Below are 50914 nucleotides of genomic sequence, written 5' to 3' on the forward strand. Positions count from 1 at the left end.
TTATGAGAACAGAAACATATTTCTTTTCCTTATTTTATTTGAACTGGGTGAGTTTTCGTATGATTTACAGCGTCTGTATTGCCCACGAACATTAGACTGGGAAATGTATTTCATCACACGTGGGCAGAACATTCTAGTAAGTTTTATCTGTCTGTTCAAGAAAGCATGAGGTGAAATTTTGTAACGACCGCAAGTATTTTAACAATCTGATAATATTTCGAGACCTATAGTGATAGAATAGTTATGTTTTATGTAGGAGCTACCTTTCATATACATATGGTAATATATTGTGAGAATATTGAATAATTAAGTACACGTGTCACAATGTATGTTAATGTAAGTGATATTTCATGAATCACTATTAAAGGAATTATTAGTTATCAATATTATTAATGAGGAATTATTACTTAAAACACATTAAAGGAATTACTGTTTTGTAAATAGTACATATTTAACAGTGATACATTGTAACAATAAATATGTTTTTTCCCCATCGATTATCTGCATTCAGTTAAATAGCCAAACAAAATGTTATATGTTTATTATCAGAGGAGGATATATATTGATTCGTGAAATCGAATAAAAGTCATTGGTTGTCACGAATTATATTAGGTTAATGAGTTATATATTATGTTAAACGATGACGGTCGAATAAACTGTCTAGTACATTTGGGAGAATTGGAAAATCAAGCAAGAACTTCAAAAACTTCTAAACATAAGAAAATAAAGGGGAAAATGGGAGGGGCTGCTCTCTTGATAACTGTGGTGTAGACTTTAACCATGGTAGATACTAAATACCGTACTGGTAGTTTGAAATCACGTCAGTATGACGCGGTGACATTTTGTCAGGGAGTAAATATGAAAGCTCAAGACAAACGTGAAAAGGTAGTATATTGTTAACAAAAATTTAACTCAGAGAGTCCAATCGTACTGTTTATAACAGTACTGAGCATTAAGAAAAACCAAGAATGCAGGTATAAACAAAACTGATGTTTCTAAACAACAAACAAAAGATGATCTACCCATCAAAGTCCTTGTTTACCTACATTGATATCGAGAAATTGAAGAAATTAAGGCAGAGTATACCCAGGTGTTGCAGAAGGGTACGCATGTCGTCTTCATCTACGGCACCAGCAATGTAAATCTGGCCGTATCCATGTAAGGTCTTGTTCTTTAAATGAGAAATGACTGACAGCTGTTAAGCAATGTAAATCTGGCCGTATCCAAGTAATACCTTGTTCTTTAAATGAAAATTGACTGACAGCGGTTAGGCAATGCAAATCTAGCCGTATCCAAGTAATGCCTTGTTCTTTAAATGGAAACTGACAGACAGCTTTTAAGCAATGTAAATTTGGCAGTATCCAGGTAATGTCTTGTTCTTTAAATGAGAACCGGCTGACAGCGGTTAAGCAATGTAAATCTGGACGTATCCAGGTCATGCCTTGTTCTTTAAATAAGAAATGACTGACAGCTAAACCAGCAGATGTATCAAAATATTTCCCAATGAGATTAGAATATTGACTATAAAAATTACCCGTTATTTTGGAAGTTATTTATAATAGGTACTTTTTACAAGGAAAAGAAGTTTGAAAGAATTAAGCCCGAATCGAAATCTGAATATGTCCCTTGACACTGCAGCAATAGGTATGTTGCTACATATCTATCGGGAAATGGGAAAATCTACGATAGGAAAATTAAAGATAATCATATTCATAATACAACTTAGAATATATATATATATATATATATTATATATATATATTTCTTATTGGTTACGCTGTATATAGAGGTGTAAATGCCAGCGGCGTATGGTGAGAGTCTGTAGTGTGTCTGACTTCAAGTTCTCTTTATTTGAGTTATTTTGCTCGACATGGACACTGAATCTGTCTTTGTTTTTGTCATCACCAAATATTATTAAGTAAAACTGAACCGACCTTGCCTGCTCTTCGTCAAAATCAGACACGTGTGAAAACAACATGTTCCCATGAGTAAACCAATAGTCTGTTTGCTGAACTTGCCACGAAACTTTACAAATATAATATCAACCAAGAACTTAAGGTCTTAGTCGTGTATTTTATGAAATGCATGCCTGACCAGTGTAATTTAAAAAGTATTAAGTTAACACCGCCATGCCGTTCTCCTTTCTGTGTATACAAATATAAATCGAGAACATTGAGCAGTTAAAATCTAAAAAAAAAAAAAAACACTTTTTTCTGGACATGAGCGGATGCTCAAGATTGAGCAAATTGTTTTCAAAATCCTAATAATTTCAGTTCCGGAGCATACAGTATCAAATGAAAACAATAAAAAATACTTTCCAAAATTCGATGACAAATGTCAATTGATCATAATGTCCAATCCATTAAGGGACATGCTCAGTTGTTGTTTTTTTTTCATTACTATTATTTTTTTATCTCTTCTCTCTGTGATCAGTAACTAAGAAGCCAATTGAAGCTACCCACAAGCCAGACTAATATAAGATGTTTTAAATACACTTACCTGATCAACTGACACTGACTTTGTTCTCGGACATAAAATACATCATACGCACATATTTTTTCCATGTGGGATATTTCCTAATTCGGATTCGTGTTTATTTTCTACACCATCAGACTGATACATGGACATAATTTTGATTCACATTGTACAAATATGAAATATGTATGCATCTTATTTTATGGTCAATAGACAAAGTACAAATGAACTCTGATATAATTGCGTTCTATAGATATTGTAAATGACTTTACGAAGAAGAGTCTTTATATCTCTACAAAGATATATGGTGTCATAATAACGGACGTAATTACACATAAATCCCGTTCACTATCCAAAGCTAAACGTGTGCGATTTTACGAACAGCGCTAAATTGATTTAGATTTATATTGCTCTTGGGAAACTGACGATTACCCGGATGTGGTTGGTTCTCACAACACAAATATTTATGATGTTTACATCCGTATGTGACGTCATACCGCTTCTAGCATCTTCGAAAAATATACACCAGGTAACCCTAACACTAGAAGATCGCGCTATAAACAGATCGACAATATCACAGCACTGATATAAACAGATGAACAGACCCTTAAAATAGAGTAACGAAAATAAACAGTACTAGTATTGAGAATTTTCCGTCTGGACGGACACCATCTGCAATGTTAATAGTATGTATATCAAGGCTGATGGCAATATATCATATTGTAATGAAAACGCCCTTAGGTAATTAAATTTCCAGCTTACACATAGTCAAGAGATATATAACGTCGTAATTGTGTTCCGCGATAACTGATTGTTCTGTTTTGTAAGTTTACGAACCTCAAGACGAGGTTATTGATTTTCAATTAATTTAAGATAAGATGGTTTCTAGAGTCGCAGTCCGTTCGGCTTTGCACTCTGTATCATTCATGTATCCGGCAGATAAGTAAATAAAGTTTAATGATTTCGCCCATGTGACGAAACACTCGCACAATCCCACAGCCAATGGGCAATGTTTCTCAGAATCGTTTTCTGCATGTCACATCCGCCACATGAGGTCAAGGGTCATCAACATGTATAAAAGAACCAACGCTATCACCGTTGATATCATTGTCCGTTTCAACGTTTCGAGATCTCACCAGCATCAAAATGCCGACCTACAAACTTCATTATTTTCCCATCCGAGCCAGAGGCGAGCTCATCCGGCTGCTGTTCGCGGCTGCAGGGAAGACCTTCACTGACCAAATCATCACGTTCGCTGACTGGCCATCAAAAAAATCAGGTACGAACTCGACCGATTTTTAACACTTGTTTTTGTATAAATTATACCTTCATTAGAAAAATGTCATAATGATATCGTCAGTTTCAAATGGATGTTTTCAGTGAAAATGATAATTTACTGGTTAATTGTTTGCTTGACTGTGTTTTAAAAAAGAAAGGTCATTCTAAAATGCATAAGTCACGTCTCGTAACAATCGCGTTCAAACCACTTAATCTTAAGTGTAACACTCGTGTATTTAAATTGTAATTTCCTCTTTCCGTTCGGTCTAAGCCAAGATGGCGGTCAGAGGGTGTTATAAAGATACTTTACATAGGATTTTCTATGTGAATTTATGCGGTATGTCCGTAGTGCAGTGATTGACGTGGTTGCCATTTAAGGGATTTACACACATTGATATGTTTAGTGCTACATTTAATTAAATAAGTCCCTTTACACTTCGAAAAAAAATATACATATCATGAAATATCTTACGTTCGTAGTTATCTCTATACAATCATTTATCTAAACTAACTTGATTGATTATATACGTATCAGGGCAACACATAAGTTAAATCCGTATGTGACTTGGAGGAGGCATTAGTCACTGCCTCGTGCAGTTGCTACCAGTCTATGTGGTTTCAGCGTTATGTAACAGATACAACTCAAACTAACCCGTATGTAGGTTATCTATCTATGTAAATACAACCAATGATTGTGTAATAATAAATCAATGATTTTGCTATAATCATCCATTTTGTCGACAGAAATGCCAACTGGGCAACTCCCGGTCCTGGAAATCGATGGAGAAAAACTATCCCAGAGTCTCACCATTGCGAGGTTCCTCTCACGGGAGTTCGGTAAGGACACCTTTCATAGATAAATTGTATCTATTATCAACGCCTAGTAACAAATGTCACAAAAAAGCCATTGCAACCAAAGAGTGTCGATAATCCACAATTGTATTTTTAACAAATTACTCGCCTTCGGTATGTACGTTTCTGTATATACTATAAAACTAATGCTTTACATTTTACATGGAACGTAGTAATGTATTATGGCAGAGCATTATTTTCATTGATTCCATGTTACAGGATTGGCTGGAGATAGTAACCTGGACCAGGCGAGAGCGGACCAGGTAGTCGACACAATAGGGGATCTGTTCACGGAGTTCTTCAAGTACGCATTTGAGAAGGACGCCGAAAAGAAGGTTAGTATAGTAGTTGCATAGTGTTAATGTGGATTTCCTACATGATAAGCACTGTTTCTGAATCATTAAATGGGAATGTCAAAAATCTAGTATAATTCGTTTAATGAAAGTAATGCAACATTCGACACAATACAATGTATATATATATATATATATATAATTATATATGTATTTATAACTGTAATGGTCAAGTATGTTATCGCTTTATAATTACACAATGTATGATTTGATCAAACACGTACAAACTAACAGGTTTGTCAAAATGTAAGATATTTCAAAACAGCTGTGCTATGACACTGTTCCAACACACACATACTTATATTTATTGTATACATTTTAGAGTTAAGATGATTTTCATTATATCGTCTTTTTCGTCTTGCAGGAAGAACTTAAGAAGAAAACCTTCGATAGTGTTCTATCAACATTCGCAACAAACGTGACCAAATTTCTTGATATGAATAAAACCAAGAGCGGCTATTTTGTTGGTAAAAAGGTAAACTGTTGCATATTATTTTTTCTTCAAAATACCTTCGATTGTAGCAATAAACACTTTAAAATAACGTTGATAGAGAGCGATTAAAGCATATTATCATATATATGCATATTTTTTTTTTTTTTCAAACTTCAATGAAAATTTTACATCATGTAACACTTAACAAATAATGTATCTTTCTATTCCTGACGTCCATATACTATTTTCATGTAAAAGTCCATGTATTTTATGTTATCTCACTTTGCCGAGGCCTGAATAATTTGTGTAGTACCCTTGGTAGTAATCGATATCAACTTATGGTGTCCTGTTGTCTTTACAGTTGACAGTTGCTGACCTGGCAGTGTATGAGGGTTTCGAAGACTTCCTACTTGTGGATCCCAAGTCACTTGACAAGTACCCCAAACTTGTTGCCCATAGAAAGTTGGTGTTGAGCAATTCCAAGGTGAAGGCTTACCTAGACAAGCGTCCGAAGACAGACGTTTAGAAATAGAAATGTCCAGCTGATGTAACCGGTTGACGTTATAATTTCATTAGCCAGATCGTTGTCACGTGTAATCCTTTGAACCGTGTGGTAGTGATTGATTTGAAGTGGCATAGCTTTGGGAATGGAAATGCAATACCAATAACATTGTCCAGTTCAATAAAGCGGACATGATGATGGTGTTGCCAGGTGCTTAACTGCAGTGTTGTGTAAGCTTGATGTTTGATCAGAATTAACGTCAGACAATGATACAGGAGATCCAAAAACAATACTTCTTCATTTATTTAATTCAGTATTTTGGCATTTACACATTTATTTTTCTATTTAGTACGTTTACCTATTTACTTGTTTTAATAAATGGTTTACTCATAAATGTACCACACCTGTCGTACTTATCTGTGAAGCACCAACAGCTACAAAACGTCACACGATATCCAGCATGGGTTATTCAAACAATGATTCATCGAAGAATGGTACTTATATAACTGGAGGGGCCGCGGTGGCCGAGTGGTTAAGGTGTCCCGATACGTTAACACTAGCCCTCCACCCCTGGGTTGCGAGTTCGAAACCTACGTGGGGTAGTTGCCAGGTACTGACCGTAGGCCGGTGGTTTTTCTCCAGGTACTCCGGCTTTCCTCCACCTCCAAACCTGGCACGTCCCTAAATGACCCTGGCTGTTAATAGGACGTTATATATATATATATATATATATATATATATATATACTGGTATTCGATCTTACGACGAATCGAACAGCATGACACTGACATGACTGTAATCCACAATTAATATGTATAGTAAATATGGTCCCAGGTCACATTTTTATGTTTCAAGCGGGTCCTTCATATACCACATTGTCATTCTCTTAACGGGAAATGTATACATTTCATATTACAAAAATCCTTCAGCACATGACTGGAAAGGTTCTATACTATTCTACAAAGTATGGTCATACTGCACATTCCTACTAACATATATTCTGAAACGTGTCACGTGACGCATAATAGAAAAATCCAGAGTGGTTATTTTCCTATTGACAACTTTTTTATGAAGAATAATGACGATGGGTAACTTTTGTCATGTAGAGTATTATCCCTGGTAGTTTCATCTACCTCGTGTCACTTTTAATTAGGAAACACTGGTTAAACTTTTTTTTTCTTTACAAATAAGAGACTTGAATATTCCTGAATCTATCCCGTGTAGCGAGCATACATATGTTGCATTAGGGACCAAATTTGCTTTGTCAGCAATATGGCATAACCTAGCACACTTCTCAATATGTCACAAGTCTTTAGTTTTGTGTGTTAAATATTGAAGTGCAAACTCCCTATACATTGTGATTTTAGACTCGAAAAGTTATATATGATCACATTGCCGGATCCAGGTTCATCAACATTCAGTATTGTCACCAAAAGGTTCTAATTGTGTTAAGATATTGCCACTTAAATAAGTTAATGATCGAGCTGTCGTTTGTTGACAACTAGCTTAACAAGTATGTTTAAAAAAAAAGAATATAGATTCCAGTCGGGAGTACTTTTTCACAGCGGTAACGAAGGAGTCTGATAATATATACACTACCTAACTGTAACGGTAAACAATGTTACGTAATTCTCTCAAGGTTAACTGATAGGAGCTAGGCATACACATCCATTCGGTGAATATCTAGGATAGACTTCAAACAGGATAATAAATAACATGTACACAAGGAACTAATTTCTATTCCTATAGAAATGAATTACAAAGTATGTAAAATGATTACAAAAAATACATTGACGATAATAAGAGAGTACAGCGTTAATAATAAGAGAGTACAGCGTTAGGAATAAGAGAGTACAGCGTTAATAATAAGAGAGTACAGCGTTAAGAATAAGAGAGTACAGCGTTAATAATAAGAGAGTACAACGTTAAGAATAAGAGAGTACAGCGTTAATAATAAGAGAGTACAGCGTTAAGAATAAGAGAGTACAGCGTTAATAATAAGAGAGTACAGCGTTAATAATAAGAGAGTACAACGTTAAGAATAAGAGAGTACGGCGTTAATAATAAGAGAGTACAACGTTAAGAATAAGAGAGTACAGCGTTAATAATAAGAGAGTACAGCGTTAATAATAAGAGAGTACAACGTTAAGAATAAGAGAGTACAGCGTTAATAATAAAAGGGTACAACGTTAAGAATAAGAGAGTACGGCGTTAGTAATAAGAGGGTACAGCGTTAAGAATAAGAGGGTACAGCGTTAATAATAAGAGAGTACAACGTTAATAATAAGAGAGTACAGCGTTAAGAATAAGACAGTACAGCGTTAAGAATAAGACAGTACAGCGTTAATAATAAGAGAGTACAACGTTAAGAATAAGAGAGTACGGCGTTAATAATAAGAGAGTACAGGGTTAATAATAAGAGAGTACAGCGTTAATAATAAGAGAGTACAGCGTTAATAATAAGAGAGTACAATGTTAAGAATAAGAGAGTACGGCGTTAATAATAAGAGAGTACAGAGATGGCAAGAAATGAGAACAGCATCGATAACAAGAGGATACAGAGTTGATAACAAGAAGGAACAGCAATGAGAGAAAGAGGGTACACAATTGGCAACAAGAGGGTACAGAGTTGACAACAAGAGAGTGCAACGTTAAGAACAAGAGGGAACAGGAATGAGAGAAAGAGGGTATACAATTGGCAACAAGAGGGTACAGAGTTGATAACAAAAGGGTACAGCATAAATACACTTTTATAACGAAACGATATAACATTGAGAACACAATGGCACGGGAGTAAACAATGTTAATGATAAAGGATTAATTGCTCGTGAGGTTATCCTTAGCGTATTTTACTTTTTCAAATACAACGTTAGTTTTTTTATGTTCTTTATTAACATGCAACGATGCAACGGATATCCAATCTGCAGTATACAAAAAGAGAATAGTATTTCATTCTTATCAGCATTTCAGCACTATCATAACATGATTTCACAAAGGGAAAAATATGTTGAAAAATATGTTTCAATGAAACAGTAACACCTCAAACCATTTATTCGACAAAAATAAGATAGGCTGTAGATGAAAGGACACGAGAAACCCTACATTAGTCATGAAGACCTCATGACGTTAAGACTGGAGTTAAATGATACTATGTCCTTCAAATTGCATGTATCATACCACGTAGCATTTTGTACTTTGTCCCAGTGGCTGCTCATTTTGTAAGACTGGTGACGTTAATGCAAAGAATAATCTCTTATCCATCGATTATCCTGATAACATATTTTCTTTACAGTGTTGTTTTCTTTCCGTTATATAAAAATATTCCCTTATCCAACCTTGTCACTCAATTCAGGGGTTCTTTCCCTTGTTTGTCACCACACCGGAGGTCGCCTATAACTGAGTTAAACACGCGCTCCGATGTCGTGATAGACAATACTAATACTTCAGTGACTGGTGACATGGCATGATGAATATCACATTAAATATCCTGTGTGTCTATTGATCAAGTCTTCAGCATGTTTACTAGTATTACATCATTGAAAACTACCAAGGTAGAAGGGTCCCAAGTTCACTACCTAAAACCATGTACTGTCTGCATGCATAGCATTGCCTGTGTTGACCTGTATGAATTGTCTTAGCTTAAGAAGTCTTTTTCACCCAAAAACGCCAGAATTGTTTTTTTTATCGATGACAAATGTGATTTTATGTAATTAATTTAAATTATTGGAAATTGAAGCCTGTATAGGAGATTGCACTGTAGCTTTTAAACATTGTAATATCGTTTGCACCGTTTACGTTTTGAAACATGGTAAAGTAATGGACAGGACAAGGAAATGTACCGAAAATTGTATTTGAATTGGTTACTTACAAAATCGTTGGTGTACGAAATAAATAGCTTTTCTGACATGAATGAAATTGCGCTTGCATTTATTCGTACTAAGACCGATCAGTTATCTACATTCATCATTTTTATGGAGTGCTCAATATACATGTAATATATATGTGTGTTGCCAACTATTATCATGTCACCGTGTACATCATAATGACGATAAACAGGATGTTGACAAAAAGTAGTATTGTTTTTATGTACGAACAACTGATAAAAAATGATAACCCATTGACAATATTATCAGCGCAGGGTCATGAGAAAATATATATCGACATTTTTATACAATGGCAATTTCAAGGACATACTGCTTGACGAGTCGCTACTATCGGGAAATGTGCTGTCTTCCCGAAAGAGTGCCTGAACGCTACAAAAAATCCTCGCTACAATATTGCTTGGAGATAAAACGAAGGTGATAAGGATATAAAGACTGATATTTACTGGTGTTATGATGACAATATAAAGACTGATATTTACTGCGGTTATGATGACGATATAAAGACTGATATTTACACGGTTTATGATGATGATATAATGACTGATATTTACAGGGTTTATGATGACGATATAAAGTCTGATATTTACTGGGGTTATGGTGACGATATAAAGGCTGATATTTACATGGGTTATGATGACGATATAAAGACTGATATTTACAGGGGTTATGATGACGATATAAAGACTGATATTTACTGGGGTTATGATGACGATATAAAGACTGATATTTACTGGGGTTATGATGACGATATAAAGACTGATATTTACTGGGGTTATGATGACGATATAAAGACTGATATTTACAGGATTTATGATAACGATATAATGACTGATATTACAGGGGTTATGATGACGATATAAAGTCTGATATTTACTGGGGTTATGATGACGATATAAAGGCTGATATTTACACGGTTTATGATGACGATATCAAGACTGATATTTACACGGATTATGATGACGATATAATGACTGATATTTACACGGTTTATGATGACGATATAATGACTGATATTACAGGGGTTATGATGACGATATAAAGGCTGATATTTACAGGGGTTATGATGACGATATAAAGACTGATATTTACTGGGGTTATGATGACGATATAAAGACTGATATTTACTGGGGTTATGATGACGATATAAAGGCTGATATTTACACGGTTTATGATGACGATATAAAGACTGATATTTACACGGATTATGATGACGATATAATGACTGATATTTACACGGTTTATGATGACGATATAATGACTGATATTACAGGGGTTATGGTGACGATATAAAGGCTGATATTTACAGGGGTTATGATGACGATATAAAGACTGATATTTACTGGGGTTATGATGACGATATAAAGACTGATATTTACTGGGGTTATGATGACGATATAAAGGCTGATATTTACACGGTTTATGATGACGATATAAAGATTGATATTTACACGGATTATGATGACGATATAATGACTGATACTTACACGGTTTAGATGACGATATAATGACTGATATTACAGGGGTTATGGTGACGATATAAAGGCTGATATTTACAGGGGTTATGATGACGATATAAAGACTGATATTTACTGGGGTTATGATGACGATATAAAGACTGATATTTACTGGGGTTATGATGACGATATAAAGACTGATATTTACTGGGGTTATGATGACGATATAAAGACTGATATTTACTGGGGTTATGATGACGATATAAAGACTGATATTTACAGGGTTTATGATGACGATATAAAGACTGATATTTACTGGGGTTATGATGACGATATAAAGACTGATATTTACTGGGGTTATGATGACAATACAAAGACTGATATTTACTGGGGTTATGATGACGATATAAAGACTGATATTTACTGGGGTTATGATGATATAAAGACTGATATTCACTGGGGTTATGATGACGATATAAAGGCTGATATTTACAGGGTTTATGATGACGATATAAAGACTGATATTTACTGGGGTTATGATGACGAATTAAAGACTGATATTTACTGGGGTTATGATGACAATACAAAGACTGATATTTACTGGGGTTATGATGACGATATAAAGACTGATATTTACTGGGGTTATGATGACGATATACAGACTGATATTTACTAGGGTTATGATGACGATATAAAGACTGATATTTACTGGGGTTATGATGACGATATAAAGACTGATATTTACTGGGGTTATGATGACGATATAAAGACTGATATTTACTGGGGTTATGATGACGATATAAAGGCTGATATTTACAGGGTTTATGATGACGATATAAAGACTGATATTTACTGGGGTTATGATGACGATATAAAGACTGATATTTACTGGGGTTATGATGACGATATCAAAACTGATATTTACATGGGGTTATGATGACGATATAAAGACTGATATTAACAGGGTTTATGATGACGATATAAAGACTGATATTTACTGGGTTATGATGACGATATAAAGACTGATATTTACTGGGGTTATGATGACGATATAAAGACTGATATTCACTGGGGTTATAATGACGATATAAAGGCTGATATTTACAGCGTTTATTAAGACGATATAAAGACTGATATTTACAGGGGTTATGATGACGATATAAAGACTGATAGTTACAGGGGTTATGATGACGATATAAAGACTAATATTTACAGGGTTTATTAAGACGATATAAAGACTGATATTTACAGGGGTTATGATGACGATATAAAGAATGATATTTACTGGGGTTATGATGACGATATAAAGAGTGATATTTACTGGGGTTATGATAACGATATAAAGACTGATATTTACAGGGGTTATGATGACGATATAAAGACTGATATTTACTGGGGTTATGATGATATAAAGACTGATATTTACTGGGGTTATGATGACGATATAAAGACTGATATTTACTGGGGTTATGATGACGATATAAAGGCTGATAGTTACAGGGGTTATGATGACGACATAAAGACTGATATTTACTGGGGTTATGATGACGATAGAAAGAGTGATATTTACTCGGGTTATGATGACGATATAAAGACTGATATTTACAGGGGTTATGATGACGATATAAAGACTGATATTTACTGGGGTTATGATGACGATATAAAGACTGATATTTACTGGGGTTATGATGACGATATAAAGTCTGAAATTAACTGGGGTTATGATGACGATATAAAGATTGATATTTACTGGGGTCATGATGACGATATAAAGTCTGATATTTACTGGGGTTATGATGACGACATCAAGACTGATATTTACTGGGTTATGATGACGATAGAAAGACTGATATTTACTGGGGTTATGATGACGATATAAAGACTGATATTTACTGGGGTTATGATGACGATATAAAGACTGATATTTACTGGGGTTATGATGACGATATAAAGACTGATATTTACTGGGTTATGATGACGATATAAAGACTGATATTTACTGGGTTATGATGACGATATAAAGACTGATATTTACTGGGGTTATGCTGACGATATAAAGACTGATATTTACAGGGGTTATGATGACGATATAAAGACTGATATTTACTGGGGTTATGATGACGATAGAAAGAGTGATATTTACTCGGGTTATGATGACGATATAAAGACTGATATTTACAGGGTTTATGATGACGATATAAAGACTGATATTTACGGGGGTTATGATGACGATATAAAGACTGATATTTACTGGGGTTATGATGACGATATAAAGGCTGATATTTACTGGGGTTATTATGACGATAGAAAGAGTGATATTTACTGGGGTTATGCTGACGATATAAAGACTGATATTTACAGGGGTTATGATGACGATATAAAGACTGATATTTACTGGGGTTATGATGACGATAGAAAGAGTGATATTTACTCGGGTTATGATGACGATATAAAGACTGATATTTACAGGGTTTATAATGACGATAAAAAGACTGATATTTACGGGGGTTATGATGACGATATAAAGACTGATATTTACTGGGGTTATGATGACGATATAAAGGCTGATATTTACTGGGGTTATGATGACGATAGAAAGAGTGATATTTACTCGGGTTATGATGACGATATAAAGACTGATATTTACAGGGTTTATGATGACGATATAAAGACTGATATTTACTGGGGTTATGATAACGATATAAAGACTGATATTTACTGGGGTAATGATGACGATATAAAGACTGATATTTACTGGGGTTATGATGACGATATAAAGACTGATATTTACTGGGGTTATGATGACGATATAAAGAATGATATTTACAGGGGTCATGGTGACGATATAAAGACTGATATTTACTGGGGTTATGATGACGATATAAAGACTGATATTTACAGGGGTCATGATGACGATATAAAGACTGATATTTACTGGGGTTATGATGACGATATAAAGACTGATATTTACAGGGGTTATGATGACGATATAAAGACTGATATTTACTGGGGTTATGATGACGATATAAAGACTGATATTTACGGGGGTTATGATGACGATAGAAAGAGTGATATTTACTCGGGTTATGATGACGATATAAAGACTGATATTAACAGGGTTATGATGACGATATAAAGACTGATATTTACTGGGGTTATGATGACGATATAAAGACAGATATTTACTGGGGTTATGATGACGATATCAAGACTGATATTTACTGGGGTTATGATGACGATATAAAGACTGATATTTACTGGGGTTATGATGACGATATAAAGGCTGATATTTACAGAGTTTATGATGACGATATAAAGACTGATATTTACTGGGGTTATGATGACGATATAAAGACTGATATTTACTGGGGTTATGATGACGATATAAAGTCTGATATTTACTGGGGTTATAATGACGATATAAAGACTGATATTTACTGGGGTTATAATGACGATATAAAGACTGATATTGACTGGGGTTATGATGACGATATAAAGACTGATATTTACAGGGGTTATGATGACGATATAAAGAATGATATTTACTGGGGTTATGATGACGATATAAAGACTGATATTTACTGGGGTTATGATGACGATATTAAGACTGATATTTACGGGGGTTATGATGACGATATAAAGACTGATATTTACAGGGTTATGATGACGATATAAAGACTGATAGTTACAGGGGTTATGATGACGATATAAAGACTGATATTTACTGGGGTTATGATGACGATATAAAGACTGATAGTTACAGGGGTTATGATGACGATATAAAGACTGATATTTACTGGGGTTATGATGACGATAGAAAGAGTGATATTTACTCGGGTTATGATGACGATATAAAGACTGATATTTACAGGGTTTATGATGACGATATAAAGACTGATATTTACGGGGGTTATGATGACGATATAAAGACTGATATTTACTGGGGTTATGATGACGATATAAAGGCTGATATTTACTGGGGTTATGATGACGATAGAAAGAGTGATATTTACTCGGGTTATGATGACGATATAAAGACTGATATTTACAGGGTTTATGATGACGATATAAAGACTGATATTTACTGGGGTTATGATAACGATATAAAGACTGATATTTACTGGGGTAATGATGACGATATAAAGACTGATATTTACTGGGGTTATGATGACGATATAAAGACTGATATTTACTGGGGTTATGATGACGATATAAAGAATGATATTTACAGGGGTCATGGTGACGATATAAAGACTGATATTTACTGGGGTTATGATGACGATATAAAGACTGATATTTACAGGGGTCATGATGACGATATAAAGACTGATATTTACTGGGGTTATGATGACGATATAAAGACTGATATTTACAGGGGTTATGATGACGATATAAAGACTGATATTTACTGGGGTTATGATGACGATATAAAGACTGATATTTACGGGGGTTATGATGACGATAGAAAGAGTGATATTTACAGGGGTCATGGTGACGATATAAAGACTGATATTTACTGGGGTTATGATGACGATATAAAGTCTGATATTTACTGGGGTTATAATGACGATATAAAGACTGATATTTACTGGGGTTATAATGACGATATAAAGACTGATATTGACTGGGGTTATGATGACGATATAAAGACTGATATTTACAGGGGTTATGATGACGATATAAAGAATGATATTTACTGGGGTTATGATGACGATATAAAGACTGATATTTACTGGGGTTATGATGACGATATTAAGACTGATATTTACGGGGGTTATGATGACGATATAAAGACTGATATTTACAGGGTTATGATGACGATATAAAGACTGATAGTTACAGGGGTTATGATGACGATATAAAGACTGATATTTACTGGGGTTATGATGACGATATAAAGACTGATAGTTACAGGGGTTATGATGACGATATAAAGACTGATATTTACTGGGGTTATGATGACGATATAAAGACTGATATTTACTGGGGTTATGATGACGATATAAAGGCTGATATTTACAGGGTTTATGATGACGATATAAAGACTGATAGTTACAGGGGTTATGATGACGATATAAAGACTGATATTTACTCGGGTTATGATGACGATATAAAGACTGATATTTACAGGGGTTATGATTACTTGTAGACTTCAATATTTAAGTTTGGTCTTCTTTTCTGAAACCATTGTTTACTTTATATAACTTGTCGCTAATTGTTAAATCCATACTAGTATTACATACAATCTCGTAAGTGATACCACTTTTGCTTTCTCATGTGAGGAATAGTCCATGAGAATTTACAACTGATGATCGCATCGTTTTATTTATGACAGACATACTTTGAAAATACTCGCATATCGCGAACTCGGATCAACATTTTAGTAATACTACCATTCCCGAAACAAGTCGACACGTATCGTTACAAGCAAACAATAAACAGGCTGTCCTATAGTAGTACATTATGTCCAAAGTTTATCTAGTAATCCAGTAATAATAAGCCCTTGGACAAGTAGCTGTTGGATTAACTAACACACGGCCCAGGTACAACTTACAGACAAAATCATCTGGAACAAATACACAAGATATACTCAAATGTCAACAAACAAAATTAGTCAATTAGAAAACAACTATTTCTTTTCTTTCTTGTTTTAATGAACAACGAATTGTCCGTGGTCAATAATAAACATGGCATTTTGTGCATCTAACATTGCCCAACACATCAGTGTATCGCTAATGTCAATAACTATATCATTACTTTTGCCCAACAAATCGACGTGTCACTAGTGTCCTTTAGATGATTCTCCCCATCACGTGTCAGGGTGCTTGAACGCGCATGTCTGTACATACTTATTTGAACAGCTATCTATATCACGAGACCATTTATATACGTGTACCACAAGATCAAAATCACCAGTTGACCGTCATCCAGCTCAGGACACCAGTCTACGGCCATCCACCACACAACATGCCTGCATACAAACTAACCTACTTCACCGTCCGTGGGAGGGGTGAATTGATACGCCTTGCTTTAGAAACTGCAGGAAAATCATACGAAGAAGTTAAGGTCACATTTGCAGACTGGCCTGCCTTGAAACCAAGTAAGCTATGCACATGTTTCTTACAAGTGTCTTATACACCGCTAATCTTTAACAGAAGTCGACGTTATTATAATAAAGTAGCCACATTGTTTAAAAAGCATATCCTCAAACCTAGAAAATATATTGAAAGTCAAATAGCACTTACCTTGTATGATGTTATGCTTTCCACGACATTAGTATAGTTAGGGAATTGTAAGATGTTATAAAGTCAATACACTTCAATAGCATTATATGCGTAAAAGACTATACTACTAATTGAAATTATTTTTTGTCAAGGTCAAATTCTATTATCTGTAAAACACACTGGACAAACTAGTGTCGCCTTTAACAGTCATTGATCAAACAGGGCAGCTCTTTTACATTGTGAATGTGTGAAAGCTGTGTGTAGCATTAAAGTAATTGATCATACATTGGGCTAGGTAAGTCGGAATGTCTTAGTTAGTAATGCAGACCTACTCGTATCTCCGCTGATTAGGAATAGATAAGGGGATTATAGATTATGCTGTTGAAACTCAATAAGTGGCCTTGCATAACCTACTTATGTTTAATGGTTTAAAACTAAGGATTTATCTGTCTGTTCTTTTATCAGTGCGATACAGAGCTTGTAAGGATTTTATCATCCGAGCGTTATAGTTAAATACATATCGTAAACAACATGTGATATAACATCTAGTGCCGACAGCGGTGAAGAAAACGCCTCTTACTCTCCATCCCGTGTGGTTGTCCTTTCAGTTGTTGCCTCCTTTGCTATTCTGGATTTTTTATATAATAGATTTGCCCTGTCAACACCATAAACTCGCCGTATACAAAGTAAAGATAATTTGGCGTGGGGGTTAACCTCGGTATTTGTCGGGTAATATCTTTATCTATCAGGTTAAATATTGACCATGGAGTGTAAGTGGTGTGCTCTCATCTGACGCCGACACTCGTCTCTATTCAACTCTGACTTTGTCAACTAAGGTATTCCGCATAGAATATATTATATGCTGGACTATATTGTATCAACTGATGTATGGCATTAGTAAAACAGCTTGCATCTAATATGCGTAGCGCCATGTACAAATTGCAAAGCCAATCGTTATCTAAACGAAGACATTGCTAGTTGCATACACGCGTTTTCAATAGTAATAGATCCCTTGGTATAATCATAGCAGGACGCCATTGAATTCAAACTAAATAATGTTATTATATATATATATGATTGACATAATGTATACTGTTGTGTTCAATACATATTCCTGGTGCTATCGATAAAAATCTTGCCAGATTCCTATGTCATAAACGATGAATGGAGTCAGGAAGATCGATAACGTAAAAGGACAAATATACATATTCTGAAATTGATATATCAGTCTGCAGATGTTCTCAATGACAGAGTCCACCAGAACATTAGATATTTTATTCTGTAAATGAATGTCAGGTGCAACTTTTCCGTTGAATAACAACAGCTGCCCGATATTTCATCTGAAACTGTTACAATCATATTGAATCAATCATGACAAGAAGACTTTTTCCAAATAATGAAGCGGTGCACCCACCAAACAAAGGAAGTGTAATGAATATGATATATGTGCATAATTTATTCCAACGAAACTGCCAACCCAATGGCTGAATATCCATTTTGCGGGAATAAGGTCGTGTTTTGCAGTTCGGTCAAACGACAATCTTTAAACGAAAACAAAACGGCACAATTTTGTGAATTTGACGCCACGATCTATCAACGGTCCTATTACATATCTTTACTAGAAACATGTCATTATACATAGTTAGCTTTATTCATTTGTAAATCTCGATTTATCTAAAAGCTGTGTGCAACCAGTAATCTCTCCATGAAGTTCTAAATTGTTGGTATTACAATTTACTTTCAGCGACCATTCCAGTGTCACTAGGTAACAGAACCAGCGAACATTCTAGAGCCACTCACAATTTAACGAAGCATGACATTCCTATATCACGTAGTAACTTTAGCCAGGATAACCTGTACTGAAACTTGTTTGTCAAGGTATTATCACTTAAAGGCAGTTATGACGACATGGTTGTTGTCACCTTTCATAGGTACAGTGTAGTTATGACGACATGGTTGTTGTCACCGCTTATAGGGAGTTATGCCAACATGGTTGTCACCTTTTATAGATAGTTATGGCGACATGGTCGAATTGTCACAATTTATAGATAGTTATTCCAACATGGTTGTCATCTTTTATAGATAGTTATGCCAACAGGGTCGTTACCTTTTATAGTGAGTTATGTCGACATGGTGGAATTGTCACCTTTTATAGATAGTTATGCCGACATGGTCGAATTGTCACCTTTTATAGTGAGTTATGTCGACATGGTCGTTGTCACCTTTTATAGTGAGTTATGTCGACATGGTCGTTGTCACCTTTTATAGTGAGTTATGTCGACATGGTCGTTGTCACCTTTTATAGTGAGTTATGTCGACATGGTCGAATTGTCACCTTTTATAGATAGTTATGCCGACATGGTCGTTGTCACCTTTTATAGATAGTTATGCCGACATGGTCGTTGTCACCTTTTATAGATAGTTATGCCGACATGGTCGTTGTCACCTTTTATAGATAGTTATGCCGACATGGTCGAATTGTCACCTTTTATAGATAGTTATGCCGACATGGTCGTTGTCACCTTTTATAGTGAGTTATGTCGACATGGTCGTTGTCACCTTTTATAGTGAGTTATGTCGACATGGTCGAATTGTCACCTTTTATAGATAGTTATGCCGACATGGTCGTTGTCACCTTTTATAGATAGTTATGCCGACATGGTCGTTGTCACCTTTTATAGATAGTTATGCCGACATGGTCGTTGTCACCTTTTATAGATAGTTATGCCGACATGGTCGAATTGTCACCTTTTATAGATAGTTATGCCGACATGGTGGAATTGTCACCTTTTATAGATAGTTATGCCGACATGGTCGTTGTCACCTTTTATAGATAGTTATGCCGACATGGTCGTTGTCACCTTTTATAGATAGTTATGTCGACATGGTCGAATTGTCACCTTTTATAGATAGTTATGCCGACATGGTCGTTGTCACCTTTTATAGATAGTTATGTCGACATGGTCGTTACTTTTTATAGATAGTTATGGCGACATGGTCGTTGTCACCTTTTATAGTGAGTTATGTCGACATGGTCGAATTGTCACCTTTTATAGATAGTTATGCCGACATGGTCGTTGTCACCTTTTATAGATAGTTATGTCGACATGGTCGTTGTCACCTTTTATAGTGAGTTATGCCGACATGGTCGAATTGTCACCTTTTATAGATAGTTATGTCGACATGGTCGATTTGTCACCTTTTATAGTGAGTTATGCCGACATGGTCGAATTGTCACCTTTTATAGATAGTTATGCCGACATGGTCGAATTGTCACCTTTTATAGATAGTTATGCCGACATGGTCGAATTGTCACCTTTTATAGATAGTTATGTCGACATGGTCGAATTGTCACCTTTTATAGTGAGTTATGCCGACATGGTCGAATTGTCACCTTTTATAGATAGTTATGTCGACATGGTCGAATTGTCACCTTTTATAGATAGTTATGCCGACATGGTCGAATTGTCACCTTTTATAGATAGTTATGCCGACATGGTCGAATTGTCACCTTTTATAGATAGTTATGTCGACATGGTCGAATTGTCACCTTTTATAGATAGTTATGTCGACATGGTCGAATTGTCACCTTTTATAGATAGTTATGTCGACATGGTCGTTACCTTTTATAGTGAGTTATGTCGACATGGTCGAATTGTCACCTTTTATAGATAGTTATGGCGACATGGTCGAATTGTCACCTTTTATAGATAGTATGCCGACGTGGTCGTTGTCACCTTTTATAGTGAGTTATGGCGACATGGTCGAATTGTCACCTTTTATAGATAGTTATGCCGACATGGTCGAATATTCACCTTTTATAGATAGTTTCGTCGACATGCTGTTGTCACCTGTTATTTAAAGTTATATCGACATACTATTGAAGGCAGTGATGTCGACATGGATATTGTCACTTCCTGTGTGGAGTTGTATCGGCCGAGAAATAAAAGTTTTCTGAATTGATTAAAAGCCCTTGTCTTGAAATACATTTCTGACTATGTTCAGCTCATAACTTCTCGTTTCATATCAGTTTATATTCATAAACAATTCAATGCCTTCCTTGGGAGCGGTGTTAAGCTATCTTTTCTTCACTGAGTAGAAAGGGTAACGAAGCTACAACCGTCTGTCAGTGGTTTGTTGGAAATTTTGTCATGCTTGTAATTAGTAAAACTATCCTAAATAATAACACAGTCTGTTCCTGTTACAGATATGCCCACCGGACAGCTGCCCGTGCTAGAGGTGGACGGGAAGCAGTTGGTACAGAGTCTTGCCATAGCTCGCTATCTAGGCAAGGAATTCGGTAAGAGTCACTCATTTGGTTACGTCATAGATTTGAATAAGCATAATATTTACAGGAATGACAGAAGCATGATCAGTTATTTAGATAATTTGAAATACTGTTAAAATATCTACGTACATGATTTCCAACATATCAACATATATATTGCAGTTGTACAGACATTGATAATTTATTAAAGTATTTCATTTCAAGAAACTCGAAAGCAAGCACTAAATTTTGTGTATAAACTCAAAGGTAGAAGCAGAATGCTATAACCCTCTGGAACACACGATTTTATTCCCTTGTACTTTTCTGTGATCCACGTGTATAGTGTGTTAATGTTCCCATATTTCATCGAGTTGTTTGAATGTTCTAATATTTAACTTCGTTATCTCTCGATTACAGGTATGGCTGGTGAGTGTTCCATGGAGCAGTGTCTGGTCGACCAGGTGATAGATACCGGTGCGGACGGCCTAACAGCCTATGTCAAATGGTACTTCGAGAAGGACGAGGAGAAGAAGGTACAATACGACAATTGGTGTAGTCCAATATCTACAATATCTTTATACATACTCATCAGACACTTCGTATTTCCAATGTAGGATAAATCATTTTATGTTACTTTTGGTTATTGAAATCATTATCTTTTCTACACACGGTATGCATAGAGTGCTAATGCGTGTTTGTCTATAGTATTGTCTTATTTATGAATGACATGAACATGACACAAAACAAGTGAACGAAAAGTTGATAAAACTCATATTAGTAATCAGTTACATTCCCGATCCAATAAAACAACCAAAATATGTTAGTCATCATTAATGTCCCCGATCTTCTTTTACGGATACTAGTAAGCATTAATATTCTCGACCCCATTTTCCTGATATTTGTAATCAGCAATATCCCCACTCTTATTATACTGATAGTTGTAATAAGTTATATTCTCGATCCTATTATACTCACACATTATATCATGTTTACAAGGCGGAACTGAAGAAGGAATTGGTTGAGACTACAATCCCGAAGTTTGCCCAAATGTTCACAACTTTCCTGGAAAACAGTGGAGGCAAAAACGGATTCTTCGTTGGATCAAAAGTGAGTATATATACAAAGATTATTTCTACAAATACATAAATCACATATTAAATCGAGAATATTCAAGTCCTTCCTGTACGTAAACAGAACTTAGCTCTACTGCATAGCTTATGGAGTTATCTCCCTTCGAATGATTTCCAATGAACCTATATCAAGTATGGCGCTCTATATACTGACTTAGTAAGGTGATGACGGAAAAACATTTGTTATTTGGAAACCATTTCGATTTGTAGTTTTATCATGTCTACTTTTTTTTTTTTTTAATCAACAGAACCGTTTGTTATCTTTCTCCAATCTTAATTTCCTGAATAATACAGGTATTCACTTCATCTTGGTTTCTTTTTTAGTTGACGCTAGCTGACCTTGCCTGTCACGAGGCATTCACGGACTTTCTCCAGTTGAATGCTGATGCCCTGAATGATTTCCCGAAATTAGCAGCAAATCGCCAAAAGGTTGAGGAAAACGAAACCTTAAAGCAGTACCTGGCCAAGCGTCCCGAAAGCGTCATCTAGTGTCCATATCAGTGAAATGTTTGTTGGCAGCATTGTTTATGTTATTTAAAACCTAATAAAATCATAACTAACTGTTAATTGGTTCATATTATGTACAGAAAACTACTGTTCACGCGGACGAGCATATTGCATTTATCATTAAAAAGACAGATGGCCTATATGTATCGTAAACAAATGTCCGGTCTTCTTTTTATGTTCAGATATTATGGAAATTTCCCACGGATAAATAATACATAAATATGCATATTAATATGGTAATTACGAAAAAGAAAAAAAAAATCTTTATGATGATTATTGTTCAATAATATATCAATATTTTATAATCTACATGTATTCGGAGTAAAATTAGGTCATACTGCTAATTCCTATAGAGCATAGGAACAAAACAATACAGACAATAATTTGTGCACCTGAATCATGTTATTTCAAAATGTTTTTGTATAGATCTTACCTGCAATAATAATCAGTTAACTGTAAAAAGCATGTTAAAATATATCCATAATTTACCTGGGTAGAGACATAAATAAAGGACACCTGTCTATTAAGGACACTTGATCTGTCCCGTTGTTGTATTTTATAGATAGGTTTGACTGTAGCTTCAAAATGATACTTTTATGATATCTTAAACTGGTCATTCTGGTCATTCTAACTAAACATAAAAGCTATCATACTAAAACTCACGACATATATGGAAGGGATGTTCGATTGGGATGTCATTATTCATCAGGAATGAACTTTTCTCTTCAAATCTGTAATTCAGAACACGAATAGAATTCGGGTACATAGTGCCTCACCTGTACGACAGATGTCGCTAACACGAAAAAGTACTTCCTGGACTATTTAGCACTCCTCACAAACATTCACTGAGAAAAGTGTGTTATCTAAAATCAATACTCATTCTTATGTTGTAAAATATGACCCATGCATCATAAATGCAGGTGATCACCTTCCATATGAACAGTCTCTTATTCACCCTTTCACCAACTCACACGTAATGTCTAAATACAAGTTAATCTTCTTCCCATACCGAGGGAGAGGCGAATTGGTACGCCTTACATTCATGGCTGCTGGGGTAGAATACGACGAGGAGATAATTGAGAAGAAGGAATGGCCTAAATTCAAAAGTAGTAAGTTTACTTATCAATCATACTTTATATCTACCATCTTCTAAGTTAGGTAAATGAAACATATGAAATTTTACGTAGAAATATAAAATGCAAAACAAATTATGATCTTAAAAGTAGGTGTATGTACGTGTACAACGTGCTGTTTATAAGTATGCTGTAGTATGTCACAGACTACTGTTGTACATTGTAACACGGAAGCGACATGAACCAGCTGTATACTGCATTGCTATGTTTCTGTTACTAATCCATGTTAACAGTAGCAATCCACTTGTTCTCCAAAATAACCTGAGCACTCTTCTAACAAATTAAATGAATCATCAATAATATGGATCATATATCAAGCTCGAACAGCTTAAATTGTATGTATGTATCCTGTCAACAGATTAACGACGTAAATGTTTTTATAATCTTATGAGGTTCGTTCACACTTCTGATGTTCTCAGAACAAGGAAGCTGCTACCAGGAAGTACACTAACTTCGGAGAAAAAGTGTACTGATTTCACTTTGTTATCCGGCCAAATTTGTTTGATTTAGTGACAAAAGTCGATGTATCGGTAGGTCAAGGACGGGCTAAGATATACGACGCAGGTTCAACCACTGCGGAGTTCTATCATAAATCCAAAAATCAGCAAAGAAATGGGCTCTAGAGCAGTATGGTGTCCAACTAATATTAACTATCTTCAAACACGCGTGTATGAGATGAAGGTTACGCCGACTTAGCCTATCCTACATCTTGCCTTCATCGACTTCCTCGACCACTCAGTCTGTCATATACCATGTATCCATCTTCTTCTCACTCACTACATCTTGGTGTCTGGCGATAAGTGCACAATGACATTATGTATGACGTCATCAAATACATGTATACACGCTAATTGTTTCTGACCCGATTGGTCGTACAAACAAATGTAAGAATAGATAGCTTCCTCGTTTTGTCACACTTGTTTGATTGAAATTAAACTGAAGGTAAATAAAATGTATTAAAGCCGGATACCAGTATGTGTATTAAACTAACAATATTCCAGTTTTATAATGAGCTTGATATTCTGTAATACGAAGTCGAACAATAGATCTTAAATCTAATTATAATATAGTGTTCATTCTCACTACGTTACATCAATATCTACCGACATCGCATAAGGGATCACGTTCTGGTGACCTTTGTTATCTCAATATTTCACTTTCAGAGCGAATTGTCAATTTTGTTTGTGTGTCATCGATCTCACCCATTCGTCACATCATGCATCTGAAGCTAACCATTTCGGTATAGCATGTATATAGCTATATGCTTAGTTGAATGAAATGACATGAAACATATTACCACCAATCCATGTACACATATGTATGACGTATGCATTACAATTGCATCTGTGTTTAAAGAGATGCCCACAGAACAGCTACCCGTACTGGAGGTGGACGGGAGGCGGTTAGCACAGAGTCTGGCTATAACCCGATACCTAGCCAGGGAGTTCGGTAAGCTGATTCCTTTGGATTGCACAAAAGTCTTCTTTGATGAAGAATTAATATGCGTTTTGTAGTAACAATCTATATTATGAAAAGGTAGCACTATTTAAACTCTTCTGAGTGATATTCTAAAACTTCTTAATCATAAATTTAACGACAATTAAACGACATTACAAATGTTAAGTTTCCTATTCTCCAAATCTGATGATTCATAACTGAAGTGTTCGCTTCATATTTAGTATTTAAGTGTAAAATCTTAATATTGTGATGTTTAATTAAAGCGATTGTGTTTTAATTCTATCTGTTAATATAAAAGTAGTGATATGTAGGGACGTATTATCTCACAGGTTTGGCTGGTCAGGGTAACCTTGGGCAGTGTCTGGTCGATATGGTGGTGGATACGGCCGCTGACGCATTCAAAGAGTATCTCAAATATCACAACGAGACTGACGAGGACAAAAAAGTAGGTTTTTTTCATCTACTACTGCTCAAAAAATGATTTTGTTTATCTCAAACCTATAAATTAAAGCTTTCTTGACTCTGATTTCAGATACGCTTATAAGTATTTTGAATGTATGTTGTGGACTGCTGGCTAGCAGCTTTATCTAGAAACATCGATTTTGCAATAAACTCTTATCGTTTGTTTCACCTTTCAGGCGGAGCTGCAGAAGAAGGTGGTGGCAGAAATCACACCACAGTTCGCGAGAATTTTTCAAAATCTCTTGGAAAATAACGACGGAACAAATGATTGTTTTGTAGGCTCCAGTGTAAGTCAAACAAAACGTGTAGGCGTAACAAAGCGACTTATAGATATAATACATATATTCTAAGGTAGAATTAACACGATAACATAATATGTCTAGTTTTATGTATATAATAATGACAATAGTAATTCTGTCATTATCATGTTAATCGTTAACCTGTTTTTGATGCTAGATAAAGTTCAAATGCGGCCTCGGGAAACAGTTCATCAGGTTGGTCCTAACACCGAGAGGGAGAGTTTTGACTGTTGACTGATAAGGCATGAAATAACTGTTTTGTAACCTGAATAATCCACAAGATTTCATATATAGGCTATTTTATTAGGCTGGGGAACGCGTAAAAAGTCTTCAGTAAACTGTTAATTCAGGCTCTGGTGGTGCATTTTCGAACTCCAAAGATTTCTTTCCTTTGCTATCGCAGTACGCTGTAAGAATGTGTTGTGTAATCGTATTTTGGCTAAATAATGCAGTTTCCTGAGGCCGCATCATAAATGTCATAATATATATTGTAGATTTATAAAAAAAATATTAGATTATAATGAATGTTTTAATAAATTTTAAATGTATAATGATTGTTATATTAAAGTTTAGATGTATAATGGTTGGTACAATAATAGTTAAATATACAATGAATGTTAGCTGTAAAATGAATGCTACAATGTAGATGTACAATAAACGTCAGATAATAATGAATTTTAGATGTAAATTTATAATTAATGCTAGATGTACAATTAAGCATTGATGCCATTTTTTTTAGCTTCATCGGGGTATGAAAAAAAATGTGTTTGCAAACTGTAGATTCTTACAGAAGTTTGCAAACAAAATTTTGTTCATACCCCTATGAAACTAAAAAACAATTGTATTAACGGTTAAAATTAATTTTTGAAAATAGTGTTCTAATTTAAAACATGTTTTATGTACAATTTTACTGGTTTTATGTGGGATTCCTTTTCTCAAATCAATACGCAACGTCAATTGTCGTATTGTGACGTCACATTTTTCGCGCCATTCTCGGAATTTCTTTCATAGAAGAATATTTCAATTTCTACTCAAGTTGGACTCGAGAAAAGAATTTTTCCGATACGCGGATTCATACAGTGTGCAAACAATCTTTGTTATATCCCGATGAAGCTAAAAAAAATTGACATCAATGCTTAAATAAAAAAAAAGTAGATTTATAATGAATGTTATAGGTATAATAAATGTTAGACATACAATGAATGTTAGATGTATAATAGATATAAAATGTATAATGAATGTTATAGGTTTATTATATGTTAGATGTACATTAAGTGTTAGATGTATAATAAATTTAGATGTATGATGAATGTTAAGATATTGATACCTTTCAATTTTCCAGTTGACCTTAGCCGACCTGGCTTTCTACGAAGTATTCACGCACTTTCTTGGGCATAACTCCGAGGCTTTGAAAGACTTTCCAAAGTTGGCAGCAAACCGTAAAATGGTTGAAGAGAACAAAAACCTAAAGCAGTACCTGACAAACCGCTATGATAGTATTATCTAAAGATAATAGAGGAACGTCGATGTTGTCAAGATATGTTGACATATTGCAGGGAATAAATATTGGTCGAAATGGATTAACTGGACAATTTGTAATATCTGGGCGGGATGTATGTCGTAATAATGTCAGAAGGTAATCATATGACTGAAATCACGGCGATGCCGTGCTAGTCAATCTTCAAAGCTACAAATCAGTGTGGAATGCAATGGACAGCACGGGCAAATGAAATACGACGTTTTCGATGTTTTATTAGGACTACCAAAAGTTTAAATGTATTAACAGTCAATCAATTTATATTAAGAGTCACAATGGCAGGTTCTGAAGAACATGGTCGGGTTATTTCTGAAATGATCGAGGTACTGACATTGATAACATTTGTATTGGCAAACAGGCCTAGCGCGTGTGATAAAACACCGTTTCGGTTTCCTCTATTTTGCATTGAAGAGAGGAAACGTTAGAATTGTTATCTTGTCTTTTTTTTATTCTTGCTTATGTCCATTATACTTTGTGTGCCCTGTCTCCTATACTACATCAATACGGTGTTTATTGTTTTCGGAAGACGCCCCAAGGCGATCCATGGACGCGATATATATAGTCCTCTGTTCGTCGTGTTCGTTCTGTCTCAAAATAGATTCTTATGAAATAACATTGTGTATTTCATAATAATCAAAATGAAATGCATACAACAAATATATTACATTTATTTTAAAATTTGAGGGGTAAGGAACGGTCCAAGGGAGGCAACTCTCATTATCAAGCGATATTATGTTTATCAAATATCTTGCTTACAATTAGCATCAAATTGGTGATATAATCACCTCATTTACTACCCGACCAGTGTTTTATGTTTGTTTATGCTAACTTGTCGCTGACTTTTCCTTATCCTCATACTTAAGTTGATGGTGTGTATCTGCAGGCACGTCAAACGTCCCTACCAGACTGTCACGTTTACTCTTCTGTCATAATTTCGCTATTACTTTTTAACGCTAGTCTTCCCGGATGTATACTTCACACAAAACGAACGCCAATAAATAAACTAATATACAGTAGATACAGTAAAACTTGTTTATAACGAATCCCACAGGGCCAGAGGAAATATATTTCGTTTGATCAAAAATTCGGTTTAGATTTTTATTCATTCTGTTACATGCAGAAATGTTGTTCGCAGTTGCTGGACAGACACACAGATAGACAGAGTTTTAAGAAAAGTAAATTTACCAAATGATAATGGGAAAGAAGTATTTAGTATGTGAAGATAGTTAGCTTCAGCCGATCTAGTGCTGCCTGTTCTCCTGTCATTCGCTGTGTATGCCTGGTATCTTCTGCTCCTCGGTTTTCTTTCGTCTTCGTGTGGTTAACAACTATCTTTGGATATTTCAACCCTTAACCCCAGTCGGTGGGTCAGTAGTGATGCCAGACCAAAACTCAGTAGAACCTGACTTCCAGCATTTGTCATTCTGACGGTGCCATATCCAGCATGGTGTTCATTCTTTTGCTCCGCCTAGTTTTAGCAAGGCCGATTTAACCTTTCCCCTACATTCATATATGCTGTAAGCTTTTCATTGAATGAACTTGGAATAAACCTCGGAAAGGTAGTTTGTTGACAAATCTTGGAAAGATAGGTAGTGCAGACAAATCTAGGGAAGACACGGGACGGGAGGGGATGGGACGCGTCGTACCGCGGCGGGCCGGGACGGACATTGGTAACATTATACACTCCGCTGCCCCTCCCCCATTTTCTGGCGAGGGCAACACAAATAAAATAATCAAGTAAATTTATATTTTTAGGTTTTTATGTCTCATATGGGACTTTTGGTGATCTTTACCAGGAAATGATACATTGCATCAAAGGGTTATCAAAATCATTTTGATCAATCATGAACGTAGATGTTTGTATATGTCATATGATGACTCCATTTAAGAAAAGAAATACGCACACGCCAATTTCCGGTACTGGGTGTTGTTCCCGCTTCCTGATTAGGCAATCGGGTAAGTCCATTGTGTGTCCTATAACATGCATTTTCTTACTAGTGTCGGTGTAGATAAAATATTATGTGTCTTTTCATTCGTTTAAGACGAATTTTACAATTTATTCATGACATGACATTCTGAATAGGTTAAAGGCCCATTGCCAATAAGATAACAACTCACTGTCGATAAGATAGCCAAAACTAACAAATATCTTTAAAAGGACCTGTATTTTTATTATCTAAAAGTTTGAACATCTGGACCCACAGCTAAATGTATAACGATAGCATAAAATCGGCACCTCGCTGCTAAAATACTGGAGTTATTTACTTTTATCCTGGATACATATAATTGGCCAAAATTTGTCAAATTTGTCTACCAAAGAGCGTTCGGGCGAAGCCGAGAGAGATGCTGTCACGTGCTAGAAAAAAATAGATCTCCTTTAGGTTTATAAAATAAATATTCTTTTCTTTTACGTCATATTGTCAAAATCTAACTTAATTTTCATCTTTCCCGAATTCCTAAATTCGATTTAAATTCATTGTGCGTTTACGTCAGAGCAATGGACGTCGTAGTGCTGATCAGGTAACACAGTTTAATTGCGTCTTATGGCCAAGAGGATGAGACAGAAATTATATCACTGGGCACACGCGAGATTGCCCTGTCTGACGTACGACAGTCGTTATTAGTAAATTATCAATTACATAATGTAGTCAGAATTCTTGCACATTATCATTCTTCAACAACAGTTATAGGATTTGAGCGTGACGCTTTCTGGTGACTTCACACGGCCAAACCGAGAATGATCCGAATGAGGTATTATGTGTAAGAGATTGCTAACTGATCGACATTTTGGTTCGTCTACTGGAATCTATGTCCACTGAGGTGAGATACAGTATACAAGAAACTCGTATGTCTATGGCCAGGTTTTAACTTTTAAGCAAAAGTCTCCAAATCGATTTCTAAATAAAGTAGCCGAATCGACTTATCCAAATAGTAGCTGAATCGACTTGTATACTGTTAGCCACCGAAGTTATTACACACTTTAGCCAAGTACTGTATTTATATATATCTATATATCCCTTTTGTATTAATTTATTCGAGATAAAAACAAACACATGTATGCGGTTACATTTTTCCTAAAAAAAAATATTAAATAACGAAAACTATATTGCCTCAATAACTACCTTTACAGTATCTCGTCAAATCCAGGGAGGTATGTTACGTCACAAGTGACCTATGACAAATTGACAATAGATGAGGGTAAGTGTGGGGATGCGGTTAGGTACAATAGTATTTCATATTTTGATGTAACTCCTGTCGCCGTCTAAATTGATTATTCAAGGCTGGTTGAAGCATCTGTGTTTGTAAGATGACCTACATTATTATGTTGTGTGATCGTGTTTACTTAAATGATAACATATCGCTGACCATTTGTCACCATTTTAGTGCATGTCTTTGCATACATGTCTAGTCACATTATCGGCGAGTCACACGTATGTGTATATCGGTGAAGCCCGAGTCCTGAAATCCCAGGCGGCTGCAGCAACCACAGAGACACGCTCACATTTCCCTGAGCAGCATGTCGACATACAAACTGATTTATTTTGACGCCCGTGCGAGGGCTGAGCTGATTCGTCTGGTATTCGCAGCAGCTGGACAGACATACACAGATGAAATTGTCAATGATACAGAATGGCCAGCCCTCAAACCAAGTAAGTCAATTCATTATACAACATGTATGTAACATTGTAAAATAACGTATAAAACAGAAATGGATACATTCTAGTCTAAAGTAGCGTTTTGAAGGATGCTGTATCTGTTATACAGCTAGGGTACAGATACAGCTAAGGGATGCAGAATTGTTTTTCTCACTGCGATAATCCCAAGCCAAATCATTCTAATCTTTACTGCACTCTTCTCTAACAATAGTCGCCGTAACCGGCAGGATACAACGAGACTCTCAAGTCAAGATATCGATCATATTCTTGTTTTATCTCATCGGTTGAAAAACCCGAGATAATACCGACACAATAAAGAAACCCTGATTCCAAATCAAAATCGACGTAACGAGTGCAAAATACGAACAACAAATATATATTTGCGTGGATAACCATAGAAATCTAGGTCAAATATCCTGTCTCATTCTCAAAAACCAGGGTGGTGAGAAACGGAACCACCAGTTATGGAACACGTCCGACATCGCATTACACAAGAAAACAACACATCCCAAAATACATCTATCGATCGAAACTTTGAGTTGCTAATGTTTCTGTCAGAAGTCTGTTACGGGAATCTTGATAACTGTAGGCCTTGGATATCGAGCCAACTTAGTCCTGCAAATACCACGGGCAGAGCTAAGAGAAAGCTAAGATATCAGCGTATCAAAATGGCTATCATGAGACTCTTCTCATTACTTTACAGAAATGCCTACAGGCCAGCTACCCGTACTGGAGGTGGACGGGAAGCAGTTGTCACAGAGTCTGGCCATAGCACGATACCTAGCCAGGGAGTTCGGTAAGACTTCTGTGCATCTTATGGGTTCCTCCAGAATGACTTTACGGTGAGGAGAACGTCAAGAAGGTCTCACTCGTGTGGCGTTGAAAAGTCACAGAACGAAATAACTGTTGTATGCGTTGATGAATTGAACCTGGTGATCACATTATAGATAAAATTAGATATGGGCGGCTGACGTGAAATAGTATCTAGTATTCCTTTTAACAGCTTAACTTCAGCTGAAATTCAGTCTTTGCAAACTTTTGATAAATCAAGTCTGGAATGAATATATATAAACAAATTGGTCAATACAAGAACACATCAAAGAAGTTCTCCATACATTCTCAAGATTATGTCCCTTTTGTATGTCCTCGTGCGTTAACTCGGAAACATATTCAGATATATTTTTCTGTTAAAATGTTCAAATTTGAAGGAAATAGAAAGGCTAATATCATTATTTGTCAGCTTAGAAATTCAAGTAGCAATTTAAATTTTGATTTATTTAATGATCATTTATTAAACTCTCCCACCTGTGCCTGTGATATTGAAAATGAAACTGCTTCACATTATTTCTTTGATTGTCCTAGGTATAATGCTATTAGACATTCTCTGTTTACCTCAGTAGATAGTTATGCAAATCATAACCATTCTAACATTAGCACTTTCTTACAAGGTTGCCCTGACTGTGATAAGTTTGTAAATATACAAATATTAAATGATGTTCAATTGTTCATTGGGAAATCGAGACGCTTTAATCTCTATATGCTTTAAATATATAAGTCATGATATTATATATTATATATTATATTGTATTGTACTATGTTATATTATTTATACCTTAAATTTTAATGAATATGGAGTATGTATGATTATACATGTCCTGAAATATCCCTTCGTCTTCATTGGTCACATGTGTCAGCAGTTGAGTTAGCTAAGTCTTGCATATATGTGAAGTATAGCGTCTGCTAAACATTATGAGTGATAGTAATTTTTTCTGACAATTTTTTATATAATATTTTACATTTATATATATTATTTTCGCTTAATTATTGACAGGCACTACCTGTGCATACATGCACATGGACTTTTGGTCAATGCCTGTCAATGAATAATTCTTATAGATAAAGTTCATATTAAATATTATCAAATATTATGTATACATGTATATATAAGCAAAATGTATGAATGATGTGTGAATGTTTATGTTTGAGTTATCTCCCTTAAATGTTGGTTATACATGTAATTTTTTCATTTCATAGTAAATTTATATATTAATTTTATATTTATACATTCCAATTGCCACCATAGGAGAAAATTTATATAGGCTTGTCCTGTTATTTAATCCTTTTGACAAATTACATCAAATGTCAATAAAATTTGTTGAAATGTTAAAATGTGTGTTAGTATTGCCACATCTTTGGGATTTCAATTGACTGTATATAGCATAAACATATTTCAATAATACTTCACGTCACGTTACAGATATGGCTGGACAAGGAAACCTGGAGCAGTGTTTGGTTGATCAAGTAGTTGAAACAGCGGCAGACGGATTTAACGAGTTCTACGAATATTACAAGCTAAATGAGCAAGAAAAAGACACAGACAAAAAGGTAGTACCAGTGTAGATAAAGTTATATATATGCTTAGACCATTAAAGTTTTGTTTTGTTATCTAGTTCATGATAAAAACATACTGTGATGCATTATGAGGTTGGTCCTTATGTTGTGATGACCCTGGCATTACGTTAATAGTTAACGTTGATATAAGATGTTTATTGATGATATTTCTCTTTAGAGTTGATGGATATGACAAATGAATATATTGAATCCATATATCTTCCCGTTCCTTGTTTGTATACTGTTATGTTGTAATTGCTAGGAGGAACTCAAAAAGGCATTTGTAAGTGACGCCGTTCCAAAGTTTGCAAGAATCTTCACCACCTTTATTGAAAACAGTGGAGGCAAAAACGGATACTTTGTTGGAGCAAAAGTAGGTTAATCATTATAATCATATCTTGTTATGTTGATATTCCTTGTCTAACATTACATATCTATCTATCATTTTCTGCCTGCGGAATAAAATCACAGGGCTGTAATTGATGAGGTTTTATTTATTAAGACTTCATAATTGTACTCGAAAACTGTCTCTGTATTAATACTTATTTCTCTGGAAATGGGAAAAGAGCTTTACCAAACCATGCAATTATATAAATGAATTTACTAGTAAAACACAATTGTAAGTATCGTTGTGTTGTCCAGAAACATGAGTTATTTCAGGATGACATAATTCGCAATTTTGATACAAAATAATGACTGCATACGTTGTTTCAAATAAGTAAAATGACTGACTTTTTGCTACGTATCTTGACTACGGTTTGTTTGCAAGTAAACCTACTTGTAATGTTCTATACAGCTTTGATGTGTAAAATCCACGTACCTTCCTCTTTTAAAAAAATGTGTACACCCATCTCTAGGCAACTCGTTATTACAAGACGATTTATTTTCAGATTAAATCATGTTTCCCTTTCTTCAATTAGATATATACCATAAACATGCCTGGTTCATGTATTGTGCCTGTCGACTCCTATGAAATAAAAAGTAGTTAATTTTTTTTTTTAATTTCAGTTGACTATTGCCGATATGGCATGCCACGATATATTTACAACATTTCTCCTACTTAACCCAGACGCTTTGAACGACTTTCCCAAATTGGCAGCAAACCGACAGAAAGTGGAAGAAAACGAGAAAATAAAGGAATACATAGCAAAGCGTCCAGAAAACTCGATATAGAACCCACACATCAAGAGGCTTCGCAGTATATGATGAGATATCGATATTTACAAAGAAATTTTCCACATCTCACGGAATGTGACATATCTACTGGAATCAATTAACTAATGAACCAGTTGTTTCCATGTGGTTATATGTAAGGTGTAATTAAACCCAGCAAGTACGTTCTGAATAAAAATATTAAAAGTCACCCAATTGTACTAGTCTGTGTTGAATATATCTAAACGATAAAATGTTATAATATATAGATCACCATTGATGTTAACTGTGCTATGTGTAAACGTACAATATGGAGACACAGCATACACTATATGTAGGTATACATTACAGGTAAGTAACCCTAACTTGTTTAAAAGTTGTCCATTATATATACATGTTTTGTACCAAATAAAAACAATTACCAATTACAAATTAATGTTCAGGCTAGAATTTGATAACGTTGACAACATGTGTTATATATATGACAACGTTTCATTCCCCCTTTTTAAAAAAAATCATTAAATCAATTATTCTATTCGGAAATGTATCAACAAACTATTATACAAGTCCTCTCGATTTTATTATATCGTGTTTTGTGTGATAAAACGCAAGTGTCAATTAAGAGAGATAGCAAGATAGATACAGGATGTCGTGATTATGTATCAATATATCATGCCACTCTATGTCAAACTCAAGCTAGATAAGGAAATCGTGATTATGTATCAGTATATTATGCCATTCCATGTCAAACTTTAGGTTGCTACATGATGTCGTGATTATGTATCCGTATATAATGCCACTCTATGTCAAACTTCGGGTAGATACGGGATATCGTGATTATGTATCAGAATATCATACCACTCCATGTCAAACTACAGATAGATACGGGATATCGTAATTATGTAGCCGTATAGCATGCCACTCCATGTCAAACTACAGATAGATATAGGATGTCGTAATTATGTAGCCGTATAGCATGCCACTCCATGTCAAACTACAGATAGATATAGGATGTCGTAATTATGTAGCCGTATAGCATGCCACTCCATGTTAAACTACAGATAGATACAAGATGTCGTGATTATGTATCAGTATAGTATGCCATTCCATGTCAAACTACAGATAGATACAGGATATCGTGATTTCAGTATATTATGCCACTCAATGTCAAACTCCAAAAAAGATTTTTTTTTTTTTTTAAATTTATATTTATTGTATTTTTGTAATGTAACGTCTTGTCTTTACAAATATTTTACTCCCCATGCAGGAATGAAACTGAAGATAACATAAACATTTAATTTCATTTTTTGGCCTATCAATGATTTGACATGTTTTAATTGAGTATTTTAGTATCCATATCAATTTAACAAATTACTCCCCTTTGATTGTTCAATTAATTCCCCAAATATTGCTACCCGTTAACCTTTATGAAAAGATATCTCCAAAAATGACTATACCGCTATGGATATTATAAACATATACATGTAAGTTATATTTGTAAGTACAGTATGAGAGCCCTCCTGCATGAGGACAACACTATTGTTCGGGGAGATGAACCCAGGGCTCCTCAACCCTTGCAACTCCTATCAAATACAGAAGTGTGTATACAATTACTGCTTAGCCATAAGTGTATACACACATCTAGGACATTTCCAGCTGGGGGAATAAATATTTTGTACCGTAAAAAAAACACTCCAAAAAAGATAATCGATCTTACACAGGGAGGTAAAGACAGCTGGCACGCGCTATATGACGCTCACAATAACGTAACGTCATCATTTTACGTTGAGTAACCAAGTCGTAAATGATGACGTCATAAATGTTGACGCACATTCCAAGGAGCATTGAAGATGACGCGATAAAAAACTCATAAAATCTTATATTTGGTTGCAAGTATGTGAGAAAAATAGTCACTCATGGGTCTGTTCCGCGAACAAGGATATATCAACCCTGGTGTAAGAGTTTGGCTGGCCAGCATTCGGCAAGCCTCGTGCTGACTGGCTAAACTCTCACACTCGGGTTGAGACATCCCTGTCGAAGGAACATACCCATGTTAGTCCATATCCAGATAGATGTAGCAAGACATCCAAGGCAGTTTAACAAAGGAGATTAAGTTACAGAGTAATGTGGTGAATTATCTTAAGCCTATACTTATATGATGTACGTTATTATCAAACTGTCACCATCTTAAATTAAAACGTCAAATTTTCAATCTTGAACAAGCTTTATTTCTACAAGCATCAGAAATGTTTTGAAGACACATCAAACTATATCATACGATGTGAAATACTTAACGTAAAAACCAATGCCATTTACATCAGTTATTCTGATGTATATCAAAACAGATGAAGCAAAACTAATCAGAAAAAGTAACATTCTGAAAGATTGCTACGAATTACTGCGAATGCGAACATTGTAGTAACAATAAAGCAATAAGCTGGTTGGTTGTATATCAACTGTCCGAAAGTAATCTTTACTCTCAATCGTCATAAGTGTAGGGTTTTGAAGTGAACAGCAACTGGTAAAATATATCTTAATGTTTCGGATGCAGACAGGTAAACAGGCATGTGAATACTTGATATAATTAAGGTGCACATATATGTAATTCACTTCTATTCTATTCTGATAACTTACAGACTAACAACTTATGTTATTTCTGTTTGAGAGGTTAGAGTTGCTACACCTCCAACAAATAGTATGTTTTATCAATTAAAAACACAAAAAGACGCATATGTAATTTTCTAAAGCAATACAAGTCACACACTTTACACTATTACCACCCTTGGAAATTGTCATTTTCTTATCTATCTTTAAATAAAAAAATAAAAAATGTGTCCCGAAGAAATTCCATCGCTCCGCCACCATATTGAATGAAATTATGATTGCGCATGCGCCGAAAACACAAAAACGTGTAATAGCGATCGCACTAAAAAGCGAGGAAGGCCATAAGTGTTAACATCTAGACAAAAGAAGGAATTAAGCGTAAAATATATTATGAAACGAATAAAGGGAAGGACTTCAATCGGAGACTGCTTAGACAAAAAAAATGACATAGAATCGGAGCACATGCGGAAATGGCACAGTTTTTGTTGGAAAGGCAAGTGTGTAACGTACACACGAACGTAGTGTAACATTCGGTCTGTTGTCATCTTTACTGAATGATGTAAGCATATGATGCGGTTGAATCAATGGCTAAGATTTCTTTCGTGATATGTATTAATTGCAGATTGACTTTTTATCGTTCGCAGCTTAAACTTACTGATAAATCACACTTGTATCAATCCAGCGAAATGGGGCCGAAAGTGGTAACGCTTAGAAAGTTTTTTTTTATAGTTCGTGGGTGGCAGCATGGAAAGGGTCGTGATTTTTTGCGACAGATAATATTGAAATGTTTCTGATTTATTTATTTATTTATTTATTTATTTTGCATTAAAACCACGGCAATATAAATTTGCAGTTTATGATAGGCAATGGGCAGTATTTGCCACAGCTAAAGTCCACAATAGTTGTTTTCTTCTGAATGCAAATCTCTCCCAGAATGCACTGCGATCAAGGTCATGTGTATGCAAAGGAGATTATTATTTTTGTCTTTTTAATTGGCAGGGATATTCAAAAGTTCGTTACTTCTTGGCTTCATTGCGACAATTTTTGACGTTAGAAATTTTTGGTAGGTCTTAAATAGGCATACCTATTTGGACTAAACATTGTCAAAATAATAACAATGTATTACATTCTGTTGGAGGTATAGCATCTTTAATAGACAAGGAAACTGTTATATTATTATCTACTGGATATATTAAGAGACTACGGAAGGTAAACAGACTAATAAACTGTTATGTTATTTCTGTTGGATATACGTACAGACTAACGAAGGTTAACAGACTAAAAAAGGTTAACTGACTAACAGAGGTAAACATACTAAAAAATGTTAACAGACTAACAAACTGTTAACAGACTAAAAAAGGTTAACAGACCAAAAAAGGCTAACAGACTAAAAAAAGGTTAACAGACTAAGAAACTGTTAACAGACTAACAAAGGTTAACAGACCAAAAAAGGTTAACATACTAAAAAAGATTAACAGACTAAAAAAGGCTAACAAACTGTTAACAGACTAAAAAAAAGGTTAATAAACTAACACAAACTGATATGGTATTTCTGTTGGAGAGGTTAACAGACTAAGAAACTATTAACAGACTAACAGAGGTTAACAAACAAAATGTTATAGCATTGTCTGTTGGATATATTAACATATACTAACAAAGGTTTATAGACTAACAAACGGATATGCCATCGTCTGTTGGCGTTTATTTTGTGTGAGACTTAAACATTAAAGTCCAGTGTTATAAAAATGTACCTTAGCCAATATGAGATCTAGTTCACTGTCATGACATTTAAAGTGTTCCAACCATATGTAATCGCGGTGACGAGCATTTTGGATAAAAGTGATTACTCTATTTCAACTTATCTTTCCATAATGGTTTCCCGTGACATACGATACAAAAAGATTTACGCTTAACTCCCCATACAGGCCCAGTGATTGATTTGATGCAATTGCACATTGCCGTGGTAAACCAGACGTGCAATGTAGATGTCCATTTCTTTTTACAACCATCCATGCAAAAAGTATTATTACCTATTTCTTTGGTATTTTGTAGTACTATCATTTGAACACCACTCTTAACAAAACACATCAGAAATCAGAACATTACTATTGATTGATGCACATTTATATCATTTTAGAAGTGTACTTTAATAGGTATCAAAATTACCTTAAATTACCACCTTCACGACGTACACCCAAAAATATTGGCGTGTTGATAATGGAGTGCCTTATATAAAGGGAATCACGTATCTTTAATCAATGTAAACTTTACTTGGACGATCTAATGTCTGGAATAGAAAAGTATGCTACAGTGGATTTTTTTTCACCTGCAGCCTTTACAAAGCAAATGTTTTATCGCACGAGTGATTAATTAGTACATATAAAAAAGGGTCTTTTACTGCCCATGTTGTTGATCACATTGCATTAGCCTGTACCATTCACCACTTCAAACATTCGTCATTTTTTGTCTTTAATAATTTAATCGCAACACTTAGATGCCTTTAGTATATAAGTAGGTAATGTTTTACAAAGCCAAGCATGAACTACGTGGTTATACAATCTATTGTGTGCCATATCGATCGGATACAAGCTAGTTAATAGGAAATACAAGAGAATTGTTATGCTGGTATTTCAGAGAGATAGCCTAAGTAGCATAGAGTACAGAGTTTAAGGAATTTGCTTTTATTTGTTGTATTTTTGCCATGGCCACTCCTCCTTCCGGTTACAGTAGAACACTAAGTGCACGTTGTCATCGTTAACATCTGGTATTTCATCGTCATCGTAGTTCCAGGTGTTAAGGAAGGCATCACCATATGTGTCACCGTATTCCCCTGTGGAATAGTTTCCTATTCGAAGCGTGGCAGAACATCGTGTGTACGTCCCATTAGTCGTCCTACAGTAAGGCTTGCAGAGCCTCCCACAGGAGTCGTATGCAGCAAAGAACGCTTCTGATGGTTTTTCAGTTGGCTTCCTAACAGGTACATATGTATACCCTTTAAACAAAGGCATTCGTTCATCCACGATTGTATATTCAGTGGAGAAACCGTAGTAATTCAGTCCATAAGCACTGACGAATATCTTGGTTGCACCAGAGCCGGGTAGATTGCATCTCTGATATGTACCCATCTTACCAGTATCTTCCCTTCTTTTCAGTTTGCCATACATTTCCGAATCGTATATGTCTAAAGTTTCATTGGCAATACCGTCTACAACTTCGAATGATCTAAACAGTTCATTTTGCTTCCTTTCATTGACAATTTTGATCGGGAGGTAAATCCATTTACTGGAATCCGCATGGCCGTCCACGGAATACGTATTTTGAATAGTTGAATCAAGCTTAGAACACGTATCTGAAGTAAACTCTTCTATCTGACTCATTTCTGTTGTGATGGAGTCCACGGAATCAGCAGTCCTCTGTGATTTTGATCGATTGTTTCTTCTGCGTGCTTTTGAAACACATCTTCCTTTATCAAGTTGACATGTCAACCATTTGGAATTGCAGGAAGGTTGCTCTTTCGAGCATGTTGGAGTCATCTCATACGTGTAAATATCACGTGTCCAATTTTGTGAATATCCATCGATATTCTTATACATATTAAACCCATCCATGGTTAGATTTGGCTGCTGTTGTTTTATAGAAGTTTCGGGATAGTCATTTGCGGGATCGATTCCATTTGATTCCTGTTTATTTCTAAACATCCACCAGACATAGTCAATAAAAGCATGGAGCATGTAGAATAAAGGGTCATGTGCTGCGGAAACCAAGTCACCCAGATGACCATTAACAAACATGTGGATTTTCCCATGAAGGTACTCAAGGTTATATCCGCTTTGTGCCGTGGGGACGGTTATCTCAGAAGTAAATTTTTTAGAGAGGATGTTTTCGACATCCTCGTAACTCATGAGTTCTGCGCCTTTACTTACAACTCGTGTTAATTTCCCAAATGCACTATGTGTCCAGTCTTTAAAAGGACCATTATCAACCTCTCCATTACCATTTCCTGCAAAACGACCAGAAAAAAGCATAGACAGGGATGGATCCTCCATATCTTCATCCAACCTACAGTCCCAGAACGGCAGAGATACATCAGGATCAATTTTTCGTAATGCTTCTTCGTATCTAAAACAAATGTTTTTATCATTTCAGTCAGGCTAGATATTTTTGTGATTAGAACAATTGCAACTTTTACTATCAAAACCAAAACAAATATATACAGGCAGCGAGGTATTACTATGGTATACGTATGCATACATTAGTCTATAGAAGGCAAAAATGATATTTACCAGGAATATGACATTGAGCAGAAGTCGAACTGCAATCCCCGGGACTATTTTGATATACAGTAGATGCAATAAGCTACAACTATATTATATGTATCATGCCGGCAGAGAAAGTTTCAAATGAACATTCCATACACTGAGATGTAAATCGATTTTATGTATATTTCGAAAACAAAGAATTTAAGTAAAATAGTTATTAGCTCAACTTTTCAAAAACTTACGTCGCCAGATATACCCTATGCCATCCTAGGAAATTGGGTCCTCCATGAGCTGTTGATTGTATTTTCGCATTGTGGTAATTAGCGATAGCATCATATGTGTTCGGTTTCAACCTCTGAAACAAACAAATGTATTTACTTGATAATTATTCTTATAGCTTTAGGTATTTTGTTCGAAAACTTGCTTAACTGTATTTAATTGAAACAATGTGAGAAATGGATTTCAGCAGTGACGTTCTAGACGTATTCTGAATCAACATATATAATTGGACTATTCTTTTTGACGATAAATAGTACCTTATCCTGTTTTAGAGCTTTCACTGCCCTGTGGTATTTCCGTCGTTCCTTGTTGGTTAGCATGCGGTACTCTTTGCGGACACGGATATCTTTATATGGAGAAGGAGTGGTTGTTTTCGAGTTGGTTTTCTCAGTTATTTGTTTCTCCCTTTCCTTCACATCGGCCGATATGAATTTTAAAATGTCAGGATCTACATCTGGTGCCCACCTCTCTTTTCCGGTTTTCCACAGATAATCTGATATACATGTGTGTAACACGTTCCGTCCTGCTATGGTAGTTATATTTTCCTTTCTGTCCCAGTCTGAGAAGCAATCAACCAGTTTTGGTGGTATGTCGATGTTATCGATAGTTGCTTCTACATTCCATATCATAGAGATAACAGTCAAATATCTCAGAAGATGTTGGACGTTACCCATCTGCAAGAAAAGATTATACAGTATTCATTTTTGTTTAGGAATCTTTGAAAGTAGTCATACAAAAGAAAAGGCCGATCAATTATTTGTATCTTACTACGTATGTTAATGATAAACTTACACTAAATCATATAACAATGAATGTATTACTTATGCTGATATGCCATAGGAGGTGAACTGCTTTCATGCTTGTCAAACTATTTAATGCGAGTGTTATGAATACAGGGATTATTTCTCAGCCTTGGAGATGAATATTGATTTTGAACCTGTTTAAACCATATTATCAAGGACCTGTTGCAGGATGGCCCACGAAGGAATTCTTTGTGAAACATTTTATTTTGATAAAAGATGTCAAAATACACATGGAATGGCCTATTATTTTTAATTTTTATTTTTGGTGCGATTACAGTGCCACCTTTTATTGATTTCGATTGAAAAGTTTACCAAGAGATTTCAAATGCCGCTAGTATCTTAATGAAAACATATTTTCTGCCTTACCATAAACACACTCGACCAAAATGAACTATTTTTTAATATTGTATGCCCGACTTGTGAATTTATTTTGCAGAATTCACAATATACATGAAAAAGGTGGCAGACAGGGATACTTTTTTCGTCATTTTGATTTCAGTAATTCAGAAAAATATCAACAGATGTATCTAAAACCCCGAGTGCAGACAGTGAAAGTGTTTTAAAAACATCTTTGATATCCTTGTGAAACATTTCAAAAATATCAAGATAGTAGGTCCCTGGCAAGTAAGAGAAATATCATGTTTATCTCCCCTACCCCCAAAAATCACAAAAACCGGGGAAAATATTCAATGGCCGCTAACACCTAAGTGAGAACATATTTTTTTTAACAAAGATGGACTATAATAAACCTGAATGAACTAGCTTTGAGTATCATACGCCCGACTTGTGAATTTATTTTGCAGAATTCACAATATACATGAAAAAGGTGGCAGATAGGGATACTTTTTTCGTCATTTTGATTTCAGTAATTCAGAAAAATATCAACAGATGTATCTAAAACCCCGAGTGCAGACAGTGAAAGTGTTTTAAAAACATCTTTGATATCCTTGTGAAACATTACAAAAATATCAAGATAGTAGGTCCCTGGCAAGTAAGAGAAATATCATGTTTATCTCCCCTACCCCCAAAAATCAACAAAACCCGGACAAAAAATTCAAAAGCTACTAGTGCCTTAATGAGAGATTATTTGTTCCCAAAGCATGACTTTCTTCAGCCAAAATTAATTTCTTTTGCATAACTTATGTTTTATTTGAAACTTTTCTTCGTTAAATCTGTGGAATGACTAAAAACGATTCAAGTACATGTATTAAACCCCGAGTACAATTTTTCTACGTGTTTCAAACTTTTCTGTCGTGTCATTATGACAAAATATGATAGCATGAACAAAGTAAATGACTTTCCAGTGAGAATTTTCACTAGTAATTTATTTATATGTTTACTTTATATAGTAAAAGAGTTCTTAGTGTTGTATACAATATGTAGGTATTCCATATGCATATTTGTCTTTTATTCTGATACATACTGGTGAAAATTTCAATAATTAGTTGCAATCATCATAAAAAGAAAAACAATTTCACTGCCTTTCATAACACATATGTTTCAACACCTCTATTGTCGGGATACTCAAAGTGTATTTAAATTCTAATTTTGTTCTTTGCGTTTTGACAAGCAAGCTCTGTGTTTCTACTGTACGAATGAAACAGAAGATCGGTTATTGGATCTTGATTAATGTTCCTTAAAACATTGAGACGAAAATATATTTTATATAATATATTTGTGTGGCTAATTTTCGTTCAATCCTTTAACAGAATGTGTAGAGGGAATTATACATTTTACAAAAAAAAAAAAGAACTTTAAATGTAATTTCATGTATCAGTAAACAATAACAAACACTTACACGGTGAAAAACTGATAGGGTGATGTCAAACGACGGATACCGAATTGGTTGTAATACTATAAAGGGTAATGGATTGTACTTTATGTAGTAGAACAGTATCACTACTGCCTTATCACAATACCTTATTCGCAATGAAAGCTATATGCATTGGTTTAAACTGCAAAACCTCATTGAAATACAAATATGCAGTTGGCGATAAAAGATATTCTCGATATGTACAAGAATGGATGAAACCCCTGTTGGAAGCTGATGGTATTGCAACAACTGATGTTGGGGAGGCAAAGATGTGCCCAAAGTGTTATACTAGATATTTAAGGAAGCGTCCAAGGTCAGAGCCCATGGTAGATGACTCAAATACATGAGTCTAAGAAGAGCAACTGCAATCCTGTTGAGGAAGAAAGTGTCTCAATCTGTCCTACGGTTGATGACCTCTTTTTCACTCTATCCTCTCACAGGAAATGTTGCCTTTGCCTTTCATATACTGAACAAACTGCCACAATTCCTGAAAAGGCTAGGTTCCAATTGATCTTGTTTCACAGGATATGGGTCTCTAAGTCTGCGAGATCATGCGCTGACCACTTTATTGGGAAATACTTGGATCCTAATTTTCCAATTACTGCTGCTGGAAGGGAAAAGTTGTCACTCTATCTTCCAGATAAACATGAAGAGGTGATCAATGATCTTCTGAGATTATCGTACCAACTTGGTAGTGGAAAGACATCCTTTTCTTTCAATCTGAAAAATATGGATGACCCAGACTGTCTGGCTTGGACTGGGTGGAACACGGAGCAGCTGCAAGAGCTTCATAGCCGATGTGCACATCTAATATCTTCCCAGTGTTTGTCAACAGAAGATTATCTCCTCTTGTTTTGGGTCAAACTCAAAACGGACATATCCTATACACAGTTGGCATCCCTATTCAACCTGCATAAATCCAGTGTCAGTAGAATATTCCACAATGTAGCTCAATCTCTCGAGGCGACAGTTGGTCCCTTGTATCTGGAATCTGAACATATTTCTAGAGAAAACGCCATCAACCATAACACTGCATTCACCAAGACTTTCTTTAGTGATAATGTCACAGTTGTTTTAGATGGAACGTACATCTATATTGGAAAGAGTGGCGATCACGAGTTTCAAAGAAAAAGTTACTGTGGGCAGAAAAAAAGAAACTATATTAAATTCATGAGTGTAGTTTTCCCAGATGGATACGTCTTGGACACCGTTGGGCCATTTTTTGGGAGTGGAAATGACGCCACAATAACCCAGAAAATCCTTGACGGAATTGAAAGCCTGAATCCTCTCCTGCAGCCAGAGGACCATATCATCGCAGATCGTGGATTCAGGGATGTTCTGAAAGACATCTCTGAAGTGGGATATGGACATCACATGCCATCCTTTCTCCAGCCAGGAAAGAGCCAGCATGATTCTCTTAAAGCCAACACTGATAGATGCATCACAAAAACGAGATGGGTTGTTGAGAGCTATCACGCAAAATTTAAGAAATTTAAATTCTTTCAGACAGAACTCTCATCTAATCACTTCATTGACATCATTGCAACACTCGTAAAGGTTGTAACCGCTTCCCTGAACTTCCTCCGTGGTTCTATTTATGAACCTTCTTCTGAACAGGTGCTGGAAGACAGGGCAATGGCTGAACAAATGAAAGGGTTATCAACTAAGGTTAATGAGCTTGCACTTAGGGTGAAGAATGAACCGGAGTTATCCAAACGTGCCCAATCTTACTGGCAAAAGCTTGATGCGACTGATGTTACCTTTCCAAAACTCTCTGAGGATTACTTGGAAACATTGGCGTGTGGAACATACCAGCTGAAGTTGGCAAACGGTTATAATATAACCGAGCATCTCAGTGATGACGGAGACTATGAGGTCATGGTATACCAGCACTCCGATGACCTAGTATGCTGTCAGCTAAGGTCACGTCATAGATCACAAACCAAATATAACATCTGGATTTTATATCATGATGCACCAAATCCGATACAGGCATACTACTGCACATGTCCTTCTGGTCAGAGGACGGTAGGCATGTGTGTCCTCTACTACCTTGGAGTTTATAAGCATTCTTCTACCAATCTAAGGAAATCCAGTTTTAAAGAATACATGCTATAGACAGAATTTGATGGGAAACCTTCAATAAACAAAGAACACACAAAACACATAACAGATCAATGAAAAACAACAAACATTTGTTTCTGCGGATCCAGTACATATCTTTGACCATATTGTCGTTATTACTTACTAGACCCTATGAATATAAATATATATGCACTATGTGTTGTTGATCCAAAGGTCTAGATTTGAATTACCTGTCGTAATTGTACTATGAGAACTGTTTATATATAATATATATGTATATATATACAAAGGTGTCTCTATATTCCAAATCATTCGGCTACTTGGCTTTGGACGAGGAAAAGGGAATACATATCACTACTCAACTCGCCATCTTTGCTACAGTCCAAATCATGTTTTTCCTTCAAAATCATAATTCTGAGCACCACCAACATGAAATTTAACCTGTACTGACGTTATCTTTTATATACCTTTCCTTTTAGTAAATGGGTATGGTGTTCATTGGGTTTGAGAGAAGAGAGGGGATAATGTGGTGTGCAATGTGTACATTGTTTGATTTGTACTTAAAAATGAAAAGGAGATATATCACGGACCCTGATATCTGATGTTTTAAAAACGCGTACTAATAAAATAATTTATGGGAATCAACAAAAAATCATTCAAGAGGCACTTTAAAAAAAGGCAATAACAGTAGAAACCATTTTCACTCGGGGGAAAATTTAATAGCCCTGAGGGAAAAAATTCCGAAATTGACTTTTTTTTTCAGACTTTTTTTTTCCAAAAAAATAAATTTTATATTTTCTCAAAAAATAGGGGGAATGCAATTTTTTTTTAAATTTTTAAAAAGGGTTCATTCATTAAAACAAACGAGGAATTCATCAGCAAGAGAGAAGGTAGGTCGATACTCAATCCAAAACTAATTGATCATCACTTAAGAAGAAATTCATAATTTAGCACTGATATATACTGCCATTCTGTAATTTATCCTAGCTCCATGTATTGTTGCATAATGCATATCCAATATCTATGGAACGCCAAATTAACATATCTTCAATTAATTGAACCTATCTTCAATTATTTGAAGATAGGTTCAATTTCATTGAAGATAGGTTTAATTCAATTGAAGATAGTTTCAATTCAATTGAAGATAGGTTCAATTCAATTGAAGATAGGTCCAATTATTTGTACCTATCTTTAATTATTTAAAGATAGGTACAATTGAATTGAACCTATCTTTAATTGAATTGAACCTATCTTCAATTGAATTGAACCTATCTCTAATTGAATTGAACCTATCTCTAATTGAATTAAACCTATCTTCAAATACAACATATCCTTAATCAAATCAAACCTATCTTCAATTCAATTGGACCTATCTTTAAATCAATTGGACCTATCTTTAATTCAATTGAACCTATATTTAATTCGTCCCTTTTCCCTATTTGTTCGTAATTGAAGATAGGTTCAATTCAATTAGAGATAGGTTCACTTTAATTAGAGATAGGTACAATTCAATTAGAGATAGGTTCAAATCAATTGAAGATAGGTTCAATTAGTCTTATTTAAACCTATTTTTAATAGAATTGTACCTATCTTCAATTGAATTGAACCTATCTTCAATTGAATTGAACCTATCTTTAATTGAATTGTACCTATCTCTAATTGAATTGAACTGATCTCTAATTGAATTAACCCTATCTTTAATTGAATTGAACCTATCTTCAATTATTTGAAGATAGGTTCAATTAATTGAATATATGTTAATTTGGCGTTCCACAAATATCAATGCACGGATGCAGTTGGATCCAAGCCAAACTAAATGACGAAAAGACGTTTAAAATGTGACCTGCTGTAAACAGGTGATTTTTTTGTCTTCTAACATTTGATCAGAACGCATTAGACGAAAGTCCTTGTTTGTTGTTAGCGTATGCAATTACAGGTTAAAGAGGCGTACAAAAGACATACATATTAAATACCAGTGTCCCGTAGTCAACAGGACTTTACTCGCTTACATTGTCGGCGTTACTTTCATCCAATGAATAACGCCATCCTATAAATGATTTAATTAACGTTCTATAAAAGTCTATGTGTTGACATTTTCTATTGAGAAAACCATTCAATTACAAATGTACCACGACGACCTAATAGGCGTGCCTGTGATGTCGATGTTTTGACCGAGGTGCGTTGTGATCAAATTGTCATTCACTACCACTTACCCAATCCTTCTCGAATCCAATGAATAAATATCAGTCAATAGATATTTATTATATATACATTAGTCAACAGACTTTAACTTCATCAATAAAAGTCAACAGATATTAATTGAATAAATATTAATTTTATCAACCGATATTTATTGAATAAATATGAATAAACAGTTCTATATATCAAATAAATATCAGTCAAAAGATATTCATCAAATAAATACATGTATTACATCAACAGATACATCTACATCTGTATATATTAAATAAATATTAATCAATATATATTTATTGAATAAATATGAATAAATATAAATATCAGTCAAACGATATTCATCAAATACATATCAAATTAACAGATACATTTATATATTGAATAAATATAACTCAATAAATATTTATTTATAGATATTATTAATAAGATATTTATTAAATAAATATTAGCTGATGGATATCTATTGATTTAATATTAGTCGATAAATATATTTTGATAAATATTAGTCAACATATCTTTATAAAATTAATAAAAGTCAGCAAATATTTATTACATCAATATTAAGGTAACAGACATACATGTATATTAAATAGGTATCAGTTAATAAATATTAGATAAATACATGTATTAGACAACAGATATTTATCAAAACTAAATATAAAAGCCAGTGAAATAAGTCTAATAAAACAAATTTGCACAGTTGAATACATACAGGACACTGTTTTCCGTGTTTCACTAAAATAACACTTACCATTAACGTACTCTTTTATACTACAATATACCAGCTCGTTCGGCGTATTCGGTATGTAAATGGATACATGTATTTCAAAAGAGTGATAATGTCTTTAATATAAATCAAAACTACTTCTCGCATACTCGTTGATAATTACAAACAAATTCGTGATGCATCGCATGCAGCCGTTCCGTGGTACCGAGAGAGCATTTTTTGTTTCATACCAGGCTGATTATATTCAAGAGGTATCAGACAACAGGCGCGGATCCTGGAATTTGAAAGGCGGGTTCCAGTAATTTAGTGATAATGCGAGCGCCGTAGGTGCGAGCCGAATATTTTTTGGCGAGGGGTCTGGGGGCTAACATTTCGGAAAGGAATTGATTATAGCATTTTTTTTCAATCTTTCGGGAATAAGATTAGGGGGGGGGGATATTACCACGACGATGTGCTTTCTTTTACAGTATAGTCAAGGTTCTTAGATGGAAGATCTACAGTATAGACAAGGTTCTTAGATGAGAGATATACAGTTTTTTTAAGGCTATCAAACAATTTTCCTCATCCGAAAAGGGGGGGGGGGGGGGGGGGGGGGGGGGGGGGGTCCCTCAGGACACACCCCTGGATCCGCTAGTGGACAAGGTAACAGTCAATTTCACCTACAGGAATATTAACGATGTTCTTTCTTTTAATGAACCAAA

The 50914-nt window shown here is 35.0% G+C and overlaps 4 protein-coding genes across 4 annotated transcripts; 3 read left to right on the forward strand and 1 right to left on the reverse strand.

Annotated features, from left to right (window-relative positions):
• The first annotated feature begins 3539 nt into the window (after positions 1–3539).
• Positions 3540–6291, forward strand: LOC117331632 (glutathione S-transferase-like). Its single transcript, XM_033890463.1, has 5 exons — positions 3540–3754; positions 4498–4590; positions 4825–4940; positions 5323–5433; positions 5753–6291. Exons 1-5 carry the CDS (start codon positions 3622–3624, stop codon positions 5915–5917), a joined length of 618 nt encoding a protein of 205 aa, XP_033746354.1. The 5' UTR covers positions 3540–3621; the 3' UTR covers positions 5918–6291.
• Positions 6292–16951: 10660 nt separating this feature from the next.
• On the forward strand, positions 16952–23640 carry LOC117331629 (hematopoietic prostaglandin D synthase-like). The gene is made up of 5 exons (XM_033890459.1): positions 16952–17331; positions 21663–21755; positions 22140–22255; positions 22719–22829; positions 23177–23640. Exons 1-5 carry the CDS (start codon positions 17067–17069, stop codon positions 23339–23341), a joined length of 750 nt encoding a protein of 249 aa, XP_033746350.1. The 5' UTR covers positions 16952–17066; the 3' UTR covers positions 23342–23640.
• A 190-nt stretch (positions 23641–23830) lies between these two features.
• Positions 23831–35663, forward strand: LOC117331054 (glutathione S-transferase 1-like). The gene is made up of 10 exons (XM_033889647.1): positions 23831–24468; positions 25849–25941; positions 26280–26395; positions 26589–26699; positions 28054–28215; positions 31712–31898; positions 32608–32700; positions 34162–34289; positions 34558–34668; positions 35304–35663. Exons 1-10 carry the CDS (start codon positions 24336–24338, stop codon positions 35466–35468), a joined length of 1299 nt encoding a protein of 432 aa, XP_033745538.1. The 5' UTR covers positions 23831–24335; the 3' UTR covers positions 35469–35663.
• A 4808-nt stretch (positions 35664–40471) lies between these two features.
• On the reverse strand, positions 40472–43263 carry LOC117331634. The gene is made up of 3 exons (XM_033890464.1): positions 42847–43263; positions 42553–42665; positions 40472–42170 (listed from the first exon to the last, which is right to left on the reverse strand). Exons 1-3 carry the CDS (start codon positions 43261–43263, stop codon positions 40733–40735), a joined length of 1968 nt encoding a protein of 655 aa, XP_033746355.1. The 3' UTR covers positions 40472–40732.
• Between the last annotated feature and the right edge of the window lie 7651 nt (positions 43264–50914).

The sequence above is a fragment of the Pecten maximus genome, chromosome 7 (assembly GCF_902652985.1).
Source record: "Pecten maximus chromosome 7, xPecMax1.1, whole genome shotgun sequence".
Classification (NCBI taxonomy): Eukaryota; Metazoa; Mollusca; class Bivalvia; order Pectinida; family Pectinidae; genus Pecten; species Pecten maximus.

Bases quoted from the DNA above. Each gene is read 5' to 3' on its own strand.
- LOC117331632 (XM_033890463.1), top strand. From the start codon at position 3,622: ATGCCGACCTACAAACTTCATTATTTTCCCATCCGAGCCAGAGGCGAG. The intron at 3,755-4,497 runs GTACGAACTCGA...TTTTGTCGACAG, and splicing joins CTGGCCATCAAAAAAATCAG to AAATGCCAACTGGGCAACTC. The intron at 5,434-5,752 runs GTAAACTGTTGC...TTGTCTTTACAG, and splicing joins GCTATTTTGTTGGTAAAAAG to TTGACAGTTGCTGACCTGGC.
- LOC117331629 (XM_033890459.1), top strand. From the start codon at position 17,067: ATGTCTGTACATACTTATTTGAACAGCTATCTATATCACGAGACCATT. The intron at 21,756-22,139 runs GTAAGAGTCACT...TCTCGATTACAG, and splicing joins CTATCTAGGCAAGGAATTCG to GTATGGCTGGTGAGTGTTCC. The intron at 22,256-22,718 runs GTACAATACGAC...CATGTTTACAAG, and splicing joins AGAAGGACGAGGAGAAGAAG to GCGGAACTGAAGAAGGAATT.
- LOC117331054 (XM_033889647.1), top strand. From the start codon at position 24,336: ATGTCTAAATACAAGTTAATCTTCTTCCCATACCGAGGGAGAGGCGAA. The intron at 25,942-26,279 runs GTAAGCTGATTC...ATTATCTCACAG, and splicing joins ATACCTAGCCAGGGAGTTCG to GTTTGGCTGGTCAGGGTAAC. The intron at 34,669-35,303 runs GTAGGTTAATCA...TTTTAATTTCAG, and splicing joins GATACTTTGTTGGAGCAAAA to TTGACTATTGCCGATATGGC.
- LOC117331634 (XM_033890464.1), bottom strand. From the start codon at position 43,263: ATGGGTAACGTCCAACATCTTCTGAGATATTTGACTGTTATCTCTATG. The intron at 42,666-42,846 runs GTACTATTTATC...TGTTTGTTTCAG, and splicing joins AAGCTCTAAAACAGGATAAG to AGGTTGAAACCGAACACATA. The intron at 42,171-42,552 runs GTAAGTTTTTGA...CATTTGTTTTAG, and splicing joins CATAGGGTATATCTGGCGAC to ATACGAAGAAGCATTACGAA.